This window comes from Rhinoraja longicauda, chromosome 4 (genome assembly GCF_053455715.1).
Source record: "Rhinoraja longicauda isolate Sanriku21f chromosome 4, sRhiLon1.1, whole genome shotgun sequence".
NCBI lineage: Eukaryota > Metazoa > Chordata > Chondrichthyes > Rajiformes > Arhynchobatidae > Rhinoraja > Rhinoraja longicauda.
The window spans coordinates 24,084,013-24,156,101 of NC_135956.1; the positions used below are offsets into that span (position 1 = coordinate 24,084,013).

The window sequence follows — 72,089 nt, forward strand, 5'->3', positions numbered from 1 at the left end:
GTCAACCCTTTAAGTATAATTTGCCAGTCTATCCTAGCCAATTCCCATCTCATACCTTCAAAATCTCCTTTATTCAAGTTCAGGACCTTAGTATCTGAATTAACCATGTCACTCTCCATCCTAATGCAGAATTCCACCATATTATGGTTGCCTTTGACCAAGGGGCCTTGCACAACAAGATCGCTAAGTACTTGTACTGAACTGTATACAAAAATGAATTTCACTGTACCTCGGTACATGTGATAAATGGAGTACCATACCATACCATACCATACCATACCATACCATACCATACCATACCATACCATACCATACCATACCATACCATACCATACCATACCATACCATACCATACCATACCATACCATATCATACCATACCATATCATACCATACCATACCATACCATACCATACCATTGACTACAGTTTGACATTCAACACTATTATTCTTTCCAAGCTCACCACAAAGCTTCAAGACCTTGGCCTCTGTATCTCTATTTCCAAATTGAATCTTTGACTTCCCCATTGGCAGACTTCAATCAATGAGAATCACTAACACCATCTCATCCTCAGTGACCATTAACATAGTTGAACCTTAAGTCTGTAGCCTTCTGTTCCACTCTCTTTACACCCGTGACTGTGTGGCTAAGCAGAGCCACAGTGCCTTTTGTAAATTTGCCAATGATACCACTTTGGTGGGCGGAATCACGGGCGATGATGCGTCAGTGTACAGGAGGGAAACAGAACAGCTGCTTGGGTGATGTCCCAACAACAACCTCTCCCTCAACGTCACCATGAACAAGCAACAGATCGTTGACTTCAAAAAGGGGAAGTTGGGAGACCATGTGCCGGTTTTCATTGGTGGGTCATTGGTGGAGAATGTCACAACTTCAAATTCCTGGCGTTGACATCATGGATCACCTGTTCTGGGCTTAACAAAAAGATATAATCATGAACAAGGTGCGGCAGTGTCTCTACTTTATTTGAAGTCTAAAGAGATTCGGCATATCACCGAATAGTCTTGCACAGATGTATTAAAGAAAGTATTCTGACAGGTTGCATAAAGGCCTGTTTCAGCAGTCCCAATGCACAGGAATGCAAGTGGTTGCAGGGAATGATGGGCTCAATCTAGTTCATCACAATCAAAAACATCTATATAAGGTGCTGGTTCAAGAAGGCGGTATCTATTATCAAGGGACCTCACCATCTGAACCATGCCATTTTTCCAGATGTGACCATCAGGAAGGTGGCACAGCAGCCTGAGGTTGCACACCACTAGTTCACAAACAACTATTTTCCTACAACTTTCAGGTTCAAGGTTTCAAGGTCAGTTTATTGTCACCTGTACCAATTAAGGTACAGTGAAATTTGAGTTACCATACAGCCATACTAAGTGAAAAGCAACAAGACACACAGCCACATAAAATAAAAGTTGACATAAACATTCACCACAGCGGCTCCCCACATTCCTCACTGTGATGGAAGGTAATAAAGTCCAATCTTCTCCGTCTTTATTCTGCCTCGGTCGGGGCAGCTGAAGCATCTGCAGTCGGGGCGATCAAAACTCCCGCAGCCGGCGATCCGAAGCCCTCGCGTCGGGGTGATCGAAACTCCCGCGTCGGGACGGTTGAAACTCTCCGCGGCTTGGAGCTCCTGAATCGGTCTCTAACCAGGGACCGCGGGCTCCACGATGTTAAGGTCCACAGGCCCGCGGTTGGAGCAACCCACACAAACTTAATCTTACCTTGACAACCATGGACTTACAACACAGAACAGTAGAGCACAGGAATCGGCTCTTTAACCCACAATGTCTGTGCTAAACACAATGCTAAGTTAAACTGATCTCCTTAGCCTGCACGTAATCTATACCCCTCCATTCCTTGAATATGCATAGACCCATCTAAAAGCCTCATGAATGTCATGTCCCCTTCCACCACCACACCTGGCAGCTCATGCCAGGCACCCACTACTCTGCAAAAACTTTCTCCGCTCCTTTAAACTTTACTGCTCTCACCTTAAACCTATGCCCCCTAGTCTTTGACATTTTCACCCTGGCAAAAACATTCCTGACTATCTACCCGATCCATGTCTCTTACACATTTACATACTTTACATATTTCCCTCAGATCTCTCCCCAGCCTCCAGCACTCCAAAGAAAATAATCCAAGTTTGTCTAACCTCTCCTTGTAGCTAATACCCTCCAAACTAGGCAGCACTCTGGTAAACCTCTTCAGTACCCCCTCTAAAGGCTGCATATCTTTTCTGGAATGGGGTGATCAGAACTGCACACAATACCCCAAATGCTGCCCAACTGGTCCAATAATGCTGTAACATTGTTACTACTGTTACTACTCGTTACTACTTGTGTTGCCGCTTTCAGGGCGTTATGTTGTGGGTGAATGAATGAAACTTTATTTTCACATGTGGCATATCACAGTGCAATTCTTTGTTTTGCCTACAAAGTTGAAGTTAAATGTTTTATTGAAGAACTAGGTTTTTATCTAAGTGTGCTTTACCTTATTGTCTTCTTTTTTTGCAGTCATTTTTCAATTTACTGTCTTCCATAATTTTAAGTATAATTTATGTTTTGTGCTTATGTGAATCTCATGTGCCTGTGATGCTGCTGTCAGATTTTCCTTGTAACTGTACCTCACCGTACATGTGCATATGCCAGTTAGCCTGACGTGACTAATGGAATGATTTAGATGGGAATTGAGGGGAAATATTTCAATTCAAAGAGTGGTGCTTCTTATTTTTTGACAACTCATTCAATACCAGGAGCTAATCACATTTCAAAATCATGTAGAGAAGCAAATTTAATGAGTGGGTTAACAAGTACGGATGTCCCTGTAGTGTACTATGATTGTGGGTCATGCCATTGACTTTTATATCGTCTGTGGCAGGTAACTCAAATGGAAGTGCCTTTGCATCATAGAAACATTTTCTCTAATGAATAAAGTTCTTTACCACATGCGCCCCAACTTATGTAAAAGTTACGTCCTGGGAATCCTTGCATAAGTCAGATATTACAAAAGTCAGAAACGTAAGTGCTACTGCGCACACGTGTCTTTATTATTGGAATCATGTATGTTCTATACTGAACAGCAGACACTGTAATTATAAAGAATGAAAAATTATCATATCTCAAGTGGTGGAAATACCTGAAAGCTATAAGTTTGCACTAAGAAAATCGAAGCAGGCTGAGACGATTAGTGGTGGGCATGTTCTTTTATTTAAAATACATTATTCATGTTTAAATCCTACATTTAAACTTTAGATGCAGTTCATGGGACTTTTTAGACCATGTTTTACACAATAGCTGTGTGTACACATGCTTATGAATAAATTCAGTTAATGCTGTTGAGCTTGTAAAACCTGATATGCAAACCTACCTAAAATCTTAATTTACTGAAACAATGGCTTCCAGCAATGCCAGAGAATTTTGGCACCACACATGGCAGGTTTAGCTGCATCCAACTGTCAGAGAGTTGTAACAAAGATTAAATTTACAAAACTAAGTGCAAAGTGTTAAATGTGAATTTATACTGCCATCGACTGTTTAATAATGAGTTAAGACTGTATGTAGTTTGTATGTTCTCCCCATGACCTACGTGAGTTTTCTCTGGGTGCTCCTCTTTCCTCCCACACTCCAAAGACGTATAAGTATGTCGGCTAATTGGATTGGTATAAATGTAAAATTGTCCCCAGTGTGTGTAGGATAGTGTTAGAGTGCGGGGATTGCTGGTTAGCGCTGAGTCGGTGGGCCAAAGGGCCTGCTTCCGCGCTGTATCTTCAAACTAACTGGATGAAACTAAACTAAAGACAATTACTCTGGCAAGTTCAGCTTCACACCATTGATAGACCACGGAAACCACATGCACGCTCCTACGCAGAGACCACGACGGAGCATCCACGAGAACAGCCGACTGACTTGTGGAAACAACAAGTAGTGCATGCTCCTGAGACTACCGAGAAGCACAACTTGGAAATAAAGCAATGGCTTAAACAACTGCTTATGTTAGGGCAGGTTTACATAAGTCACCTATTACGTAAATCGGGGAGTCCCTGTATATTGAAATAAGGAAAATGAGAGGAACACTGAAACGGGTAGAGGGATTGTTTACAACAGATTTCCTGGTCGCCAGCCATTTTAATTACATTTCCAAACCTGTCTGCCCTCAGTCTCCTCCAGTGTCAGAGGAGGTCAGGTTAGTTTTTAGTTTAGAGAAACAGTGCGGAAAAAGGCCCTTCGGCCTTGCGAGTCCGCGAGGACCGGACACTAATATTATCCTACACACACTCGGGAGAATTTACAATTTTACTGAAGCCAACTAACCTACAAACCTGTACCTCTTTGGAGTTTGGGAGGAAACTGGAGCGCCCGGAGAAAATTCACGCAGGTCACAGGGAGAACATACAAACACCGTACAGACAGCACCTTTAGTCAGGATCAAACCTGGGTCTCTGGCGCTGTAAGGCAGCAACTCCACCACTGCGCCACCGTACCAGCGGAGCAGTAGCTCATATTCTGCCTGGGTTATCTGCAACCCAATTGTATGAACGTTGGTGCTGCCTCTTCCACCCTATGCTTAAATTCACAGACCATTTCCAACACCTCTCCCCACTTTCTTGATCTCTCCGTCTCCATCTCAGGAGACAAGCTATCCACTGATATCTATTATAACCCCACTGACTCCCACAACTAACCAGACCAAATCTCCTCCCATTCTGTCTCTTGTAAGAACACCATCCTTTCCTCCCAGATAGAGAGGGGTTTCCCTTCCTTCTTACCTTTCATCGCACCAGCCTCTGCATCCAACATATCATTCTTCGACATCTCTGCCATCTAAAACAAGTTCTCACCACCAGTCGCATCTTCCTCTCCCCGTCCGTTTCTGCTTTCCACAGGGATCATTGTCTGAGTGACTCCCTGGTTCGCTCATCCATCCTCCCCCCTCCACCCCCCCCCCCCTCCATTCCCCCCCAGGCACTTTCCTCTGCAACCGTAGGAGATGTAACACCTGTCCCTTCAGCTCCACCTTTCCCTCCATCCAGCGACTTAAACAGTCCTTCCAGGTGAGACAGACATTCACCTACACCTCCTCCAACCTCGTCTATTGCATTTGGCTCTCTCGTTGAGACCTCATTTACATCAGTGAGACCAAATGCAGACTAGGTGACAATGTTGCCATGCACCTGCGCTCTCTCCATTGTGACCATCTGGATCTCCTGGTTGACAGCCATTTTAATTCCCTTCCAATTCCCACTGGCCTGTCCGTCCTCTGCCTTATCCACTAGCAGGATGAGGCCCATCTGTCCTTTCTCTCTCCTCTGTCTACCCTGGTTCTCTCACAACCTTTTATTTTCCATGACACCCCCAAGTCCACCATCACCCTGTTTTTTTCCCATACCCCACCTACTCCATCTCCCCACAACCCACACACTCCTCCCACTGGATTCCTTTACCCCACCGATGTTGCCGTGTCCCTCCCTCTGTTGTTCCCATCTGTCACCATCCCCCCCGTCTTTGCTTCTACTCTTCACCTTCCTTTCTTATCAGATTCCAGAATCCACAGCCTTTTTTCCCCCCACTTGTCAGCTCCCAGCACCTGTTGCTATCTCCACCCTTTCCTTTCCCATCTAACAATCAATCCCCATCACCTGTATTCCTCTACCACTTTGATGGACTCTGACCCTGCTAAGGACCCTGCATCTTTATACTGCCTACTTATTCTCTACACTTTCAGATGGATCTCATCCCGAAACATTGACAGTCCATTTCCCTCCACAGATACTGCCTGATTTGCTGAGTTCCTCCAGCAGTTCTGCTTTTGCATCTACAATCCTTGTGACTCCAGTGTTTTATTTCTTCCTTTTTCAATTGATATACCTTGTTCACTGTTCATAATGTGGACTTCTCTTGGGAAATCTAGCGCAGAGTACACCTGCTCAGTCTGCAGCTGCTAGTTGCTTGGCATTTTAATCCTACATCCCATTCTCATTTTGATTGTTCAGCCTTCTCAAAGCAATTCATCTTTTTTATTAACCATTTTATCACCTGTCAGCCTCAACATTGATCTGCATTTACCGAGAATGATTCTTCATTACATTTACATTTTGAATTGATGATTGAAAGATACACCCTGCAAACAGGCACTGCAACCCACCGAGCCCATCAATCACCCATTCAAACTAGTTCTATGTTGTCCCTCTTTAGCATTCACTCCCTGCACACTAGGGGCAATTTACAGAGGACCAATTAACCTACAAAAATCTTTGTGATGTGGGAGGAAACAGGAGCACCTGGAGTTAACACACGTGGTCACAGGGCGAATGTGCAAACTCCACAAAAATGTACCTGAGGTTGGAATGGAACCTGGGTCTCCGGTGCTGTCAGGCAGCAGCTCTACCAACTGCGACACGATGTCGATTTCTGGACGAATCTTATGTTTCTTAACTCGCCCCATTATCACAATGTTTTCCTTGTTTTACCATCTCTTCATCACATCACCTTATGATCAGCATCTCCTGCTGCTCTCCCCCTCTCTGCAAATTAAATCACTTTTATATCTAACTTTTGTCGATTCCGATTGAAGTTCATGAATCAGACACTTTTATTTCTCTGCAAATGCTACTTGATCTTTAGAATATGATCAGCACTTGCAGAACCTTTTATGGACAGCCACTAGAGTTTGCCTTGACATGACAGGCAGGGAACATAAAAACTGACTGCAAAAGCTTTTATAGATATGTGAAGATAAAAAGATTAGTTAAAACAAATGTACGTCCCTTGCAGTCAGAAACAGGTGAATTGATCATGGGGAACAAGGACATGGCAGACCAATTGAATAACTACTTTGGTTCTGTCTTCACTAAGGAAGACATAAATAATCTGCCGGAAATAGCAGGGGACCGGGGGTCAAATGAGATGGAGGAACTGAGTGAGGGGTATGGAGAGAAGGCAGGTACAGGTTACTGAGCGGGATGATCAGCCATGATCATATTGAATGGCGGTGCAGGCTCGAAGGGCCGAATGGCCTACTCCTGCACCTATTTTCTATTTTCTATGTTTCTATGAAATCCAGGTTAGTCGGGAAGTGGTGTTAGGTAAATTGAATGGATTAAAGGCCGATAAATCCCCAGGGCCAGATAGGCTGCGTCCCAGAGTGCTTAAGGAGGTAGCCCCAGAAATAGTGGATGCATTAGTGATAATTTTTCAAAACTCTTTGGATTCTGGAGTAGTTCCTGAGGATTGGAGGGTAGCTAACGTAACCCCACTTTTCAAAAATGGAGGGAGAGAGAAAACGGGGAATTACAGACCAGTTAGTCTAACATCGGTAGTGGGGAAAATGCTAGAGTCAGTTATTAAAGATGGGATAGCAGCACATTTGGAAAGTGGTGAAATCATTGGACAAAGTCAGCATGGATTTATGAAAGGTAAATCATGTCTGACGAATCTTATAGAATTTTTCGAGGATGTAACTAGTAGAGTGGATAAGGGAGAACCAGTGGATGTGTTATATCTGGACTTCCAGAAGGCTTTCGACAAGGTCCCACATAAGAGATTAGTATGCAAACTTAAAGCACACGGTGTTGTGGGTTCAGTATTCATGTGGATAGAGAACTGGCTGGCAGACAGGAAGCAAAGAGTAGGAATAAACTGGTCCTTTTCAGAATGGCAGGCAGTCAAGTCAAGTCAAGTCAATTTTATTTGTATAGCACATTTAAAAACAACCCACGTTGACCAAAGTGCTGTACATTTGATTAGGTTCCAATAGAAAAAAAATGAAAACATACAGTAGCACGCAAACAGTTCATAGCGCCTCCTCAATGAGCCTCAAACGCTAGGGAGTAGAAATATGTTTTGAGCCTGGACTTAAAGGAGTCGATGGAGGGGGCAGTTCTGATGGGGAGAGGGATGCTGTTCCACAGTCTAGGAGCTGCAACCGCAAAAGCGCGGTCACCCCTGAGTTTAAGCCTAGACCGCGGGATAGTGAATAGCCCCAAGTCGGCCGATCTGAGGGACCTGGAGTTAGAGAGGGGGGTTAGAAGATTTTTGATGTAGGGGGGGGAGTGTCCATTTAGGGCTTTATATGTGAATAGGAGGAGCTTGAAGTTGATTCTGTACCGTACAGGGAGCCAGTGGAGAGAGGCCAGAATCGGGGTGATGTGGTCCCTTTTACGGGTACCCGTCAGGAGTCTCGCTGCGGCGTTTTGGACCAGTTGCAGGTGGGACAGGGAAGATTGGCTGATCCCAGTGTATAGGGAGTTGCAGTAGTCTAGGCGGGAGGAAATGAAAGCGTGAATGATTTTTTCTGTGTCGTCGAATTGGAGGAAAGGTTTGATTTTAGCTATGGTTCGAAGTTGGAAGAAGCTGGCTTTTACCACAGCGTTGACTTGCTTATCAAATTTTAATGCAGAGTCAAATATCATGCCGAGGTTTTTGACATGCGGTTTGACTAGGCAGGATAGGCTTCCAAGACTGCCTGTTATCAATTTGATGGAGTCGGGGGGGCCGAATAGGATGACCTCAGACTTGTTCTCATTTAATTGGAGGAAGTTCTGTGCCATCCAACATTTTATGTCCTCAAGGCAGTGTGAGAGGCTGTTTAAATTTGACTGGTTGTTGGGTTTCAGGGGGAGGTAAAGCTGAGTGTCATCGGCATAGCAGTGGAAAGAAATGCCGTGCCTTTGAATGATTTAGCCAAGGGGGAGCATGTATAGAGAGAAGAGAATGGGGCCTAGGATGAAGCCTTGTGGAACTCCGCAGGAGAGGCTAGCTGGAGCAGAGGAATAACTGCCTATGTTGATGGCGAAACTCCTATCTTTGAGGTACGAAGCGAATCAGCTCAGGGCAGTGCCATCAATGCCAACCGCGTACCGGAGACGGTCAATAAGGATGGTGTGGTCCACTGTATCGAACGCTGCGCTGAGGTCGAGAAGGAGCAGGATTGCACAGTCGCCGGTGTCGATGGCGAGAAGCAGGTCGTTGTGTACCTTCAACAAGGCAGACTCTGTGCTGCGGTGGGCTCTGAAACCTGACTGGAAACTTTCCAGGATGGTGTTTTGGTGCAGGTAAGGCACTAATTGGTTTAGGATTGCCTTTTCAAGGACTTTTCAAGTGACTAGTGGGGTACCGCAAGGCTCAGTGCTGGGACCCCAGCTCTTTGCAATATATATTAATGATTTGGACGAGGGAATTGAATGCAACATCTCCAAGTTTGCAGATGACACGAAGCTGGGGGGCAGTGTTAGCTGTGAGGAGGATGCTAGGAGGCTGCAACGTGACTTGGATAGGTTAGGTGAGTGGGCAAATGCATGGCAGATGCAGTGTAATGTGGATAAATGTGAGGTTATCCACTTTGGTGGCAAGAACAGGAAAGCAGACTATTATTTGAATGGTGGCCGATTAGGAGAAGGGGAGATGCAGCGAGATCTGGGTGTCGTGGTGCACCAGTCATTGAAAGTAGGCATGCAGGTGCAGCAGGCAGTGAAGAAAGCGAATGGTATGTTGGCATTCATAGCGAGGGGATTTGAGTATAGGAGCAGGGAGGTTCTGTTGCAGTTGTACAGGGCATTGCTGAGACCACACCTGGAGTATTGCGTACAGTTTTGGTCTCCTAATCTGAGGAAAGACATTCTTGCCATAGAGGGAGTACAGAGAAGGTTCACCAGATTGATTCCTGGGATGGCAGGACTTTCATATGAAGAAAGACTGGATAGACTCGGCTTGTACTCGCTGGAATTTAGAAGATTGATGGGGGATCTTATAGAAACTTACAAAATTCTTAACGGGTTGGACAGGCTAGATGCAGGAAGATTGTTCCCGATGTTGGGGAAGTCCAGAACAAGGGGTCACAGTTTAAGGATTAGGGGGAAGTCTTTTAGGCCCGAGATGAGAACGTTTTTTTTCACACAGAGAGTGGTGAATCTGTGGAATTCTCTGCCACAGAAGGTAGTTGAGGCCAGTTCATTGGCTATATTTAAGAGGGAGTTAGATGTGGCCCTTGTGGCTAAAGGGATCAGGGGGTATGGAGAGAAGGCAGGTACGGGATACTGAGTTGGATGATCAGCCATGATCATATTGAATGGCGGTGCAGGCTCGAAGGGCCGAATGGCCTACTCCTGCACCTATTTTCTATGTTTCTATGTTTCTATGAAGGTTGTTTGGATTCCGTGTAGTTTGCTACAGTAAGAAGGTGAGTCACTGATCTATTATACTATGAGTCTGCAGTTCTATCAGTTGAACTTTGTAACACATTTGCACTTCTGAAAGCTTGAGGGCCGAGTTTAAAGTAAAGTTATAAAACAGAAAATACTGGAAATGGAGAGGATGTTTCCACTAGTGGGAGAGTCTAGGACTAGAGGTCATAGCCTCATAATTAAAGGACGTTCTTTTAGGTAGGAGATGAGGAGAAATTTCTTTAGTGGTGAATCTGTGGAATTCTTTGCCACAGAAGGCAGTGGAGGCCATCAGTGGATATTTTTAAGGCAAAGATAGATAGATTCTTGATTAGTACAGGTGTCAGAGGTTATGGGGAGAAGGCAGGAGAATGGGGTTAGGAGGGAGAGATAGATCAGCCATGATTGAATGGTGGAGTATACCTGATGGGCAGAATGGCCTAATTCTACTATTCCATATGATCTTATGAACTTTAATGCTCAGCAAGTCAGGCTATATCTGTCTGAAGAGAAACAGCTAACATTTCAGGTCGGAGGTCCTTCATCACAAATGGGAGGCAGTAAAGCTGCAGAAACGATTGTGTAGGGGGGTGGTCTCGGTTAGGGTAAAAAAAACATGAACCGTGCTGATGAATATCAATAAGATTATCTGGATAGTGAGTGAAAGGGTGCAGTTAGAGGGTGAGAATATTGTCAAAAGAACACAGCTGAATAGACAATAGACAATAGGTGCAGGAGGAGGCCATTCGGCCCTTCGAGCCAGCACTGCCATTCAATGTGATCATGGCTGATCATTCTCAATCAGTACCCCGTTCCTGCCTTCTCCCCATACCCCCTGACTCCGCTATCCTTAAGAGCTCTATCTAGCTCTCTCTTGAATGCATTCAGAGAATTGGCCTCCACTGCCTTCTGAGGCAGAGAATTCCACAGATTCACAACTCTCTGACTGAAAAAGTTTTTCCTCATCTCAGTTCTAAATGGCCTACCCCTTATTCTTAGACTGTGGCCCCTTGTTCTGGACTCCCCCAACATTGGGAACATGTTTCCTACCTCTAACGTGTCCAACCCCTTAATAATCTTATACGTTTCGATAAGATCTCCTCTCATCCTTCTAAATTCCAGTGTATATAAGCCTAGTCGCTCCAGTCTTTCAACATATGACAGTCCCGCCATTCCGGGAATTAACTTAGTAAACCTACCCTGCACCTACGATGAAAAAGCTGTAGGAGTTGCAAAATACAGAGCAGGAAATCACAACTCAGTCTGGACATGTCCTCTGCTTCCAGAGGAAACAAAGAGAAAAAAGAAGATAACGAGCAATAAACAAACCAAGCCTAAAAGATTGGCTTAAGGAGGCTTTTTCTAAAATAACATTATCAGAATAAGTAATCTGAAAAGTATTATCATATTGTGGCAGTCCCTGGGGATCAGGCCACTCCTTGGGTCAGCCCCCTCGTCACTTGACGGACAGGCATAAGGGGTTAAAAGCCAGCCCGTTGGGAGGCGTGGCTCATCCCTAGGTGGACTACGCTGTGAGCAGGAGCTCACAGCCTAATAAAGACCGTTATCTAAACCTGCCTGGCGTCCTGCCTTTTCTCTGGCCTCCGCCAGGCCACTACAATATCACATACATCAGTCTGAGTGCTGGAGTAACTCCACGGGTCAGACAGCATCACTGGAGAAAAGGAATAGGTGACGTTTTGGGTCGAGATTCTTCTTCAGACTGAGAGACGGGCCTGAAACGTTGTCAATCCATTTTGTCCATAGATGCATAGATCCCCGCAGCTCTCTCCTTGCTTCCCCCTCCCCCTAGTCACAACAGAAACAGAGTCCCCCTAGTCCTTACCTTTCACCCCATCAGCCGTCGCATACACCACATAATCCTCTGACATTTTCGCCACTTCCAACGGGATCCCACCACTAGTCACATCCTCCTATCTCCACCCCTTTCAGCCTTCCGCAGACACTGTTCCCTCCGCAACTACCTAGTTAACTCATCCCTTCCCACCCAAACCACCCCTTCCCCAGGTACCTTCCCCTGCAACCGCAGAAGATACAACACCTGTCGCTACACTTCCCCCCTTGACTCCGTCCAAGGACCCCGACAGACCTTTCACGTTAGGCAGAGGTTCACTTGCACCTCTTCCAATCTCAACTACTGTATCTGTTGTTCAAGGTGTGGACTCTTATACATTGGCGAGACCAAACGCAGACTGGGCGACCATTTCACTGAACTCCTTCACTCAGTCCGCCTGGATCTACCTGATCTCCCGGTTGCTAAACACTTTAATTTTCCTTCCCATTCCCACACTGACATTTCTGTCCTCGATCTCTTCCATTGTCAGAGTGAGGCTAAATGCAAATTGGAGGAACAGCATCTCATATTTCGCTTACAGCCCAGTGGTATTAATATTGAATTCTCTAACTTCAAGTAACCCCGGCATTCCCTCTCTCACCATCCCTCCCCCACCTAAGTCGCACCAGCTTCTCGTTTTCACCCTACAAACAGCTACCAATGGCCTTTTTCCTTCATCATCATTACTTTTCTTCCACCCTATTTGTTTAACCAGTTCCACAGTTCTCCATATTGTATCCCTCTTGAGATCACACCTCCCCTAGCCAACAATGGGCCTACCAGGACACAAAAGATGATACAAAAATTAGTGGTTTTGCAGATAGTGAGGATGCTTGTGTATGGTTGCAGCAGGATCTGGATCGATTGGCCAGATGGGCGGAGGAATGGTTGATGGAATTTAATACAGAGAAGTGTGAGTTGTTGCATTTTGGGATGTCGAACAAGGGCAGGACCTACACAGTAAATGGTTTGCCTCTGGGTAGCTTTGTGGAGCAGAGGGATCACGGAGTTCCTTGAAGGTCGAGTCGCAGGTAGATAAGGTGGTCAAAATGGTTTTTGGCACTTTGGCCTTCATCAGTCAGAGTATTAAGGATAGAAGTTGGGAAGTCATGTTGCAGTTGTATAAGACGTTGGTGGAACCTCATTTAGAATATTGTGTTCAGTTCTGAGCACCATGTTATAGGAAAGATATTGTCAAGCTTGAAAGGCTTCAGAAAAGATTTACAAGGATGTTTCCAGGACTAGAGGGTGTGAGCTATAGAGAGAGGTTGAATAGGTTGGGTCTCTATTCCATGGAGTGCAGGAGGATGAGGGGAGATCTTTAGAGGTGTACAAAATCATGAGAGGAATAGATCGGGTAGATGCACAGTCTTTTGCCCAGATTAGGGGAATCGAGGACCAGAGAACATAGGTTCAAGGTGAAGGAGAAAAGATTTAATTGGAATCCAAGGGGTAACTTTTTCATACAAAGGGTGGTGGGTGTATGGAACAAGCTGCCGGAGGAGGTAATTGAGGCTGGGACTATCCCATCATTTAAGAAACAGTTAGACAGGTGCATGGATAGGACAGGTTTGCCGGGATATGGACCAAGCGCAGGCAAGTAGGACTAGTGTAGCTGGGACATTGTTGGCCGGCGTGGGGGAATTGGGCCAAAGGGCCTGTTTCCACACTGTATCGCTCTATGGCTCTATGACTACCCTGCCTGAGGTCATTTTTTGGACGGCACTGTTTGGTCCTGGTCTTTTCTCACCTCCAGCTCTTACCCTTCACCCTCTCCCTATTTTCAGACTAAAGAAGGGTCCGTACCCTCCTAAGGGTGCTGTCTATACGGAGTTTGTACATTCTCCCTGTGACTACACGGGTTTTCTCCGAGATCTTTGGTTTCCTCCCACATTCCAAAGACGTACAGGTTTGTAAGTTAATTGGCTTGGTGTATGGGTAAATTGTCCCTAGTGTGTGTAGGAGATAGTGTTATTGTGCGGGGATCGCTGGTCAGTGCATACTCAGTGGGCCAAAGGGCCTGTTTCCGTGCTGTATCTCTTAACTAAACTAAACTAAACTAAAATAAATATGTCACATATCCTTTTTCTCCAGAGATGCTGCCTGACCCACTGAGTTACACCAGCACCTTGTTTGGTTTAGTTTAGAGATACAGTGTGGAAGCAGGCCCTTCGGCCCATCGAGACCGCGACCGACAAGCGATCCCCGCACATTAACACTACTCTACACACACTGGGGACAATTTTTTTTACATTTATACCAAGCCGATTAACCTGTGTCTACCTTTGGTATAAACCAGCATCTGCAGTTCATTGTTTCTGCACTCTGACCTTGATATGACTATGGTGCAGATGAGACAATTTCCACCACTTAATGGACAGTGCATTTTCCAAGAAAACCCGGAAAAGGTTCATGTGTCGTTGTTGAGTTTCATCCGAGCAGCTGCGTAACAGAGGACACTCTGATCTTTGGGCTGTTCCCGGAGACTCACATCGAGACAACATAACCTGCTGCTGGAAGATCATCTACACAGTGAAAGACATACTTTGGTCTGACTGAAACTTGTTGGTCTTACGGTGTAACAAGTGAATCGTGCAGACAGGTGCATTCCAGGGTGCAGGAGTACCTGCTGAGGGATGCAGTGAAGCTCTGTGCAACCCACACAAAGGCTTTGTGCGGATGCACCACAGTCTTTGGTCTTATCTCTAACGGACACTGAAGAGCTGGGTCCTGTGTTGCTATCTTTCTTTAGACTTTAGACTTTAGAGATACTGTTGCCATCTCCACTCACCTACCAATCAACTCCCCTTCCTTACCTGTGTTCATCTTTGGACTTTAGAGATACAGCACGGAAACAGGCCCTTTGGCCCACCAAGTCCGTGCCGACCAGCGATCACCCCGTACACTAGCACTATCCGACAAACTAAGGACAATTTACAATTTTACCCAAGCCAATTAACCTACAAACCTGTACGTCTTTGAAGTGTGGGAGGAAACTGAAGCACCTGGAGAAAACCCATGCAGTCACAGGGAGAATATACAAACTCCATACAGACAGCACCCATAGTCTGGATTGAACCCAGGTCTCTGGTGTGGTAAGGCAACAACATTACCGCCGCGCCACCATGCCACCCAACTACTTTCAAACACTTTATGGGTATATTTTCGAAAGAAAATACATGATTGACATTGGTGCTTTCAAAGAGTATGTACTGATTTGACGGCACAATCGATGTATTTGTTTGATGACGCAGCAAATATATAGAAAGACATGCACTGATAGTTTTGCATTTCCTATTTATATTTTTATGAATAAAATTTAGTTTTGAAACGTTCAAATAAAGAACACCTGCTGGAAGGGACGGAAAAGAAATTGAAAATAAGTCCTGGCCAGGAACCAGCCAGGGAATGAAGTAGTTGTGAAGACCAGGCCCACTGACTCAGATCAAAAGCAGACCCTGGAGGTAGCGGTAAGGAAGAACCAGGCTAGTCCCTCTCAGCTGTGCCAGCAGCTTCCCCACAGTGGAACTCACCCCATGAGTGAGATCAAAGCCTGTCCTTCTGCCCTCAGTAAGTGCAGCAGTAAAGATAAACCTTGGCCAGACTGATAACGAGCAATTGACTCTGGTAATGTGACTTTGGACCTTAAATTTATGGGTTAGTATGTGCTTGTTGGAAAGTACTGCACTGTGTGTTTGCAATGTTGGGGTCTTGGTTAACCTGCTGCTTTACAGGAGTGCAGTTTATTGAACCTCAGCAACTATCAGCAATGGCTGTGTAGATGTGGCCCCACAGTCAATTAATATGTCAGGGGTATCTCCTCCAATCTGGATATTCACTTTGCCATTACTGAAATCAAAGAGGTGTCTGCAACTAAGTCTTTGTTAATCTGGAGGGTGTTCTACGGAAGAAGAAAAAATTCTTATAGATCTTTGGATCTTATAGAGGTGTATAAAATCATGAGAGGAATAGATCGGGTAGATGCACAGATTTTCTTGCCCAGAGTAGGGTATGGAGAACCAGAGGATGTAGGTTTAAGGTGAGGGGGGAAAGATTTTATAGAAACATAGAAAAGTAGGTGCAGGAGTAGGCCATTCGGCCCTTTGAGCCAGCACTGCCATTCAATATGATCATGGCTGATCATCTAAAATCAGGACCCTGTTTCTGCTTTTTCCCCATATCCCTTGATTCCTTTAGCCCGAAGAGCTAAATCTAACTCTTGAATACATCCAGTCAATTGGCCTCCACTGCCTTCTGTGGCAGAGAATTCTACAGATTCACAACTCTCTGGGTGAAGTAGATTTTCCTCATCTCAGTCCTAAATGACCTACCCCTTATTCTTCAACTGTGACCCCTGGTTCTGGGCTCCCCCAACATCGGGAACATTTTTCCTGCATCTAGCCTGTCCAATCCTTTAAGAATTTTATATGTTTCTATAAGGTCCCCTATCATCTAAATTCCAGTGAATACAAGCCCAGCTGATGCATTCTTTCATCATATGTCAGTCCCGCCATCCCAGGAATTAACCAGGTGAACCTACACTCCACTCCCTCAATAGCAATAATGTCCTTCCTCAAATTAGGAGACCAAAATTGAACACAATACTCCAGGTGCAGTCTCACCAGGGCCCTGTACAACTGCAGTAGGACCTCCTTGCTCCTAAACTCAAATCCTCTCGCAGTGAAGGCCAACAGGCCATTAGCTTTCTTCACTGCCTGCTGTACCTGCATGCTTACTTTCAGTGACTGATGTACAAGCACACCCAGGTCTCGTTGCTCCTGCGCTGCATCCACATTGGCCCAGGCTCATTTTTGCAGTCAATGCTTGAAAAGAGACTAAATGAGCTGGGTACCTGAATAGTCCAAGGTGTCACTAGTTTTGTATCTCATTGTGAAGATGTAAATCTACAAACTTACACCCAAAATGTTCATTACGTAGGTAATTATAACCACTGGAACTGTATTTAATCATTTATTGTTTTCTTTGTGTTTACAAAGTAAACAACCTCACTGCTGACACAAAGTGCTGGAGGAACGCAGAGGGTCACACAACATGTGTGGAGGTAATTAAACTGGTGACGTTTTGGGTTGGGATTCTTCTTCAGACTGGGGGTGAAATCTGGGAAGGGGAGGGGGGGGGGCAGAACAAATCCTTACAAATGACACAGAGACTGGGATGGCACAGTGGCGCAGAGGTAGAGTTGCTGCCTTACAACGTCAGAGACCCGAGTTCAATCCTGACTGTGGGTGCTGTCTGTACAGAGTTTGTACGTTCTCCCCGTGACCGTATAAGTTTTCTCCGGGTGCTCCGGTTTCCACCCACACTCCAAAGACATACAGGTTTGTAGGTCAATTGGCTTTGGTAATATTGTAAATTGTCTCTCGTGTGTAGAATAGTACAAGCATATGGGATGATCACTGTGGACTCAATGGCCCAAAAGGTTTGTTTCTGTGCTGTATCTCTAAAGTCTAAAGTTTAAAGAAGAACACAGGTGAGGAAGTTGTTTGGTAGATGAGTGGAGATGGCGACAGAAGCTTGAGGTGAAGCCAAAAGCATGTTAGATTAAGAAAGAAGAAAAGTGAAATATAAAGCCAGAGGGAGAGATATGGGTGGAAGGGAACTGGGATGGGGCAAGAGGGGATAAAAGGAAATATGGGACTACTGGATTGGAAAGGAGCATATGGGGTGGAAAGCAGCAGGGTGGCTGAGGTGATGAGAGATGGTGGGAGAGATGGGTGCACACCACGGTGGGGGTAAGAGGGGGGGAGTGGGAGGTTGAAGAGAGGGGGTGAGTGCATGGCTTGAAATTGGAGAATTCAATGTTTATGCCATTGGATCGTAAGCTACCCAAGTGAAATATGAGATACAGTTCTTCCAATTTGCTTGTGATTTCACTCTGGTATTGGAGGAGGTGGTCAAGGGCATGTGAAGGGGAGTTAAAATCGTTAGCATCTGGGATCTCCGGCCAGCTTTGGAGGAGAGAGCACGTGTTTGGCAATACAGTTGCCTAGTCTATGCTTAGTCCCGCTAAAGCATTGCTGACCTCAGGGAACCAGAGAGAGAAAGCAGACCAAGTTAGAGTCAGTCCAATAGCAAGTAAACTAACGGCTGCCTCCTACTCTTCACCTGACTACTCCTGATGGAAGCAGACCATGGAAGGGAATGAGAATGTGGGAGACATGGAGACTGCATGTTAGCAAACCGTGAAGTAAGTACTCAGATGTATTGGCGACTGTATTGCAATGTAGCTGGCTCTGTGTGATAGATCTTTAGTGGGATAGATTTCCTTAGAACATCTAAATTATGGCAATACCATGTTCCTCAGAGCTGGGCAGACTGTGCATAATGAGAGAAAATAAGTTATATTGGCCTAGCTGGTGAAGTATTGGCCTAGCTGGTGAAAAGAAATTGAATGGATGTACACCTGGGATAGACCAGTTTGAACAAACCTATAAGGCAACCCATCACATCATGTCAGATGCCAGTCACTCCAGCCTGGACATGAGTGAACACCCCTAAATGCTGGGTCCTTTTCATTGATGGGGCCCGCTAGGGATAAAGCATTCTATAGAATGCCATTAAGGTGAGAACCTGATAGCTATTCAGGCATAAACCATGCCAAACCCTCCTGTACACAGGTGAAATGGAGCTACCAGAAAACCTACAAGTCAAATAGACCTGTAGTTATCCGGATCAAGGCATCCCTTTGTTATGGCATATAACCTGTGATCCTCAATCTGAGCCAAATTAAGTTGTCCATCTTGCGCCCCTTGTCCACGCAATAACTATTGACAATTATGTCTGAAAGTGCTATACAGAGACCAGAAGATGCACTGTATGCTGCAAATGGCCATCAGAGGAGAAGGCCGTGACATCCTCTGAATGATAAAGCCACGATGGTCAAACACACTTTAGAAGCAATTGGACAGGTACATGGATGCGACATGGATAGGACATAATGGCAAAATCTACAGAACAAAGACACTCGGATTGGAGTCTGGGGTGTCTAAATTGCATTGTGCGGACACTGTTTAAAAAAAAGTTTAGTTTATTTGTGAGCCAGAACTGCCAGTGACATAAAATACAGCTCATCAATCAGCAGTTTATCACTTGTCCATCTACGTTACTGCTGTGCGGTTGCAAGATGATTGCATCTTCCGACTGAAATGGTCACTCGAGATGATCAGCTGAGTTGCCCCAGTGGGCCATCGTCACGTTTCGCTGTGAACAAGTTTCCCGCCCTTGTAATATATTAAAAACAAAAGGCTGATGTGTCTTCGTGCCGCTGCCCTTCTTTCTTTGTCAAATACTGGAGCCGCCCGCCCGCCCGCCCGCCCGCGGGAGGGAGGGAACGTGAGTTGTGTGCTGATAAACAGACGGGCGGCGGGCGACCTATTCAGTTCTGACTTGTTCCCTCGCCGCCGGCACTCGGACTCTAGACTCATTGCACTTTCCTGCTTGGCTGCAGCTCTACATCCTGCTATTTCTGGTCTGAACTGGTTGTTTCAGTGCGTTCTCAACCCTAGCAGAGGCAACGTGCCACACAGCACACAGCACACAGCGGTAGGGACTTCCCCCATCCCTCCCCTCCCTTACAAAAGCAGCGCCCCGTCCAGAGGCAACAAACTCTTCCAGCGATCGAGTGTCACAGCAACAACACTCACTGGTTTCTCTCTCTCTCTGTCGCTATCTCTCGGGGTAGGTTTGGATCTTCACTCGAGTCTGCATTTCAGCAGCGCCTGTGTGTGTGTGTGTGTGTTTCTGCTCTCTTGCTAATTTGTAAAATAAACATGTTTTATATTTTATTTTCAGGATAATTCCAGGAGAAAAACCTTAACGATTATCCTCCTTCCATCATCGCCATGGCATCAGTCCCCTCGGCTGTCTGCTTGCTTGCAGCACGGAATCCTTATTATAGAAGTAAGTTTTTTTGTTGTTGTTTTGTTTTCTTAACATTTATTCACGAGATGCTGGAGTAACTCAGCGGGTCAGGCAGCATCTCAGGGGAGAAGGAATGGGTGACGTTTCGGGTCGAGACCCTTCTTCATCTGATTATTGTTATTTTAAAAAAAATTAAATCAATATTTCTTGTAAACCTGGGCGAATGTGCACCATTTCATTGCTGGCTGCAAGATAAGCGTGATTCCTTTTGTAGAAGAGAAAGGCTGGCGTAAAGTTGAATGTTGGACGTGTTTACCTGAACGACATTAAGGACTCCCAGGGGCTATTATTTATGATTGTAACCTACCGAGCGTATATTTGTAAATTGTATGTTTGAAACGTTACAAATATATAGATAAAACGACATTTCCATTTAGTTTTATCAACTGCATGATGTTTGAGAACTTTTGTATTGTAAATCAGATTTACTCTCACCTTTCTGGTGTCTGTGCTGAGAATGAAACATTTCTCACCGTTTTTTCATGATATTGCAAGAGCTTGCAGAAAATCCCAGTTAAGTTATGTTACAGTTAGTCTCGTATATCAGCAGCGTTATTGTTCAAGATGCACGTATATATATATATATATATATATATATGGTATGAAAAAAGCGATAACCCTGATTTATGAGGATGTTGCCAGTACTGGAGGGTCTGAGCGAAAGGGAGAGGTTGAGTAGGCTGGGTCTCTATTGGAGCGCAGGAGGACATGGGGTGATTTTATAGAGGTGTATAAAACCATGAGAAGAATAGATCGGGTATATGGACAAAATCTCATGCACAGAGTAATGGAATCGAGGACCAGAGGACATAGGTTCAAGTTGAAGGGGAAAAGATTTAATAGGAATCTGAGGGGTAACTTTTTCACACAAAGGGTGTTGGGTGTATAGAACAATCTGCCAGAGGGGGTAGTTGAGGCTGGGCTATCCCTACGTTTAAGAAACAGTTAGGCAGGTAAATGGATAGGACAAGTTTGGAGGGATATGGACCTAGCGCAGGCAGATGGGACTAGTGTAGCTTGGACATGTTGGCCGGTGTGGGCAAGTTGGGCCGAAGGGCCTGTTTCCACACTATCACTGATAACCTCAAGATATCAAAGGAACTAGATTAACTTCCAAGTTGCCTGACATGGGGATGTGTTGTCAGCATTGTAACAGAGCCTATACATTTTTTAATTGCCCCCCCCCATTACAATATTAAAATTAAAAGACATTTCCCCAGTTAGCTTGTGTGTTACAACATTACAAGGCTAGTAATTTGAAAGACACGCCTGGTGGTGTTACCAACTGTTGCATCAGAAGCTGTGGGTGTAAATTACTAGAGCGTAGGAAGGAACTGCAGATTCTGAAGAAGATTGAGTCTGAAGAAGGGTCTCGACCCGAAACGTCACCCATTCCTTCTCTCCCGAGATGCTGCCTGACCTGCTGAGTTACTCCAGCATTTTGTGAATAAAAGGAACTGCAGATGCTGGCTGACACCCAAGATAGACACAAAATGCTGGAGTAACACAGCGGGTCGGGCAGCATCTCCAGAGGAAAGGAATGGTGATGTTTCCGGTGGAGACCCTCCTTAAGACCCGAAATGTCACCTATTCCTTTGGATACTGCCTGACCTGCTGAGTTACTCCAGCTTTTTGTGTCTATCTTCGGTGTAAATTACTATACAGAGCACTCAAATCTAAAGACCCTGGTGCAAAAATTATTGGATGCTGAACTAGGAACTCTCTAAGATTCATTAGCAATATTTTTCAAAAAGCTAGGAGAGTTACGTCCTGGCCAGTATTCATCCTCAAACTATTGTTACCCGACCAATAAACGGAAGATCTGGTCATTATTACATTACTCTTTGTCAGAGGAGTTCTGTACAACTTGGCTACTATGTTTCTCCATTTGATACTTGAGTAAATACAACTGCATACACCTCTTACACATTTTAAAATGTCTAGAATATGCCAAGTAACTGCAAGTTTTTAAAATTCTTCATCGTGGGGAAGGGCCTGTCCCACTTTGGTGATTTTAAGGCGACTGCCGGCGACTGTCAAAGTCGTAGCAGATCGCCGAAAAACCGGCGATTTTTTCCCCCTATGACAATGTCTACGACAATGTCTATGACAAGCTACGCCAACCTACCACCTAGTCGACGGCAAGCTGCCGACAACCAGCGACCCAGTCGTTGCGACCTAGGACGTCCACCTACGACAGCGACGATGGCAAGCTACGACAACCGAAGTCAACCTACCGCCACCCTCGACAAGCTGTGACCCTGTCAGGTCACAACTAATGACAACGGTAGCCATTTCACATAAATTTGGCGCAAAAATGGGATTGGGTAGGGTCTCCGATCATTCTGCATCATGACTGCCAGGAAGCAACATATGATGGCATTGCTCTTACATCAAATGCAAGCCCTGCTGCTTGCAGCGGCCCTCATGCTTAAAATTTTGCAAGACAGAAAGACAAGAAGAATGGGGAAGAAGAAGCCCAAGAAGAGGTCTGTGTAGTTGAAGCCCTTGTCCCTGAAGAGACCCAATGCAGTGCAATGTCAAAATAAATGAAAAGAGTTCGCTTTTCAATTCAGTGCAATGCTTGTGCTTGTGTTTGTTTTATTGGTCAAAATAAATTAAATTAAAATATTTGAAAGAGATGCCATGAGAGACTACTCTGAAATACAATAACTTCAAACATCAATCTTTGGTCAAAATATCCAAAATTTAATTTATTCAAACAAACAAAATTCTTATAAAAGGTGGATCAGCACCGGCGACAACCAAAGTCACCTGGCGACAACCTGGCAACAACCTACGACAGCGCCCATGACGGGAGACGACAAGCTACGATCATTGGCGTCAAGCCAGCAGTTGCCGAAGATTTTCGAGCAGGGCGAAAATTCTGCGGTGACCTGAAAAAAGCGACGACATTTTTGCGACTACTCACGACCAAGCCCGCGACCGTGCGGCGACAGCCCGTGACTGTGCGGCGACAGCCTAGTCACCTTAAAAATCACCGAAGTGGGACAGGCCCTTTAGTGGTACCCTTTAGTAGGCTTGTATACACTGGAATTTAGAAGGATGAGAGGAGATCTTATCGAAACGTATAAGATTATTAAGGGGTTGGACACGTTAGAGGCAGGAAACATGTTCCCAATGTTGGGGAAGTCCAGAACAAGGGGCCACAGTTTGAGAATAAGGGGTAGGCCATTTAGAACTGAGATGAGGAAAAACTTTTTCAGTCAGAGAGTTGTGAATCTGTGGAATTCTCTGCCTCAGAAGGCAGTGGAGGCCAATTCTCTGAATGCATTCAAGAGAGAGCTGGATAGAGCTCTTAAGGATAACGGAATCAGGGGGTATGGGGAGAAGGCAGGAACGGGGTACTGATTGAGAATGATCAGCCATGATCACATTGAATGGCGGTGCTGGCTCGAAGGGCCGAATGGCCTCCTCCTGCACCTATTGTCTATCAAATTGCCTACAGCTCCTGTAGGAGCTGAAGGGTCCGAAGTAAGGTTCCGACCTGAAACGTCACCTATTCTCTTTCTCCAGAGATGCTGCCTGGCCCGCTGAGTTACTCCACCATTTTATGTCCATCCTGCTATCTTAGTTGCTTTCGTATCCAGATGCTAACTAAACCTGACTGCATAGTTTCGTAAATGAAATAGGAGAAGGCATTTTCAGATTTGTAATAATAGGATCATTAATAAATAAAATGAATTGAATTATTTTAATAAATGGAAGAGGAAACTGAGGAGATTTAAGCACAAGGCATCTATCAGACCTGGGGGCTTTTGACATATTTGTAAATCCTATATTTTAGCAAGTAATCTTATGTCACAGGAAAGTTGAAGTTTTACCTTGCAACTTCTATTTTTTCCAGGCCGACTTAACTCCACAACAAGTATGGTGTCCAATAGGCCATGCAGTTTAGAGAATGCCATGGAGCATGAAAAATCCCACCAAGGTAACAGCAAAAAGTGTTAAAATCAAATTGTGACCGGCTCCTACTCCTGACACTTAGTTCATAATCTCTTCATCTTTCAATGCTCAGGATTTCTTCTTACACAGGAGAGATGTTGGTGGATAAAGAACTTTCTGAGTAGCGAGACTCCTCAACACCCTATAAACACTGAACTACCTGCCAGAAGGTAATACATTCTTCATAAATTGTAACCAGTATCTGAGGTGCACCTTGTCTTTGGTTGATGTTATTGAAAGTGGTCAATTTGTAAATTGAGATAGATGCATGGATTAAACTAAGTCAAAATTGTAGGAGAAATTAATTGCACAGAGATTACCCAGATGAACTTCATAGAAGAGGTATAAACAGAAACAACGCACGCTTAAATTGTGATCTTCCAGTAATCTATGGATTTAAAAGTGTTCCCCTGGCTCGGGAGTCTGAAATGAAGGATCAGAAGTGTTCGCAATTATAAAGCGCCTTCCATGTCCCTTTCAACGTGCCCCTAGTTTTCAACAATATTTCCAGCATTTTGGGAGATCCAGAAAGGGATTTATAAGATGTTCTATTGCAATAAGTGTTTATGCCATTTGCAAACTGAGTTTTAATTTTGGGAGCTGATACTGCGAGATAAACATGGTTTAATGCTTGTGTTTTTCTGGTTGCACGTGGTATCCATAGATCCGTATCCTATCATGGCCATTGGTGCATATGGGAATGGGACATTATTTTAGCAAGGATCAAGGAGTGCTTAATGTATTGTGAAATGAAATACAGACGATGGGCAGAATATTTCCTTACAACATAAAATTGTCTCCTTTAATTGTCACAAGGAAATATGGAAAATTGAATATTTTGGAAAAATTATACTTTTTCTACTTTGGTGAGAAAAATAGTTTGTGTAAGGCAAGAGGCTAAAAAATCCTCGTCTTTCGAGTGAACTAGGTCTGCTTACACATGAATCACAGTAAATTATCACTCATCTACAGGCAGTATCGATGAGAGCTAATTCTGTGATTGCTTTATTGCTCAAGGGCTTGAATAGAAATGCCATTAAGTTTTATTTGTGGTTATATTGGATCTTGGTGAGATGATATCTGGATCTCCTGGTACTATATTCTGTTCCCTATATAAGGAAGGATAGGTTTACTATTAGCAGAAGTGCGACAGAGATTCACTGATTTGATTTCTGGGATAAGAATTGTTCTATGGGAAGAGGGCGTGGCTCATACACTTTAAAGTGTAGAAGAATGAAACAAGCAAATTCATTTCAGGATTTGATAGATTCGAAGCTGGGAGGATATTTCCCTGGCTCGGGGGTCTGAAATGAAGGATCAGATTAAGAGAAAGTGAAATAAAGAGGAAATTTCTGTATTCAAAAATAGATAACTCCCCACCACTAAGGGTGGTGTGCGCACTGTCTGAGTTTATCCCAGAAGGTACAAATAGTTCTGAAAGGTTGTGGGTGTGGTATGAAAAGGTGCAGGTGTGGTAGAAGATCTGCAAGAAAGTTGATCAAACCTAAAACTCTGTACTTTATTCCAGGTAATTTAAAAGTGGGAAAATATTTTGTTCTCCTTAGAAGAAGCTTTAAGAACGTTTTCAGATGTTAATGCAGTTGTAAAGATTTAAAAAACAAGCTATTAGTATTCACCATCATTATGTCTGGGAACTGTTAGCAAGTGAAGGCATATGTATATCCACAGTGAAATTAGGAAAGCCAGTAATTATCAGTTATTCACTGTTCCTGTAGACAGCACACTGTTAATGCTAACTTCAGTATAATTCTTAGAGGTTCGTGATCCGATGGGCATTTTTAGCAGTCATAAAATACTCTTTATAAAATTCCCTTAAAATGGTACATTTTGTTGCATGAGCAGTTAGTCAGCATGTGGTGTATTAATCCACAATTATGATGTTTTATGTTTTGATTGTAATTCTCTCAGATAAATATTTCCATATATAAAGGATTTGAAAATGTATTATTTTTCAATTATGTTTTATTATATTTCAGTGTCTGTCATCATCTCCTATTACATTTCAGTCTTTATTTAAAATTCTGTAATAAATTTAACGTGTTAGAAGAAGATTGTTCATTTTACCGTGCAATTTGTTTTCTTTGTGAATGTTGTCAACATGATTTGTGTGCTCAGGTAGCTTAGTGACCTTGGCATGAGAGTATTCCGGGACCCCTTTGAATTGAGACTTGGTTACAATCAGCTTCGGAAAAGAGTTATTTGTGTCACAGAGATTGTTAGATCGTTGTTGGAGGCTCTTTCAGTGAATGCAGCGATTCTCTAACTAACTGCAAACCAATACATTTGTCATTCATACATATACAGTATATATAAATTATGGAAAGAACATGGAGCATGTGAACATAGAGTACAGTACTGAACACGGTGCCAAGTTAAACGAATCTCATTTGCCTGTACATGATCCATATCCCTCTATTCCTTACACTTCCATGTGCCTATTTAAAAACTTCTTAAATGCTTCTTAGACACTATTGTATCTGCCTCTACCAGCGCCCCTGGCAATGGGGCACAGCCCCCCCACTACTCTCTGTGTGTAAAATAACTTGCCCCATTAAACTTTCTCCTCTCACCTTATAGTTATGCCCTCTAATGTTGGTCATTTCCACCCTGGGGGAAAAAGTTTCTGCCTGTCTACTTTATTTACGTCTTTCATCATTTTATATACTCTCATCATTTCATATATGAATAAATTAGATTATGCAGGACATGTGGCAAGAAAATCCACCCCATAAAGTTTTTATTCTCTGATTCTTTCCTCGTTGTTGCACGAGAGAAGGCTGCACAATGTTGAATTATTGTGGTATAGTTTTTAATGGAATGATTTCACATTTAAAAAATTGAATTGTTTTCTTTTTTTGACAGTCACCATTGATCAAAGATGAAACACGGACAATTGCCTTCTGTGGATTAAAGTTTAGTCCGCAATATCCTGCAGCATGATGCTTCTGGCTGAGGGAACTGGTTGGAATTGGCAGTGTCCCAACTTTGATCTACCATGAAGTAGGTGATGGACACTTCAAGAAGCAAGTGAGGTTTCCATCATCAGCATTGCCATTTAATCATTCTTCAGCTGGTCAAGATTATTTACCAGGAGCACCTCTATGTGCAAAACAAGAATATTTAGATTTAGCAAGTATTATGGAAACTAATGTCAAATTCTATTTAATTTGTGTTGTGTTTTCTGTCTTTGTCTCAATGCTGGATAATTATTTAATAAAGCGGAGACAAATGTCGATCTGAATGAAGCACTGGATGTTTTGTGCGTCTCTCTTGCAGTGTGCTAACAGCACCTTTCATATTACTTGTATCGGATGTTATATTCGTGTCTTATATGCTATTTGATGTTTATATATTGAATATTAAATCCATTCTTTAATTTCCCAGTAAGTGGTATTTCCATCAGGTATATATACTTGTAGTATGAATGGGAACATTGAGCATAATCACATCATTTTAATGATGTGTCACTAATGGTTTACAATTTTTTCTGTTAATTTTAATAAATTTGTAGATATGAGTGTACGGTGCAAAATTCTGTTTTGTACATGGATTTTCTTAAGTGGGAGTAATTTCAACCCCTCAGAAATGCCTACAGTCTTGCACTGAAGTGCTAGATTTTAAAATTCTGTATTTGATAGCCTAACACACAACTACTTTTCTTTCTTCCATGATTTTATTCCCACTTTGAAGACTACATGTGTATGTGTATCCCTTGAATGTAACTTTCGGGCTTGGAGATGAGAAATTAGGATTGTTGAAGCAAATGCAACAAAATTGGATGTTCGGCCATGATCATATTGAAAGAAGGGCCGAATGGCCGACTGCTGCACATATTTTCTATGTTTCTAATTGGGGATATATGTGATAGGCATTTGATTTTATTCAGCATGTTCCCTATAAAACTATACATTAGTTTCTGAGGATTTAAGATCAATGCCAACTGTACATCAATTTCTTCAAAAATAGAAGGAGAAACTTAATGATGAAATAATCTTGACCTCTGGACCAAATGTGTCAAATCGTGTAATTTACCTAATGGCAGTTTTCTCAACTGAAATAATTGTGCAACATTTTGGATTGTTTTAATAATAAAACTACTTTACCAAAACTTCTGTTGTATTGTTGAATGTTTTAACACTACTTCAGTAGCTGTGCAGTGGCATCTTTTGAATGGTCTTATCCTGAAGTGTAAATGATCCACGTCTGTTTCAGAACGCTGCTGAAGCATGATAAGATGGTGAAATAGGATTCAGTCCATCAAGTGTGCATTCATTCTTTCTTCCTATCAGCCTACTTTTACTACTTCTCATTTGCTGTAACTATTATATTCTTTGAAAAGTTAATATAAAAACTGCAGAGGTCAAAAAACCTAAAGCAAGAAAACAGAAAATATTACAGGTTGCAAGTTAAGACCCAAGCTGCAAAATTGTGGAAACGTGGCCATACATACGTGGCACGGTAGCGCAGCGGTAGAGTTGCTGCTTTACAGCGAATGCAGCGCCGGAGACTCAGGTTCGATCCTGACTACGGGTGCTGCACTGTAAGGAGTTTGTACGTTCTCCCCGTGACCTGCGTGGGTTTTCTCCGAGATCTTCGGTTTCCTCCCACACTCCAAAGATGTACAGGTATGTAGGTTAATTGGCTGGGTAAATGTAAAAATTGTCCCTAGTGGGTGTAGGATAGTGTTAATGTACGGGGATCGCTGGGCGGCACGGACTTGGTGGGCCGAAAAGGCCTGTTTCCGGCTGTATATATATGATATGATATGATATGATGATACATTAGTCAAGGCTAAAAATAACAGAATCTTAGGCGTGAAGTTTAGAAACAGATCTGTTGAGGCAAGAGTGGAATCTGCAATGTCACTGTGGTGAAGATAGACGGTGATGGTGTGTCATGAGATCTGAAGTTCCTCTTGGGCTCAACCTTTGCAAATTTGCAGTCTGATTCATTTTCAGAGATAAGCCAGGAAGAAGCATGGACTCGTGTAAAGGAGAGTGAGTTGGATGCCCAACACTTGTAACTTCATGTTTCACAATATAAAGTCTGTAAGAAATGGAAGCAGCGGTAGGCCACTCAACTCTGTAGAAGAACTCTAGTATTCAGTAAGATTGGGACTGAACATTTGTATCGACCCCAGTTTTGCAATTGATCCCCACGTTTGTTGATTCTGCGAATGTCCAAAATTCCTTTGATTAAGTTTTTGAATATATTTGAGTGCTCACCCATGGCCGTCCAACAAAATTCCAAAGATTCCAAACCCTCTTGATAAAGATTTAATCTCAGATGTAAATGATCATTGTCCTGAGACTAAGACCCCTGGTTCTAAATTGTTGAGCCAGGGTACATAGTCTCTTGAACAAATTTATGCAATTCAAAGAGATTAAAAATTGATCAAATCTTAACTGCAGAAGAATGCTGAAAACTACAAGGTTTGAACGATGATGCTAACGTACAATACAGGGCAGCAATACAAAAAAAAGGTATTTCTGCATATTGTGTGCCTGCTTTGGAGAGTTTAGCATCTTTATGTACCATTTGCACAGTGATAACAACATGATGTTGATATCAATTGTTGAATTGTAGAGAATCAGTGTAGTGTGCTCGAGGTAGAAGTACTGTCTACATTCACTATTCACTTGAAAGAACCAGCACATACACAAAACTGTTATTGGTCCTAGATCATAAATTAATGTTTTGTTTGTTCTCTAAATCCTATTCCACACTATAAGTCAAGTAAAGCCCATGAGTTATAAATCAACTATTTCTAAACCCACCATATTTTGGATTGCAAGTATGTGAATGTTTCATTATACATTCGCATCTGATTAATGGTCAGAATGGAAACCAGTATGTGAAAATTTGGCAATTTTAAGTTCTATGAAGTTTTCAAGTTTGTTTATTGCAGCAAAACACAACACACTAATGCCAACTTCAAAACTCTATTACATATTGTAGTTGCGAGGTAAGTAATGTAAGTATTTCTTCGTATAAAAGCTTTGATGGACATTAGCACCAAAGATGTTGCTAATAGGTTTACTGACTATGTTACTGGTCAGTGTAGAAAGAGGCAAAATAATCAACGGGTAATTGATGGGAATGGAAGAGAAAAAAAATTGGGGATTCGGGAGAACAAGGAGAGGGGAAATGCTAATGACAGAATTGATCGGCTGGGAGCCAGCATGGACTCAATGGGCCGAATGGTCATCTTCCACGTTCTAATCCACGTAAGTTATTCCAGGAAGGAGATCTGTATCAAATGCATATAGTCTTGTCTCATTGTCACTCCACTCAAACATCATGCAGGAAGTTTAGGGACTTCTGTTCAGAGTAAACAACACGCTTTGTAGGTTTGCCTAGTTTGAGAATAAACAATATGAGCATCCTACATTAAGTAACAGGCGTAAAGTTGTAACCATTTCACAAATGCTTGATTCTGTGAAGCATGCTTGTGGTTCAGAGAGAATCTGCAATCATGGAACATAGAACGTAGAATAACACAGCACAGGAACCTTTGGCCTATGTCTGTTCCGAACATGATGCCATTATAAAGTGCCGTTCTGCCTGCACATTCCATATTCCTCTATTCTGCCTGTTTATATGTCCATCTAAATGCCTTATAAATCTCCTTTAGACATTTCCACTCTCACCCTTCAGTATTTGACATTTCTACCTGGGAAATTACCTCACAGTCATAATATTTAATATATTTCTATCCGTTTGCCCCTCAGCCTCCCAACACTCCAGAACAATTCAAATTTGTCCAACCTTTCCTTAGAGCCAATATTCTCTAATCCAGACAACTTTCTTGTGAACCTCTTCAGGACCTAGGACCTCCGCATTCTTTCTGTAATGCGCGACCAGAACTGCACACAGTACGGGTTGAACACCAATTTTCCTGCAACAGATAGTCTGGCCACTCCTATAATACGAACAAACTTCCGAGAGCTCATTTGAAATTCCCTGAGCGGCCACAGGTGGCATTGTGAATGAGGCTCCCTCACCTCTCACCTGCTGTCGCTCCCAAGGTGTTCAACTTGTAGTCCAAATGTGGCCTAACCAAACTTTATAAAGCTGCAACATGACTTCTCGACTTTTACACTCATTGCCCCATCCATTGAAGGCAAGTATGTTGCAAGTCTTCTTTACCACCCTACTTACTTGTGTAGTCACTTTTAAGGTGCGGTGGACTTTCATGCCAAGAAACCTCTGCTAAATTTGTTGCACTGATATTTTTTTTGAAGACGTTTCCAAATTTTGCATTTTATTTTTAACGTTGTATGTTTCATGTGGACGTTTTTAGCTGTGAACTTTGACCAAAAGCTGAATAGGTAACAAGTCGTTTGTGACTACAAAAGAGATTTCATTATCTGAGCACAGTTTAAACATAGCGAAGTACACATAACAAATGTACTTTTGGGGGCTGAGCAAATAGTCCAGAAATAGCAGCTTAGTTGATTTAGTGCAACGTTAGATAGGTTCACAGAAAAACCCCCAATCGCATCTGAATGTTGTTGTTTGGCACACAATGCCAGGAGTTATTTTTGGTGCAGTGACTACGTTTTACATCATGTTACATTATTTACCAAGGGAAATCAGGCAATAGCAAGAATGTGAAAAAAGTTTTCCAGAAGACTGCAGTCTCCAGATTCCAGTATGATCGTATAATGTAATCTGGGACATGAAACGTGGTATCTGCCTCACGATAAACTCTATGCGGTGCTTGGATATTGGGGTCTTGTCCAACTCCTGCTCCCCAACCTGGAACATCCAGCAGTGAAGTGCCATCTCTTCTACCTCCCAAGGTGATCCAGCTCCATTGTCAAGACCACAGTCAACTTCCAGGTAGATGTTTGGCTAGCACTGAAGGAGCACCACGCCATTGTCAACAAGCATCAGAGGGCATAGCCCAAGGACTTTCTCCGTCATAGCTGGGAACTTCAACATGACTCACCTGAAGATATTTTCAAACTATCATCAGCCTGTTTCCTGCAGCTTTCGAGGAATTCATTTGACCGCTGCTACCCCACCATCAGAGAAGCCTTTTGTTCCCTCACTCCCTCCCTCCTTTACATTTTGGATAGTTACACATCTGTGCTCCTTCTTCCAATGTATGTTGTTGTTGTTGTTATTGTTCGTCCTTCGGATTTGAAGATGACCATGACTTCACCCCCAATCTTATTATTTCGACCGCTGATTGGGATCCCTGCCAGCCGCAGTATGCTGGCCGAGGTTGAAGTCATGACTTGCGCTTGACTTGGATTTAAGTGAGGGGGAGTTGCGCAGATCGTCGACCTCACTCTCTCGTCCTGGCCTATCGGGTTCAAGCAGCAAGACATAGTCGAGACGGTTGGGGACAGGTCAGGATGCAGTGGATGGTCAGAAGTGTCCTACGTATCTCACTCTGCCCTGTTTGCGCTCCACGACGCTTTGCTGGGATCGTCTTTCTGCCTGTTGAACCTTCTGGTGGTTTCCTCCGTGCAATCCGCCGAACCCAGGCTTCACATGCTACCACTCCCCTACCTCCAACGTGATCCCACCACCATTCACATCTTTCCATCTCCACCTCCGTCTTCCACAGAGACTGCTCGCTCTGCAACTCCTTGGTTCGTTCATCCCTCCCCACACAAACCACCTCCACCCAGATACTTTCCCCAACAATTGCAGGGGATCTAACACCTCCCATATACATTCTCCATCATATCCAGGGACCCCAGCAGTCCTTCTAGGTGAGACAGAGGTTCACACCCCCTTCCTCTAATCCTATTTACTGCATTTGGTGTTCCCAACGTAGCCTCTATTTTCCATCACGAGACCAAGTGTAGACTTGGCAACCATTTCGTTGAACACTTGTTCTCAGTCCATCAAGGCCTGCTGGATCTTCTGGTTACTAACAATTTTACCTCCCCTTCCCATTCTGACCTTTCTGTCCTGGGCCTCCTCCATTGCCAGAGCCAAGCCACATGCAAACTGGAGGTACAACACCTCATATTCCACTTGGGTAACTTACAACTTAACAGTATGAAAATTGAATTCTCGAATTTTAGGTAAGAAATCTACAAAACAACCTCTCCCTCCCCCCTCCCCGCCCGCCCCAATCTATATGGCAATCATGTATATGGCAGAGATCGGATGGAATGAGTAGTTGTTAGGAATATAAATGATTTGAAATCCTGTACCTTCAGAGTTCCCTTTATCTAGCAGCAAATATACATGATTTGGGTGACATCTCAGGAATATAAAAACAAAGGCTTCTTTTTAAATGGTGTTGTAGAGTTATGCAACACCTAAACAGGCTCTTTGACCCAACTCATCCATGCCGACCAAGGTGCTCAATCTAAGCTAGTTCCTATGCTAAACAAAAGTTGGATAACAGTGAGCAAATGGCCTAAAATGTATTACCATATGGGATGAGTTTTGAATGATATTGAAACTAAAAACACCCTCTGTTTCCTTTGAAGTGGCTGTTATCAGTTTGTAGCAGCTGATGAAATGTGGAGGGAGGCAGTGTAGGCCTGCAGAAACTGGCCTGTGCTGCAGAGCACTGTGGAGCAGGTGGCACTGGCAGCCATTTGCAGGGGAGCTCCAAAGCATGATGGGAAGGTACAACACAACACTATCACTGTACCGCTGACACCAAATTTAATCCAAGTAATTGCAATTAACTGACATTTACAGAGATAAAATTGAAATAATGGAAATATTCAGCAGGTCAACCAACTTATGAACTGTAAAGTTGAAAGATAAGCTAAGTATTCAGGTTTTGACCTTTCGTCAGAAGTGGGAGTTCTGTGACTGTGAATATTGTGACTCATAAAAAGGAAATGTTAATGGCCAAGAGCAAAGATTTTATAACTGAGTTCTCTGGACCAGCCAACTAGTTTTAAGCTGCAATGATGGCAAAGCTATAATTTTATGTATCACTCTGTCAAATCATTTAAACTCCACAGCTCTAGGGACCAATGTTCCATCTGATCAAGAGTGCAGTTTAGTTTAGTCTAGTTTAGAGAAATAGCACGGAAACAGGCCTTTCGGCCCACCGAGAACGCGCCAACCCAGCGATCCCTGGACACTAACACTAATCCTACACACACTAGGGACCACTTACAATTATACCAAGCCAATTAACCTACAAACATGTATGTCTTTGGAATGCGGGAGGAAACCGGAACTTCCTGGAGAAAGCCTACGCAGGTCACGTACACACTCGTACAGACAGCAAGGGTCAAGGAAGGCTTAATGAGTTGTAGGAAAGAACAAATTGCAGGATTATAGGGAAGTAAGGGAATGGGACTGATCCCAATGGATTGAGCGACTTTCATCTATGTTATGAAAAAGTGAGAAAATGTTCAAATTTCTCAGGTTTCGATATCAAGGAATAATGCCAAATTTTGTAAACTGTGGATTGATGAAGGCTGAGATTATATGTGCGTTTTGATCAAACTGTATCTAATGATACATTCAGATACAGTGCTTTGGGAAGCTGTTAATGGCAAAATGGTAGATTTTATTTTATGCATGTCTAAGAAACAGCATTTGCTTCTGCCTGTAACCGTACAGTGCACTTTTGTTTGTGTTACTTAATCTTGCATCCAAGTTTATTAATTGCACAGAAGCAGACTTGTAGCTAAATAGAAGTTTGAAGATAGAGAGATGAATAAAGATGTCAAAATTAGTTTGGAGATACAGCGTGGAAACAGGCCCTTTGGCCCACCGAGTCCATACCGACCAGCGATCCCCGCACATTAACATTATCCTACACACATTAGGGACAATTTTTCATTTATACCAAGCTAATTAACCTACAAACCTGTAGGTCTTTGGAGTGTGGGAGGAAACCAAAGATCTTGGAGAAAACCCATACAGTCACGGGGAGAACGTACAAATTCCGTACAGACAGCGCCCTTGGTCGGGATCGAGCCCAGGTGTCTGGTGCTGTAGGACAGCAACTCTACCGGTGCACCACCATTTTTAAACTCGATTAGTTTCATACAAATATATAAAAATGCAAAATAAGAATCCTTCAGATGATGGAGGTGTAAAAATCACAATTTTGGGGAACAATTACTTATTTGTTTTCATTTTGCATCTGGAAGTATATAATCACTGAGAAATAGTCAGATCTAATCTCTGACACCGTTTTGGAATTGTTCTCGGAATAACTTGAAATTTCTATTTCCAATTATAGTCAGTGGGCATGATCAGTGCACAGAAGCTACCAGTGGCAGTCCGTACTGTTGCCACATTCCAAATGCTTGCAACCTCACTGCACTTAATTACTTTCCTCCTATACTTTGACCAAATAGAAATTCCTAGGCTGCCGTATTGTTGAGAGATAATAGGAATCCACCTATGTAAGCAAAAGCTGAACATGCCGATAAAAGGCAAAGACAATCTTTTAGAACTTTGCCCACAGAGAATCTGAATTTGGAAGCAAGGGCCTTATTGATTACTGATTCCAAAGTCTGTGAACAGGTATCGTGGTTCAATATTTGCTGAGTGTATCCATTTTTAAACATAGGTTACATTCTTTAGGCCAAATGGGTTGCAAGATTTGCATATCACCTGTCTGACCCTAACTGACGAGAAACAGATTACTGAGTTACTGGCTACCGGGCATTTCAGTGCAAAGTTTAAAAGGCCATGGATGACAGGAGATCTCAAAAGCATTGTTAACCTCTGATATAATTGAATTGATTGGTGTGCAGTTTCAATGGACAGATCGTAGTATTGTGGAATATTATGCCACAGAGGGGTCATTTGGCTCATTGTATCTGGGTCAGATGTTTGAAAGAGGTTTCCAAATTAGTTTAGAAAATAGAACATAGATCAGTACAGCACCAAATAGGCCCTTTGGCCCACAATGTCTGTGCTGAACATAATGTTAAGACCAAATTTCATACAATGCATTTCTCTTCTTAACCATGCATATTAGTTTTCGTTTGAAAGAAAAAGACAAATATCTTTTCAAATATTCCTGAGTTATCCATGTTCACTCTTTTGGGTAGTGCATTCCAAACGTAACAATTCATTATTTTAAGACCATTACTTTAGGGGATGATATGGGAAATGGAAATAAGTACCGCTGTCTCACATCTTCAGGGATTTGGATTCAATCCTGACCTCAGATACTGTGCAAATGGAGTTTGCACATTCTTCTGTGACTGTGTGAGTTTCTTCCAGATGTTCCTGTTTCTTCCCTGCATTCTTGCTATTGAGGGAGTGCAGCGTAGGTTCACCAGGTTAATTCCGGGGATGGCAGGACTGACATATGATGAAAGAATGGGTCGACTGGGCTTGTATTCACTGGAATTTAGGATGAGGGATCTTACAGGAACATGTAAAATTCTTAAGGGATTGGACAGGCTAGGTGCAGGAAAAATGGTCCTGATGTTGGGAGAGTCCAGAACCAGGGGTCACAGTTTAAGAATAAGAGGTAGGCCATTTAGGACTGAGATGAGGAAAAAGGTTTTCACCCAGAGAGTTGTGAATCTGTGGAATTATCTGCCACAGAAGGCAGTGGAGGACAATTCACTGGATGTTTTTAACAGAGAGTTAGATTTAGCTCTTAGGACTAATGGAACCAAGGAATGTTGGGGAAAAAGCAGGAAAGGGTACTAATTTTGGATGATCAGCCATGATCTTCTTGAATTGAAGGGCCGAATGGCATACTCCTGCACCTATTTTCTATATTTCTATGTTTCCCACATCCCAAAGCTGCACTGGTGGACTGTGGACTCAGAACCAGTGGCATAAAATGTACCTGCCACAACTGACAAAAGCAACATGGTAACTCACAGCCCACTAGCCTTTCTTTTAAGGGGCACTTGGGCATTATCATGATGCCTGTTGTCCAAATGTTTCACAAGTTAGTCACATTGTGAATTGTGGATCTGGATATGATAAAGGCAGATAAGAGACCTAGATAGAAACATGGATATGCAAGGAATGGAGGATTACATATTATGTACAATCAGATAAGAGTTGGGCTTGGCATCATGTACTGCATTACGGACTGTTCTATGATCAATGGAGGGATTTAGGAATGCAGGTGCATGGTTCCTTGAAAGTGGGGTCATAGGTGGATAGGGTGGTCAAAAAGGCTTTCTGCACAGTCAATGTATTGAGTATAGAAATTGAGAGGACATGTTACAGTAATATAAGATGTTGGTGAGGTTACATTTAGAGTATAGTGTTCATGGTCATCAGGTTATAGCAAAGATGTTGTCAAGCTTAAAAGGGTTCAAAAAAGATTTATCAGGATGTTGCCAGGATTCGAGGGGCTGATCCATATATAGGGAGATGTTGAGCAGACTAATGTTTTATTCCTTTGAGCACAAGAAGATGAGGGGTGATCTTATAGAGGTATACAAAATCATTCAGCCCAATTTGCCAATGCCAACCAACATACCCCATCCACACTAGTCCCACCTGCCCTGCTTTTGGCCCATATCCCTCTAAACCTACCCTATCCATGTAATTGTCTAAATGTTTCTTAAACATTGCAATAGTTTTTTTGTTTTTTTTTGTTTTTTTTGTCATTGTCGTTGTTAAATGTACGTTTTGTTTTATTTTTAATTCTGTGTATGTAGGGGGGTGGTGGGGGGGTTGGGGGAAACCTTTTTTTCAAACCTCCTCCTCAACGGAGATGCGACCTTTACCGTGTCGTATCTCCGTTCGCGCTACGGCCTAACATCGTGGAGTCGGCGGCCTCCAGCTGGGATCGACCTCAAAGACTCCGGTCGCAGGGCCTGGACTTACCATCTCGAAGGCTTCGGCCGTGGGCCCTGCAGACCGCAACATCGGGAGTTCGCAGGTCCCTGGCTGGCTACCGGCTTTTGGGAGCTCCAGCCGTAGCAACTTCGACCGCCCCGAAGTGCGAGGTATGATCAACCCGCCCGCAGGCCCTTCATCGCCCTGCGTGGCCCGGCCGCAGCACTTTACATCGCCCGGTGGGGGCTCAGGACTTTCATCGCCCTGCGTGGCTCGGCCGCAGCACTTTCCATCGCCCGGTGGGGGCTCAGGACTTTCATCGGCCTGCTCAGCTCGGCCCTGGGACTTTCCATCGCCCGGTGGGGGCTTCAAAAAGTTGGGAGCCTCGATCACCTCGTGGCACCACGGGAGAAGAATGAGGAGGAGATAAGACTTTGCCCTCCATCACAGTGAGGGTATGCCTAGAGCAATCACTGTGATGGCTGTTTTGTGTAAAAAATTATATCTGTGTGTCCTGTGCTTTTTAATGTCTACTGCCGGACCCTGACGTGAGAGGGCGCTGGCGTTGAGTATTCGCCGCTTTTCCGTCAGGATAGTTTGTCTGTTTGTTTCTATGTTAATTGTTTTTGTAAAGCGCTTTGAGCATGTGATAAGGCGCTATATAAAATAAATGGATTATTATTATTATTATTATTATTATTAATAGTACCTGCCTCAACTACTTCCTCCGGCAGCTTGTTCCATACAGCCACCACCCTTTGTGTAAAAAAGTCACCCCTCATGTTCCCATTAAATCTTCCCCCTCACCATGTCCTCTGGTTCTTGATTCCCCTACTCTGGGCATTTACCCGATCTATTCCCCTCAGTGCGTACAAATTCAGGGGTGCTTTTTACCAAAGTGCAGCCCCTTTGAGTTCTGCCCTGTACCAGTTGCTTAAGAGCCCAGGGTCTCTCTTTGCATCCCTTTGAGACAACATTTTACTTGTGTCCTGAAATGTAGTCCAAAATTAGCTAAGAAAAAAGGAATTGTGGCATCCAGTTTTCAGCACTTGATGTGTAGGAGAATGAGAAAAGTTGAAAGTCTGATTACTTGGCCTCTGCAAGCGTGGCCGTTTGATCACAACAACACTCTCACATGTGGATCATTCTTTGCAGGCCAGTGGGAGGTTCAGCAATGCTTGGTTGGACCATAGGAAGTAAGAAACCATTCAAAAAGAATGTCCACACTCGTCTTTATCGAAACACGTGCCAGAAGTTGGGAAAGGGCAATTACTTTGGGTACCAACTCTTCACTCTGTGACAGCGCCCCCTACCTTGGATGCAGCTCCGATCCCCATCACTGGCTGACAGGCCAGGAGAGGCAATCGTCAGTATCATTGGTAACAGCTGGGTCCAAATAGCTGATATTGATTTGGCCACCTGAACCTCATCAGCCTACTCCCTATAAAACCCAGGCATTCCAGCCAGTGTGCAGAAGGTGAGTGAAGAATAGGCAATAGTGTGTTTGTTGTTAAAATCTGCACATAGTTTAATTGCTAACACAGTGAAGTTCTTTTTCTTGCAAACAGTCCAGTAGAGTATCACCATGCCCTTGATTAGCAAGTGTATAGAAATAATCTACAGAGCTGCATGCAGGAGGTGCCATGTTTTTGGTGCCATGTTCAAAGTCCATGCTCTAGTTTGTATGAGCAGTGCCTGTACCAGGCAAGTCCCAGGTTGTTGCTGGCCTCCAGCTGTCTCCTTCATTGGATGCCATGTCCCCCTCCTTGCCTGTCCTTTGTTCCCCAGGGGTGCCTCTTGCAGCTGGCCAAGAGGGGGCAGTGGGCCAGACCTTGGTTCCCTCTCTTCTACTGGACTCACTCCAAAGTTGAAGAGAAAGGGGTAGAAAGTAGGGCACCTCCCTGCTAGCTGTGTTCCCCTGGTGTAGGTTTGAGGAAGACTGAACCACTGGGGCAAAGCTGAGACCACCATGTGGTCAAGACTAGGCTACTGGGAAGAAGCCCTAGACAGCCAATGCCTCTGCTAAGACTGAGTGGCCAGGGCAAGCCTGAGATGCCAGTGCCTCTTCCTGCCCATGGACAATGTGGGACTGTGCTCATGCATGGAGGCAACAACTGAGCCACCAGGATCATCCAGAGACCACTAATGCTGCCTCATCAAGCTGCAATGTTGAGCTGTCATGATAAACCTGAGCCTGCTGGCACCTCCTCTTGAGGCTAGGGTGAACTTGAGGGAGAAGCCTAAGGTTGCCATGTCTCCTTTGAAGACCAGGACTAAGCTGCTGGGATGAGTGCAAGATCGCCAGTGCCTTTGCATGTGCACTCTGATGGTAAGAGACAATGCCCCCATGTGGATGGTGACTTTCTTGTCATTATTGCTGTTGATGTTTTACTTCTATTTTGTTTAATTAACTATTAAATTTGTTTGGTGGAATTTGAACTTGTGTTGATGGTTCACTTGTCAAATAGCATGATTATTATGCAATTGTGCTTGATGTGATCATATGTTGTTCCATGCTAAGCTCAATATTTGTTTGAGTCTCAAGTCCAGCACTTTTATTCACATGCCAAATGTTAACTTTCCAATCAATGTGTCTGTGTGACATTGGTTTACAAAGACGATAGACACAAAATGCTGGAGTAATGCAGTGGTTCAGGCCACATCTCTGTAGAAAAGGAAGAGGTGATGTTTTGGGTAGAGACCCTTCAGACTGAGAGTTGGGAGAAGGGGAAACTAGAGGTATGAAAAGGTGCAAAGAACAAATGAACACAAGGTATGAAAAGAACAAATTAAAGGAAAAGTGGAGCCCACAATAGTCTATTGTTGGATTGGGAAAAGGTAATAATGAGTGGATGCAAACAGTGAAAGTAAGTAGGATGACAGTGAAACTAATAGGACAACTAGGGTAGAGGAGGGATGGAGAGAGAGGAATGCAAGGGCTGATTTTTTTTCTGGCTCTGACAGTTGTCAGCTCCAAACAGCCAAGTAATTAGATCAATGGTTTTCACCAATGAAAAGTACTAGATTTGAAGGTGGGGCTGGTTGATCAGGCTTGAGGTGGAGTAAACCAAAATGTTCTATTTTAGTTATCCCTGTGTGTATGTAAAATTCACTTGGCCACAGAGAGTCATTGTCTCATGTACAGATTTATTTTATAATACTATTTTTCTAATAAAAGGGGAATAAATCTCTGGTTATAGATACATTAAATGTATTAGAATACAAGACTTGAGTGGATTGAAGTGAAGATATGTTTTACCTGGTTAAAACATTATATGAGAGTTAGATTTACAATAATCCTCAATCTTAATGAATATATTAAATTGACAGATGTGTCTTTGGTTGCTTGTACAAAATAGGAGTTATATTAGCCTTGATATGGGATGATTTAATGGTTCAATGGTCCCTTTATTTTATCACATATGCAAAGTGCAAGCAAACATCTGCAGTTCATTGTTTCTACATTGTATTTCAAACTGGGGACTGTAACCAGTAATGTGCCACAGGGATTGGCACCGGGTTCTTTGTTTGTCATGTATATTAATGATTTGGATGAGAATACAAGTGGCATGATTTGTAAATTTGCAGATCTCACAAATTGGTATGGGAAAACCCAGACAAATCTTATTTACAACAGGATATAGATTAACTGGAAAAGTGGGCAAGGTAATGGAAGATGGAATTTAATTTGTACTAGGCAAAGTAATGCACTTTGGGAAGATACACCAATGCTAGCTTACATGGTGAATGGCAGGGCCCTGGGGAGCGTTGTTGAACAGAGAGATCTTGAGGTACAAGTTCACAGTTCTTTGAAAATGGGAATACTGGTAGGCTCCTTGAATAAGCAGGGCAAGGAGATATATGGAATTAAGTAGAATTAGTAATAGATGTGCATGATGGGCGGCAGAAGTGCTGTGGGCTGAAGGGTCTGTTTCTGTGCTGTACAACTCCATGACTCTAAATATGGGTACATCGAAACACTTGCTCATTTCCTCATTTGAAACTTCAATTAAATCTGATACACAGAAATGGGAAAACAGCTACCCAAAAGAAGAAATTGTAAACCTGAGAGGAAGCAGAAATGATAATGGTTGGTTTAAACTGTTAAATGCGATTGTACAGACGTGCATGATAAGCATTTCTAATGCTGCATCTTTATAAATAAACAAGAAATGGACATTGTGCAGCAATTGACAATAAGACTTATCCGTGATATTTTATTACTAGAACAATTGTTAACATGAAAGGACTTTTATAAAAAGACAATAACACGGTTTAAATCCAAATGTACTTCATATTTGTACTAATCTTATGATTTTACTCTAACATTTGCATACTAGTTGCCATATCAAAAAGCCAACTCAGTGTTTTTTTTGCATTATTTAAACAAGGAACACGTGATAAAGAGCCTGGATGAATTTAGAAGCAATCAGTAAAAATAGTGTATTTTAAATCAACAGAATTCCATTCATAACACTTACACTTTCTGATGGATATTTTATAGATAATTTTTCACTAAAGAATCATGTCAGCTAACAGTCAAAGTCTGAAAACACTGCAGAGCATTTGTGCCTCTATGAACAGGAGAGGACATTGTATTTGCTCTAAACAACCAGGTTAAAGAATCATTAATTTAGTTTAGAGAGACAACGCCGAAACAGGCCCTTCGGCCCACTGGGTCCGCGCCAACCAGTGAGCCCTGCATATTAACACTATCCTACACCCACCAGGGACAATTTTCACGTTTACCATGCCAATTAACTTACAAACCTGTGCATCTTCTGAGTGCAGAATATAGTTTTCAACATTATAGCATTACAATTCTAGAGTGGAAAAAGTCTAACTTGTACAATGAGGTAAATTGGAGGCATGGGAGAACTCCCTAGTTCATGGGAGAGCCATTCAAAAGCTTGATAAGAGGGGAATAAGCTGTTCTTGAACCAGGTGGTGCGTTCTTTCAAGCTTTTGTATTCTGTCTGATGGGAGCAGGGAGAAGAGTGAATGACTGGGGTGGAAAAGGTTTTTCATTATGTTGACTGCCCTCCTGAGATAGTGTGAGATGTAGATGGAGTCATTGTTAGGGAGTCTGGTCTGTGTGATGGATTGCAATATATCTACAACTGTCTGCAATTTCTTGCGGTTATGGCAGAGCTGTTGCTAAATCAAGCTATGATGCAACCTGATAGTCTGTAGAAGTGGTAAGAGTAGTTGTAGATATGTCAAATATCCTTCGTCTCCTGAGGACAAAGAGGCTTTGCTATGGGCTTTTTAGGCCTTGGCTTCAATGTAGTTGTCCAGGACAGAATCTTTGTAATGTTTACACAGAATTTGAAGTTCCCATCCATTTGGTACCATTGATGCAGATTGCAGTATGTACTCCATGCTTCCTGAAATCAATAACCAGCTCCTTCATCTTGCTGATGTTACTAAGCATTACTTATCTGATTTTTGCAAATGTGATCACTATGGAGAAGTAGAATATTTTTGGCAGTAGCTTCCTGATTTCTACAAGTAGGAAGTTAGCTAACGTTGCTGTCCAGTTTTCAGAGAAATAAGAGTGAGATGCACTAACTTTATTTTTTTTACTCCTGCTTCAAAATCCTGTAGAGTCATAATGTCAAGTAGGACTTTTCTCTCATTTCCAAGATGTTTAATACAGAGGACTGTAATTGTTTGCGATGTAGTCTTCCAACTGCAATTTCAGTGTACTAAATAATGGCCTTTGAGATGGCGTTTCATTCCAACAATCTTCCATGATGTTGTAGATTGGTTGAGGACAGTCTTTTGGACATGGCATCCGATAGCCTTTGGCCAACTCTAATAGTACCATGTTATTTGGTATTCCTGCAATTTCAGAAAATGTTAATGCAAGTTGAATTAAAAATATGCCATTCAAAATCAGGATATTGTAGATTAATATGCTTACCGGCATATGGTATTTTCCCGAATGTAATGATCTCGTACAAAACTACACCAAAGGACCACACATCAGATTTCATGGAAACCTGATTTTTAATCACAACCTCTGGAGCAGTCCACTTAATTGGAAGTTTACCGTCCGACATTTCAGTGGCAGAGGCACCCTGTCATGGGAAGCATGCAACCATGAAAAGTTTGGTTAATTACAATATCAAAGCAACAATTCTACAGCTCAAAGTGTAGAAGCGAGGAACTGCAGGTGCTGGTTTGCACAAGAAGAGACAAAGTGCTGCAGTAACTCATGGGTAACCTTTCGGGTCAGTACCCTTCTTCAGACTTGGATCATAGGCATAATTAAAAATGACTATTGATGTGACTTTTCCTATTTTATTACTGTTTTAACCACTTTACCTGAAATGATTAGAAAGGGGCCACAGTTTAAGAATAAGGGGTAGGCCATTTAGAACAGAGATGAGGAAGAACTTTTTCAGTCAGAGTGGTGAAGGTGTGGAATTCTCTGCCTCAGAAGGTAGTGGAGGCCAGTTCGTTGGATGCTTTCAAGAGAGCTGGATAGAGCTCTTAAGGATAGCGGAGTGAGGGGGTATGGGGAGAAGGCAGGAACGGGGTACTGATTGAGAGTGATCAGCCATGATCGCATTGAATGGCGGTGCTGGCTCAAAGGGCTGAATGGCCTACTCCTGCACCTATTGCCTATTGTCTATTGTCATTTCCAAATTGGAGGTATGTATTTGTACTTGATTCTTAAGAACATTCCCTTACTATAAGACATGCAAAATATTGCAAGTCAACCTGAAATAGTATAGAAGCACTGGAATAAGACTGGGCAGCATCTGTATACAGAGAGACAAAGCTAATATGAGCAGTTCCAGCCATTTCTGCTTTATTGTTGGGGGAGAGAGCACCATGGTGACCGATCGCGTTCTGGCGGTGGGGGCATACTGAAGAAAGCGCTGTCACCAGGGCTACAACGTGAGCCACACCAACCACTCTGAACTGGTAAAGAATGGTTCACTGGTGGAGACCAGTGGCTTTGGCGCCTAGTTTTGAAGTGAAACGATACAAAATGCTGGAGTAGCTCTGCGACAGAATTAGTCTAAAGAAGGGTCCCGATGTCACCTATCCGTGTTCTCCAGAGATCCCGAGCTGCTGAATTACTCCAGCACTTTGTGTCCTTTCGGTGGCTGAAGAAGGGCTCACTGGTGCACTTTGTGTCAGGAGTGGCATCGGAACCCAGGGCTGGGGAGATAGTGCAAGTCAGGGACAAGACAGCAAGTCATTCCACTCATTTAATAGACGATAGGTGCAGGAGTAGGCCATTCGGCCCTTCGAGCCAGCACCGCCATTCAATGTGATCATGGCAGATCATTCACAATCAGTGCCCCGTTCCTGCCTTCTCCCCATACCCCCTGGCTCTGCTATCTTTAAGAGATCTAGCTCTCTCTTGAAAGCATCCAGAGAATTGGCCTCCACAGCCTTCTGAGGCAGAGAATTGCACAGATTTACAACTCTCTGACTGAAGAAGTTTTTCCTCGGTTCCAACCCAGCTGTATGAATATTGATTTATTCACACAATGCTGGAGTAACTCAGCAGGTCAGGCAGTATCTCGGGAGAGAAGGAATGGGTGACGTTTCGGGTCGAGACCCTTCTTCAGACTGATGTCAGGGGGGCGGGACAAAGGAAGGATATAGGTGGAGACAGGAAGATAGAGGGAGATCTGGGAAGGAGGAGGGGAAGGTAGGGACAGAGGAGCTATCTAAAGTTGGAGAAGTCGACATTCATATTCACGTTCATATAATATGAATATTGATTTCTCTAACTTCAAGTAACCCTTGCATTCCCTCTCTCTGTCCTCCCACCCATGTCGTTGTACTAATTTCAAAGTCGTCTTGTTGAGTCTCATTGCCTGTAACTTGTTTTCATCTAGCCCACAGCTAACAATGGTCTGTTTCCTTTATCATTGTTATAATTTTGCAACCCTTTCATTCCTTTGTTCTATATCTCTCTATATCACTTTCTATATCTTTCATTTCCCTTTCCCCTGTCTCTCAGTCTGAAGAAGGGTCGTGACCCCAAACGTCACCTATTCTTTTCCTCCAGAGATGCTGTCCAACCCCCTGAGTTACTCCAGCTTTTTGTCTATTTTCGGTTTAAACCAGCGTCTGCAATTCCTTCCTATACATTTTATATCTGTTTTATTTATGTTTCTAGCACTCTATACAATACAATATATCTTTATTGTCATTGTACAGGGGTACAACGAGATTGGGAATGCGACTTCCATTCGATGCAATAAATTAATTAGCTAATCAGTATTAATTTAAACAACCAAATGAAACATGGAGATCGCCTGAATTATAAATAATAATAATAATGATAATAATAATAATAATGCATTACATTTATATAGTGCTTTTCTAACACTCAAAGACGCTTTACAAGGTTTACTAAAACATAAAAGAAAATAAATAGATAAATGAGTAAACGAAGAGAAAAGGAAAAAGAAGGTGAGGTAACGGTCAGTGATTGAAGGCAGTGCTGAACAGATGAGACTTCAGTGATGTTTTGAATGTGGTGAGTGAGGAGGAGTCTCTGACGGTTTGGGGTAGTGAGTTCCAGAGGGTGGGAGCAGCGATGGAGAAAGCCCTGTCCCCCCAGGATCTGAGTTTGGTCCGGATGGGGGGGGACAGGAGGTTAGCAGCAGCAGAGCGGAGGGTACGGGTGCGAGTGTGTCTGTGGAGGAGGTCAGTCAGGTAGGATGGGGCCAGGTTATGGAGGGCTTTGTATGTCATGAGGAGGATTTTGTACTGGATTCTCTGGGGGATGGGGAGCCAGTGGAGCTTGTAAAGGACGGGGGTGATATGGTCACGGATCGGGGAGTGGGTGAGAAGACGGGCAGCGGAGTTCTGGATGTGTTGGAGTTTGTTGATGATTTTTGAGGGTGAACCATAGAGGAGGCTGTTGCAGTAGTCCAGACGAGAGGTGATGAAGGCGTGGATGAGGGTTTCAGCAGCTGTGGAGGAGAGGGATGGACGGAGACGGGCAATGTTTTTGAGGTGGAAGAAGGCTGTCTTGGTGATGTGTTTGATGTGTTTGTCGAAGGAGAGGGTTTGATCAAGGATGATTCCAAGATTCTGGATGTGAGGGGAGATGGATAGGTGAATAGAGGTGGATGATGCTTTAGCGACATGTGAGAGGTGTCATTAGTGGGCCAGGGGTGTATTGTTGTTTCATTATCACTTAACCTCTGTTGGTGCAGAAATCCATAAAGGCTGTGGAACCGAGGGTGTTGGAAAATTGGTCTTTAACTGTATTTAGCACGCCCACGGATGCATAGACAAAATGGAGCATTGTGACTTAATCTGCTCAAGTTTAGTTTTGAATATAAGTTGTGTCTTAATTAATTTTGACAATTGCAATGTGCTTAAAACATTTTCCACAATTTATTTTAACATAAGTATATTCATTGCCTACCTTTAACAATTTGCTTAACCCAAAATCTGAAATTTTACAAACGATGTTGTCGCCCACGAGAATGTTTCTTGCTGCTAAATCCAGATGGACATAGCAGTTGGATTCAAGGTATGACATTCCAGCCGCAATCTGAGCTGCCATGTCTATTAATTGTACGATTGTAAAGCAGCCATTAGATTCTGGAAAGGGATGTACATAATTGTCAATCTGACCGTACATAGTATTTGAATAGAGCATAGAACATTGAACAGTGCATTACAGGATTGGGCCTTTCTGCCCACAGTTCTTTTTACCCAATATGATGCCTAGTTAAAATGATCTCATCTGCCTGTGCATCATCCATATCCTTCTATTCCCTGCACTTCCATGTGCCTATCTTAAACGCCACAATCAGTCTGCCTCCACCACTAACCCTGGCAATGTGTTCCAGGCCTCCATCACTCTGTGTAAAACTTGTCCTGCACATCTCCATTAAACGTTCACCTTCTCACCTTGTAGCTCTGCACTCTAGTGTTGGACATTCCCACCCTGGGAAAAAGATTCTGACTGTCTACCTTATCTAAGCCTCTTATTTTCAATGCTCTATCAAGTCTCCCCTCAACCTCCACCATTCTAGGGCAAACAATCCTGCCCGTCCACTCTTCCTGTAGTTGAAACCCTTTAATCCAGGCAGAATTCTAGTAAAACCCTCTAATTCGGGTAACATTCTGGTAAAAGAAATTGTTCAGAATACGATGGTTGCAAGTCAGAACGATGTAAAATTTTATTTTGACTTTAAATGGACCAGGTACTTACCCCTTAAATAATTCAAGAGATCTCCATGTTTCATCAGTTCAATAACAATGAACAAAGGTTGTGTTCTTGTGCATACGGCATACAGTGTGATCAGATTCCGGTGCTGGAAGCACTTCATAATTTGGGCTTCTTTCAGAAAATTGCTGGAATCTGCGTCAGCTGTTAATACATAATCGTGGTTTGACTCGGCAAGAAGATTTCCAAATATGGATGAGTGTGCAGCTCAAGGTGATCACCCACCTACATGATGGAACACTAAAGCAATCAACAATTAAGAGAAAATGTGCTCGTAACCATGATGGGTAATCCCATGGTGGGTAGCTAAGTACACCTGATTCCTATTGAGACGATGCAATTCTCCCACATAGAAAGAGGATATTCGCTTCACTGTATTTAAGTACTATGCAATTAGGAGTTTAGTTTAGAGACACAAAATGGAAATGAACACTTCAGCCCATGGAGTCCAGGCCAACCACTGACAATTCATTCACATTAATTCTATCTTATTCCACTTTTGCATGACAGAGATCATAAAAGTGTGTCTGTTTTGGAGTCTGGTGTCAGACTAGTGAATGACACGGCCTGCATTATGGTCGACTGAATATAATTAAGTTCTCACATTGCAGTTTTTCTATTAATTCCACAGTTTAAGGATGGAAGAGAAAGATCAAATGAACCATTTCCCCTACCCGACCTTTCCCAAATTTTTGTATCCCAACAATTTTAAAGTTACATTTCTTAAGGGGAGTCAGTAATTTTCTCTCGGCATCAAATTGAGGTACAGGGGCATGGGAAAGTTAGCAGGTACAGCTTTTCTTTGTACCCCTGTCATTGGGACGATAGTGGGATTTAAGATAAGCACATGGATATGCAGGGAATGGAGAGATATAGATTATGTGCAAGCAGGTAAGAGTTGGTCTTGGCATAATGTTCGGCACAGACATTGTGGGCTGAAGGGCCTGTTCCTGTGCTGCACTGTTTTATGTTCTAATTATCCTCTATTTCTTCCCAACATACTTTCCCTTTTCCTCTTGATTCTATAATGGCATTACTGGGAATTAAACAGACTCCTTTCTTGTTGTAATAAAAAGGAACTGCAGATGCTGTTTTATACCAGAGATAAACACAAAACCCTGGAGTAACTCGGGTTAATCTGTATCTCTGGAGAAAAGGGATGGGTGACAATTTGGATCGGTTTATACCGAAGATAGAAACAAGCAAGGGTCCCAACCCAAATATTCACCTATCCATTTTCTCCAGAGATGCTGCCTGACCCACTGAGTTGCTCCAGAATTTTGTGTCTCTCTTTTCATGTAGGTTGCTTTGTGATTTCGTTTTTTTCAATTCCACCTCTGTACCGCTTTGCTGAAGCCATCCAGATTTACACTTGCCATTATGATTAATTAAGCTATGGATATAATCTTAAAATATTGTGCTTTGGTATATGTGGCCAATCTGGCAAGATATGTAAGTTCTTCACCATATTTAATTACAATCCAAGATTTAAATTATAAATATAAATCAATTATTGAAAATCATGATTACCTGCTTTTAACATTTTAATGGCAACAGGTACACTATTGTTCCAGATGGCTTTCCATACCTCTCCATAATTACCAGTTCCTATGCGCTTGACTAAAGTGAACTCTTCTTTTGGTCTTTCCCATTTGCCAACAGTGTTATATGATAAATGGCGAAGAACTGGCTTTTTCTGTTTATAAACAAAACAATGATTTAGGAAGAATAGGAAATTTTAGGAAACTATCACCAAGAGTAGGATATAAAGCTAGATTTACAATGGACTGTATTGTGTCCACAACACAGGATTGGTTGAGCAGAACTAATAGTTGTCAGCTGAATGTCACTGACCACAAAGCAAATTCATAAATTTTGGGAGCAGAATTAGATAACTCGGCCAATCAAGTCAACTCTGCCATCCAATCATGGCTGATCTATCTTGAACTCTCAACCCCATTCTCCTGCCTTCTTCCCCATACCCCTGACACTTGTACTAATCAAGAATCTGTCAATCTCTGTCTTAAATATATCCATTGACTGCCTCCACAGCATTCTGTTGCAATGAATTCCATGGATTCACCACTCTCGGTCCAAAGCGTTTCCTCCTCATCTCCTTTAAAAAGCTATGTCTTTTTATTCTGAGGCTATGGCCTCTGGTCCTAGACTCTCTCACTAGTGGAAACATCCTTTGCACATCCACACTATCTAGGCCTTTCACTATTTGGTAAGTTTCAATGAGGTCCCGCTTCATCCTTCTAAACTCCAGCAAGTACAGGCCCAGTGTCGTCAAACACTCAAATTCCATCAACATCCCATAAATTGATGTCAATTTTTGCCCAATTAATCTTGGGCTTTGAGATGATCATTGACATAACATCAGTTGAATCATGTATGGTCCATTAATAATATTTAGAAAACTAAACTTCTTTTAGTAAAATATGTCTGGAAGGGTCTCTTTTCACAAGGGGTGAGGAGATCATGGTTGTAACACAGGGAAGAATAGATTCAAACCCCCACCACTGCGGATGTAGATTTCTTGGCGGTGTCAAAAAATGAACCTATTGTCCCACTGCGTGCTTCAAACAAGGGGTCAATACATTGGTTTTATGTAGGCCAAATGGATTAGATCTCACTGGCATTAAATTCTGAAGATTTCTGAGGCAAAGCTTTTAATGTCCTTTTACTTTCTTACTTTTACATAGCTCAGAGTGAATGGAAAGGATTTAAAAAAAAATTCTCCATAGATTTTAAAAAATCCTACTTTTAGACTTACCTTCTCGCTTGGTCTTTTTAATTTAATTCCACAAAGTAATTCTTTGTTTTTATAATGCTCAATTAATTCTTGAATAATGATAAAACTTGGACCTCCTTTGATGTAAAATTTACTGTTTCCATTTTGTGAAATTATAAAATGCAGAACGGATTCTTCAGTTAGAACTGAAAAGAAAATGATTAATAATCAATATCACACTTGATAACGTTAGTGTTTGCTGTAAGTGTTAATTCCCTGAGCACAGGAAGTATAAGTTCTGCAAAAACTATTGTGAAATCAGTTTTCATTCTTATCTTCTGACTATGATGGGAAAGCACAGGTCTAAACATATTGTTGTCATACGTGATAGGAGCAGAATTAGGCCATTTGGCCCATCAAGTCTACTCTGCCATTCAATCACGGCTGATCTATATCTCCCTCCTAACCCCATTCTCCTGCCTTCTCTCCATAAACCCCTGACACCCGTACTTATCAAGAATCTATCTCTGCCTTAAAAATACCCATTGACTTAGCCTACACAGCCTTCTGTGGCAAAGAATTCCACAGATTCAACACCCTCTGACTAAAGAAATTCCTCATCTCCTTCCTAAAGGAATGTTGGTGAAGTTGTTACATTTTCCCCAATGAAAATTGCAAAATATTGAAAGTTGGTGGTCAGACATTCAAAATCATAAATAATTTTCCAGGTGCTACCAGCATCAATTGGCCCCTGTGAAATATAAAGCAAGACATTCTTCATACTGATTCAATTTTAACCAGTAGTTCCTTTAATCTACTCCAGTTTCACTGTACCTTAAGTGGTACACGTGACAATAAAATACCTTTGAACCTTTGAACTGAAATCCTGTTACATCCTCTGGAAGTGTGATGGAATCTCAATTGCATGTGGATTGACCAAAAATTGAATTGTTTTGAGATTTTCACAGGAAAATACACAGACAGTGTACAGTCTATAGTGTACAGCTTGAGAAATTCTTTGAAAACTTACTCAAGAGGACAATTTTGTTGAAGTATGTATGCAGACTGGTAGTAAACAATTGGAGATGCACAAACTTCTGATTTTGATCATTAAAGGTAACTTTGCACAAAATACATGAATAGCCAAGAACACACGAGATGATTATTATCTAACTATCAGAAACAATATCATATTTCCATTAATGGCGTTCAGTCAGAAATTCCATTGGGATAAAGCAATTTGGGATTTACTTTCACATTTTATGATGCCATATAAATGCAAATTATGGAATTACTGCTCTTCAGTTTCCCAACAAGCATCTAATGAATCCTATATTTAATGCAAGGTATTGGGGCAAAGCCTTGATAGTGTATTTATGTTATGCTTAAAACTTTTCACCTGATAACACATATGAATCCAGCAATGATTCACTTTTGCGGACAAGAAACAATCCAACATTTTGACTGGAAGAAAGGTGGTTTTCTGCTTCAAATCGGTTCATTTTTCCATAATACCAACTGTAATAGAAGTGAGCATAACATTAAATAAACCAATTGAAGATTTATATTTTGCATCATAATGCAAAATCCAACTTATAAATGAATTATCATTAGTTTTCTCACTGTATAATGAATAATATCTCTGCATTGATCAAATTTGTGGACTTGCACCTTGCAAAATACTGAGAGAAGATTAAACACTTTTTCATGTTATCAATAAAATATATATCAACTCATTTCAGAATATCAAAATGAGTGGAAGGCTATTAGACCAAAGAAATTATTTTCTTTTCATCTACATTGTAAAAACTAGTTAAGTATATATTTTACTCTATTTATTTGTTCTCTTAAGGAGATAAGTATAATCATTCTATTATCTAAAAAATTAATCAAAGGAAACTATGTTGCTCTTCAATCATTACAAATGCTGAATTGGTTCTAGTACGGCTTCCAAAACACAAGCTCATACATATAGATATGCATATATATGTTGTACTGATTAAATGATGGGTGTCATGTTGATGAGGATGTTAGCATATCTTAACATATACTCACTATGTAGATTCTATTAGTTTACACCGCTGATCTGATGCCAATACAACCACTGGACTCGTCAATTTTGTTCATGTCATATGGGTGAACATGGAGTCCACGAGAAAATATACATTAGGAATGCTATGTATAGGCATCATCCACTAAATGCAGGTTAGTTTATGTTCCCTTTCTATTTACCATTTCAGTGATCCGAGAAATGTTTACTGTTATCTTGACTTTTTCAAAGTTGCTGAAGTCTTCAAGGAGTGGTGGTGGACTGGTTGTAAAATGAACCAAAGACAAAGTGTTGGAGGAACATAGTGTGCCAAGCAGTATCTGGTGAGGGAAAAGACAGACAACATTTTGGACCAGAACCCTTCTTCAGATGTCCATTACCTCCACAAATACTGCCTGACCCATTGTGTTCCTCCAGCACTTTGTGTTTTGCTCAAGATTCTAGCATCTGCAGTTCTTTGACTTTGCTAGTTGCTAATACACTTCGTCTCCCGACCAGCACTTCTGCCAAAGCTAGTTGCTTGCAGACATGAGTGCATTAATGGCCATACCTTCAGTGTTGGGTGGATCAGTGGAAGGTCGACAGAGCAGGACAAGAAAAGTTCGTGGATGGGTTGACAGGGTTTAACAGCAGGTGTGAAGAGAAAGATTTTCAGTAGTTGGACAAAAGCACCCTTACTGATTAAAGAGCAATCCTTCAGCCTAAATTAGTAAGGAATAATTTGTGAAGCATCTGCTTTTACAAGGATGCTCTCACTGAAATCTGCTACCTATTGAGCCCATGGGTTGTGTTAGAGCACAAGGTGAAGGTCACCATGTCAATGACCTTTGGTTCTTGGTCTTCTAGCAGGTAATAACTGGAAATATTTGCCGACCAAGGCAGCCCAGTGGTGCAGTCGTAGAGTTGCTGCCTTATTGTGCCATAGACCCAGGTTCGATCCTGACTATGGGCGCTTGTCTGTACTGAGTTTGGATGTTCTCCCCATGACCTTGGTTTTTCCCCAAATCTTCTGTTTCCTCCCACACTCATGACGTACAGGTCTGTGGGTTAATTGGCTTGGTATAAATGTAAATTGTCCCTAGTGTGTGTAGGATAGTGTTAGAGTGCGGTGGTCAGTGTGGACTTGGTGTGCTGAACTAAACTCAAACTAAACTAGACCGCTGCTGCAAAGGAAGGTCCCCCATTGCTCCCTGCAGCTTCAGAGCTGGTAGTACTTCATTTTGTTGCCAAAGAGCAGCAGGCAGTATGTATATAGGCAAAAAATGTTGGAGTAACTCAATGGGTCAGGCTGTATCTCGAGATAAAGTATGGGTGATGTTTCAGGTCAGAACTGTTCTTCAGGGTCTGAAGAAGGGTTTCAACCCAAAATGCCACCCATCCTTTTTCTCCAAAGATGCTGCCTGACCCGTTGATTTACTCCAGCACTTTGTGCCTATCTTCAATATAAACTATCATCTGCAGTTCCTTTCTACACAAGCAGAATGTGTAATTGGTTTCAGGGATTGCAGGCTTAATCGTGCTGCATAACATCATTGAGCAAAAATATTTTTGTGTGCTGTACATAGCAATCCTGTTCAATATCAAAAACAAGAGATTCCACTTCTCCAATGTCAAGCTGGAGCATAACATTATGAAACGTAATTGCTGGTCTCGTGCCTGCAGTCATGATGCCTGTGTAATCTGCTGTGCAACATGCAACCTCCTCAAACAACTGAATGTCTATTCTAAGTGACGAGGGCTAACAATCTATGATACAGTTCTAGAATTCACTGCGTAAGCCTGTTCTAGTGACGTGGGTAGCATGCATCCAACAAGAGCCCTGCTGCCACGTGAAATGTAATAGAGAAAAACACAATTGTCAGTACTTTAAACAGTACTTCCATTGCCTGGCCTGCTTTCAGGAAGTCCAGAGTAGGTTTCACAATTTATGTGTTCACCGGCATGCTCCACAGCCACATTATCATGAGGCCACGTTCCTTTGCATCGGCTTTCTGCCAAATGCTGAGAAACGGGAAAAGGATGGTGCAGTGGTAGAGCTGCCCCCTTACAGTGCCAGAGATCTGAGTTCAATCCTGACCACGGGTGTTGTCTGTATGAAATTTGTACGTTCTTCCTGTGATCTTCTCCTCGTGACCTGCATGGGATTTCTCCGGGTGCTCCAGTTTCCTCCCACACTCCAAAGACTTACAGGTTTGTAGGATAATTGGCTTTGTAAAATTGGAAATTGTCCCTAGTGTGTACGATAGTGTTAGTGTATGGGGTTAGCTGGCACGTGGACTGTGCTGAAGGGCCTGTTTCCGTGCTAGATTTCAATCCCTGGGCTAGTTTTGATAATCCAATTGCAATTCTGATGGTTGCAAATCCTGGTCTTCAAGAGTCTCATGCCTCACCATCTCTCTGCCCATCAGAATATCTGTTCAACTATTGTGTTGAAGTAAAGGTCAAACAACTGAGCCAAAAAAGTTTGCCCTATTGTATAAAAGTGTTCTTTAATAACGACCATTCTTTTGATGGCTGTGCCCTGAGTGCCTTTGTCTTAGGCTGGTGCGACCACAGTGCTCAGCTGTGGAAGGTCCTGCCATGTGGCTGGTGGTGCTTGTCGAGGACATCTCTGAGCAGCTTAGACCTTGAAGACTCGCATGCTCAGATTGTGCCTTGGGTATATGCAGCAGCAATGTGGCCTGACTGTCGGCTGGTGACAGCAAGCGTAGCGGCCAAGTGGCAGTGGTGTGAGGATTACTGCTGAGAGGGCAGCAGTTTTGTGCTCCATGGGGCTATTACCAGTCCATGGAGTGGTTACTTAGCAAAGGTTTGCCTGCCTTCAAACCCGTTTATACCCTGTCATGTGGAGCCACAATGACAGCAGGCTGAACTTCCACAGCTGCACACAGATGTGGAGCGGTTTCAGCATACGCTGCAAAGGAGGCGTGAGACATCAGCCATTAGAAGCTGCAACTTGGAGAGTCCACAAATATCCTGGTGGTCTTGGCCACCACTTGCTTGACCTGAGGTGCTGCAAATCTTATGCAAATACTCCTTGGCAAAGAGTTCAAGCTTTCTGGCAGGTGAATGTTGCAAAACCATGGTTGTCTTTCCATTGGTGAGCTGTTACTTAGCACCTTGCAATTCACCAGATGTAGATTCTGCCTTTGTGCAAAGTTTGGAGACTAGCACAATGTCAGTATTTGGACTGGTGGTCACAAATTAAATCGAGTGATACTGGATTTTCCTCTTCACTCCCTCCAGGGTCTACTGCTGTGTCCTGGGCAATTTGGAGCTCTTGGCAATCTGAGAGAAGAGAGGGAAAAGTTTAATGTTATTGTGCGTGAAGAAAGGGAGAAGTACGAGAATGAACATCTATGCATTACACCAACCTTTCTTCTGGACTTCAATCTTTCCCCTGAACCACAACTCATTCTAATCCATGTGCCTGACCATCCCATCGATTGCCTGCCATCTCAGATCCCCCTGACCCATCTTCCTGATATCTTCTAATCTTCCTGACCCATTGATAGCCTTCCTACATGATCTGGCCTTCCTCTGAGCTCCTCAGTTATGGCTCCTTATTCTGGTAAGTTGAGCCCAGAAAATGAATGTATAATTGTTTTAAAGTATATCACAGCATTGACGACCTTGTATCGCCCCTCCCCCCCCCCCCTCCCCCCCCAACCATCCAACCTCTTCTCACCTCAAGGTTGTTTTCCAGGTCACCGCTTCCTCCATGTGCTGAAGTTTCGGATCATTATCGAATGTTTATTTTTGAAAGACATGAGCCACTATTTGATGGAGGGCAATAGAAATTCCACATGTATTATTGTGACAATATATGTCTGTCTTCCACAATTTATCTGTGTTGATTTTAAAAAAATCACGATCGCATCTGTTTAGTTTGAGTGTTTGAGTGTTTAGAACCGTCCATCACACCCCAAAGCTGAAATAATTTACTAAAATAATTAAATAGGAACAATAGTTATTTATATCTATTATCTGCCATTTTGTTTTGCATTAATATTGGATTTTTTTATTTATTGAAAGTTTTTTGTTCATCGTGTTATTCACTGAATATTGTATTGACAGATTTGTTATGCTGCTGCCAGTAAGAATTTAATTGTTCCTTTTCTATTCATATGGCAATTGAACACTCTAGACTTTCTTTACATGGGACTTTTAGTTATGCTGTGACAATTACAAAAGTTTTGAAGAGCCTGCCTTTTATCACGACTGTCCTTTTCAGATGATACGTAATGGATTTTCTTTCGGGAAACGCTTTCTGTTGCTTTTGTAAGCAGAAAGGCCATTAGATGGGGACAACATAGTGAGGCTGTATTACGATACCAAGATACATTGCCTTTGTCAGTATCAATTCACAGAATGCCTGGCAGGCACTTCACTCTCCTAAACAAGCCATTTTCAAATTATGTGCAATGCTGCAAACTGACCCGCTCTTTCCAGCCATCGCATGTGCTAGCCTACTAGTGCTTTTAAGGCTCCAAGTGCATTTCTATTCTACAGAATCGTCAGAGGGCATCCAACTCCTGTGATGGATACATGGAGTTTAAGTTCCATCCTCTATACTGTTAAGTGTGAAGGATTGTAATGGCTTTTTGGAATGTTACTTCTGAAATGTGGGACTATTCTAGTCATAAGTTTATAAGTTGCAGAAGTAGACCATTCGGCCCATCAAATCTACTTTGTCATTCATGGCAGATCTATCTTTCCTCAACCCCATTCTCCTGCCTTCTCCCCATAACCTTTGACATCCTTATTAATCAAGAATCTGTTAATCTCCACCTTAAAAATACCCAATGACTTGGCCTTTGCAGTCGTCTATTGCAATGAACTCCAAAGATTCCTCTGACTAAAGAAATTCATCCTCATCTTCTTTCTACATGTAAGTCCTTTTATTTTGTGGCCTCTAGTCATAGACTCTAGTGGAAATATCTTCTCCCCATCCACTCTATCCAGGCCTTACCCCCCCCCCCCCCCCCCACCCCATCCTTCTAAACTCCAGCAAGTACAGGCCCAATGCCGTCAACCCCTCATTGTACGTTTACCCGATCATCTCTGGGATCATTCTTGTAAACTTCCTCTGGACCTTCTCTAACACCAGCACATCCTTTCTCAGATATGGGGGTCCAAGCTGTTCACAATATCCCAAATGCGGTCTCAGCATTACATCCCTGTTTTCATGCTTTTCTTGAAATAAATGCTAACAAATGCAAGTCAAACATATATTAATTCCAGATCTAACTTCATACCATAAATGGCATTTTGCAGGCAGGTGATCAGCAGCTACTATGCAATGTCCAGTTTCATTCTGTGTGGATTGCTGCCAACCTAATGATTGAGATACAGTGGGTTGTAAATCATCTTGTGTGCAGTTAATACTCACAGTTCTTCTTCCAGGCTTTTCACCTTTGCCAGTATCTCAACAGGAACAAACCCAGAGCATGATTTTTTATGCCTGGGGGATTCAGAATCTTTCCACTCTTTCTGAACAAGCCACCAGTCCCCTTCCTTACCAAGGATCTTCAAGAACTCTCCTTTGGTTACGGTCAACTCTTCGTGGTTCTGGGCCACATAGTTAAACAGTACAACATAGGAACTGAGAAATTCATTGCTGTGTAATCCAATATTGGCCCCATTAGTGTCTGGGTCCACAGTACCAGGACCTGAGGTTGGTAATCCCTGCTGATCAATGTTCGTAGTTGGGACACACAGTTGAGTGGATTTGCTAGTGTGCCCTGCCGTTCCAGTTAACTCATTGACGTTCTGCCTTGTACCACCTGGTAGAATGACACTTTTATCATTCTCTGAAGTGGAATTTTGATTTAATGGAATCTTGAAGCAACAACATACAACTTCCATTGTAACGTCGTGTCAAACTCCGAACAAATGGCTGTCTTCAAAGAACTGGGCTCGTCGATAATAAACTGTTACATTTCTAAGCCAGTGGAAGTTTAAACGTGATGTTGCGGAAATCCCTTTGCATCTGATTGGGAAATGACATTTGTGGTTTGGAGAACATGACTCATTTTGTCATTTTGCATGGAAAAAAAAAAGATTGTTTGCATGAACAATTTTAGTTGAAAAACCAATTGAGAAAATTGTGAAGATTTAACTACAAACATAGAAGATGGACATACCCAAACAAAGATTCAACAGAGGTAGATCAAGCCTTGCTCAGGGAAATGCTGAGAAATGCTGATATATCTATCTATATCTTGAACTGCATGTGCAGGATGCAAACAGCAAAGATCAGGGCAGATCCTGTCAGACAGTCCTTGCTGGTGATTCTCTCAGGCTAAGCATAGACTGGGTAGTTAAGTGGGCACCAAGTTACCTACGACAAACATGAGATAAATAGGCAAACAGAATCTTATTAAAACATTGCTACACAATTTAGCCTCGTTTGCCTCAATTGATCTATCAAGGTTTGAAATTTGTTTAATCTACAATAAAATAGGTGGAATAGCTATTTAAATCACAGAATTTTGTGTTTCCAATAGATGTTGAAATACTGAGGTGCAATGGGTGGGATTTGTTTCAATCAAACTCCACAAAATTTGTGTGGATACAAAGTGCCACAACCATTTGCTACAATGGAACTAATGCAGATGGCATTCAAACCAAAATACTTCCAAGTAACCAAGAGCAGTAACTTCTCAGGGGGCTGGTGTTCAATAATGCTTCTTGCCTTGCCTTGTAGCTGTTGCTGGTCATTCAGTTGTCCGTGCTGTGAATTGGATCCATGTGCCAAATAATGACTTGCAATGTCTCTGATCGGCTTTGCAGATGACCATAGGTGCAGAGTGAGAGTCCGTTAGGTGTCTTTTGGTAAACTCTAAGCAGGCTGTCATGTGCCTTTTACTGAGGAGTGGCTTCGGTCTGGCTACTCTACCATAAAGGCCTGATTGGTGGAGTGCTGCAGATATAGTTGTCCTTCTGGAAGGTTCTACCATCTCCACAGAGGAACTCTTGAGCTCGGTAAGAGTGACCATTGGATTCTTGCTCACCTCCCTGACCAAGGCCCTTCTCCCCGATTGCTCAGTTTGGCCGGGCGGCCAGTTCTATGAAGAGTCTTGGTGGTTCCAAAGTTCTTCCATTTAAGATTGACGGAGGCTACTGGGGTCTTCGGGACCAGCAATGCTGCAGAAATTGTTTTATACCCTTCCCCAGATCTGTGTCTCGACACAATCCTGTCTCGGAGGTCTACGGACAATTCCTTCGTCTTCATGGCTTGTTTTTTGCTCTGACATGTCCAGTCAATTTAATTTGCCACTGGTGGACTCCAATCAAGTTGCAGAAACGTCTCAAGGATAATCAATGGAAATGGGATGAACCTAAGCTCAATTCTGAGTGTCATAGCAAAGGGTCTGAATACTTGCGTAAATGTGATATTTCAGCTATTTCTTTTTAGTTACTTTGCAAAAATTTCTAAACATCTGTTTTCACTTCATTCTGGGGTATAGTGTGTAGATTGAAAAAAAAAAGAGAATTTAATCCATTCTAAAATAAGGTTGTAACGTAACAAAATGTAGAAAAGTGAAGGGGTCTGAATACTTTCTGAATGCACTATCTTTATTTTCTCCAATGTTATCAACTCTTCCTTGATAATATGAAATGAATCAAATTGGCTAAAGGCTAATTTCTGCAATTGTGTGGATTCTGGGGCAGGTTGAGATGGATCATTCTCATAGCAGTTCTACTTTGACATGTTTGCAAATGTTGTAGGTTTAACTGGAACACCCACATGCTAGGTGCTGCCATTATTAAGGGTAGGGTAATGTTGAATCAACCTCCTTCTCTACTTGGCCCTTTAATCTACCCCACCACTCGTGACAAGACTGCACAGCGTTGATTAGTTCTGATGATTGTCTCACTCCATCTCTTCCACATTGATCTTGACGCTTAGAATGTGTGTTATCCTGTGTTACAGCTTCATCTTTGGCCACTCTGCTGCTGCTTCTGGCATGCTCTTCTGCATTTCTCATTGAGTCGTGGTTGATCCCCCTGTCTTGTTTGCAATGATAGGGTGAGACATTGGCAAGGTCACCAGCTTAGACTGTTGTGTAGTAGGACACTAGCAAGGCGAACAACAAAATGCAGGAAGAATAGTCTAAACATGACTGCTCATCTTGCAGGCAGGTTGAAATGCTGACTTGTGCAAGTGTTCCTTTCTGTTACATTCTTCTCAACCACCTCATCTAGCAGGACAGAAGCAATCAACAGAATCAAGCAAGGGCTCAAAACCTGCCCATTCTGTTAGTTTCAGATAAATTATTGCAATGAGACCTCTTTCCATTTTTGTACTGTTAACTTGTAAATCATCTGACCATTTAAATTGAGGAAAGGTCATTAATAAGTTAAGCTGTCTTCGCAAAGAGCATTTTGAAGTGTTGTCTTTCATATTGTCACACATTGTCATGCCTTTAAAATTGACTACACAATTTCACATTGATTGTGAGATGCAAGTGTTCACGCTTGATAAGCTTGCTCTTAAATCATTGAAGTTGAGATCTCATGACATTTGAGTGGGTTGTTGCTACGAGACGTTAGATTGGTTCTGAAGTGATTGTTTTTAACCACAATATGTTATACTCCTCGGCAACAAATAATTGGCCATTTTACTTTATAACATTAACTGCCATAAACTTTATATTATTTGTTATTATTTTCTTTGGGTGGATTCAATTCACAATGCTGATTTAGTTGTGGAACTTTTTTCTCTCCCCTGCTTTGTTAGCACTTCACACTCGCACATTCGTTTTACACCAAACGTCCGTCTGTTTAAACAGCTAGGGTGCAATGGCAAATATTTGCTAACCTTGTTAAAGGCTAAATGCAAGGATTCATTTTCCATTAGTATTTTGTTTTCCTTTTTCCCCCACCCTAGCCTGTTTTGGTTTTGTTTCTGACACATACATGAATGATTTCTGAAAGCAATTTCCATCGGTTTCCAGTCACTGGTTTATATTATTCCTTTACATTATTGTTATATTTACCTTGACAATTTGTGATGACTCACCATGATGTTTGTTTTGGATTTATGTGCCGGGTTGTTTTTGCTATTGCATCCAAAAATCAAGTTTCGCTTACATTGTAAGGGGAAGGCAAATCCAAGGGAAAAAAGCCTTTGCAGAAAAACTGGGCAAGAGGAGTTGGGGGAGACTTATTTCAGCCTCGGAGATGAAAAAATGATTTGGAGTTCATTATATGAAAGGGTGGCTGAGATGGAAAACATATAATTATATTTAAAGCATTCAAAGGGCAACACAGTAGCATAGGTATCACCAGAGACCTGGGTTCAATCCCGACCACAGATGCTGTCGGTGAAGTTTGCACATCCTCCCTGTGAATGCATGGGTTTCCTCCTTGTGCTCCTGTTTCCTCCCACATCCCAAAGACATGTGGATTTTTCTAGGTAGTGTTGGCTTCTGTAATTGCCCCTCGTGTGTAGCGAGCAGATGCAAAAGTTGGATGACATAAAACTAGTGTCAGTGTAGACTTGATGGGCCAAAGGGCCTGTTTAGAGATACTGCATGGAAACAGGCCTTTCAGCACACAGAGCCCGCACCGCCCAGCGATTCCCGCACACTTACACTATCCTACCTACACACACTAAGGAATTTACATTTATAGAAAGCCAATTAACCTACGTTTTTAGTGGGAGGAAACCGAAGATCTCGGACAAAACCCACGCGGTCACAGGGAGAATATACAAAATCCGCACAGCCAGCACCCATAGTCGGGATCAAACCCAGGTCTCTGGCACTGAAAACGCTGTAAGGCAGCAACTACCCCTGCGTTACTGTGCTGCCTAAACTTAAAACTACAATTGGAGACCATCAATACTGAGGAGGACCAAGGCAAATTCAAGTTGACGTTATGGAACAAAGATTGTAAAACTTATTAATTGATGCAGTTGAATGTTGGCAAGTACATTTTGCTAGGAAGAATCTGAAGGTTGTTTATTGCTTGGTATGTACAACCTGAGATGGGATAAGGGAACAAAATATTCCTCTGAGTACAAAGATACATTCATTAGAATTAGTGAAGTCCAGAGTAAGAAAGCTAAGGACTTGGATATTTCTAGAGGGACGGAGTTGCTTAGAAGGAAAGTTATATTAAACTTCCTTGGACATTTGAGACGTTTGCTTGCCATAATCTAAAGGCAAAACAAAAGGCAATGGAGACGGTGCAGAGAAGATTCAGATAATACCAGAATTGTGTGTTAATTAGTTGCATAGAAGTGGTTACACAAATGACACACTTGCCTTTGTGGGCCAAGGTACAGAGTATGACTATTGGGACAATATGCTGCAACTTTTCAAAACACTGGTGAGACTGCATTTAAAGTATTACATGCAGTTCTGGTCAGCACGCCAAGGAAGGATATGGTTTTGCTTAAATGTATGGAGCCACAGAAGATGGATTAGAAGTTAAATGAATATTTCTTGCCTGTGTATAACCTGTAGAAAGAATTGGATGCTGGGGAACTCGGATGTTAACAGCAATGTCGCAAAGAGAGTCTACATTACAGAAAATTGTGACAAGGCAAAGACTGATCAGGGATTCTCAGCATGGCTTTGTGCTTGGGAAATCATGTCTTTCAAATTTGATTGAGAATTTTGAAGATGTGATCAATAGGTCTGATGAGGGCATTGCCGTGGACATTATCCATGTGGACTTTGGCAAGGCATTTGACAATGTACACATGTTAGGCTGGTGTGAAAGGTTAGGCACCATGCAATTTGATCTAGGTGTTGAGTGTAGAATTTGGGACGTCATGTTACAGTAGCTCAAGTCATTGTTCAGGGCAGTTTTGGAACATTGCAATCGGGTATAGGTGCCCTGCTGCAGGAAGGATGTCATTAAAATGAAGAGGATGCAAAAAAATGATTTACAAGAATGTTACCAGGTTTGGAATTTTGAGTTATAGACAATAGACAATAGGTGCAGGAGTAGGCCATTCAGCCCTTTGAGCCAGCACCGCCATTCAATGTGATCATGGCTGATCACTCTCAATCAGTACCCCGTTCCTGCCTTCTCCCCATACCCCCTCACTCCGCTATCCTTAAGAGCTCTATCCAGCTCTCTCTTGAAAGCATCCAACGAACTGGCCTCCACTGCCTTCTGAGGCAGAGAATTCCACACCTTCACCACTCTCTGACTGAAAAAGTTCTTCCTCATCTCCGTTCTAAATGGCCTACCCCTTATTCTTAAACTGTGGCCCCTTATTCTGGACTCCCCCAACATTGGGAACATGTTTCCTGCCTCTAATGTGTCCAATCCCCTAATTATCTTATATGTTTCAATAAGATCCCCCCTCATCCTTCTAAATTCCAGTGTATACAAGCCCAATCGCTCCAGCCTTTCAACATACGACAGTCCCGCCATTCCGGGAATTAACCTAGTGAACCTACGCTGCACGCCCTCCATAGCAAGAATATCCTTCCTCAAATTTGGAGCCCAAAACTGCGCACACTACTCCAGGTGCGGTCTCACCAGGGCCCGGTACAACTGTAGAAGGACCTCTTTGCTCCTCCTTTGTAAGGAGGAGCTGGATAATCTGGAGTTTTTCCCCCTGTAGTGTAGGAGGCTGAACAGTGAACATAAAAATCGTGAGGGGTATTAGCCAAGGTGAATAGCTACAGTCTTTTCCCTAGGATAGGGGAGTCTACAACTAAACGGCATAGTAAGGTGAGAGGGGAAAGATTTACAAAGGACCTGAGGGGCAACCTTTTCTCACAGACATTGGTGCAGATGTGGAACGAGCTGTCAGGGTAAGTAGTGGAGGCACATACAATGACAACATTTGAAAAACACTTGGACAGGTACGTGGATGGGAAATGTATTTTGGCATATGGGTCAGGTGTAGCCAAGTGGGACTAGCTTGGTTAGGCAACTTGGTTGGCCAGATGGGCCAAAGGGCTGTTTTCATGCTGTGTAGCTTTGACCCAAGGAATCAATGAGAGAGTGCAGAGGAGATTAATCAAGGTATTGCTTGGAATGGAGGACAAGTAATCAATATAAAGTTATAAGAGACATAGATATGGCAAATAGTCAGATTCGTTTTCTTACAGTAGGGGGTGTCAACAACAGAAAGACACAGGTTTAAGTTGAGCAAAATTAGTTTTAAGAGAGATTTGCGGAAAGTTTTAGACAGTGGTTGATATGTGAAACATACTGCCAGAACGTGATGGAAACAAATACAATCACTCCATTTAGGAGGTATATAGACAAACACTTAAATAGACACTGTATAAAAGGATGCAGTTCTAGTGCTGGCAAATGGGATTGATGGGCTAAAAAATTTAGCATGGGTGAGTTGGGCAGAAGGGCCCATTTCTCAGCTCTATGACTCTTCAAATGCACATGTTCAGGTACGTATCAGGGAAGGAAAAGATGAACTGGATCACTTTTCCCTTGGAAGCAGATAGGTGATCAAATAAAATCTTTAAAGGTGAAGGCAGGAATGGGGTACTGATTGAGAATGATCAGCCATGATCACATTGAATGGCGGTGCTGGCTCAAATGGCCGAATGACCACCTCCTGCACATATTGTCTATTGTCTATTGTCTATTGAATAGTGTTGGTAGATGGAAACCAGAGGGTGTTTCCATTTTGTTTAAATCAATTCTTTGCTTGAAACAGTTAACTAGTGACCATCAGTATAAGGCAATCACTAAGATGTCCCTCAAAAGATGCGAAAAAGACGTGACAGTGTTTCACTATTAATCAAAAGCCATTTAAAATAGTCGGAAGTAAATACAATGGGGTCATGCACAACGATGGAACACATGATAGTGGATTTAAGAGCTCATTTGCCTCATTTTCTTCCACAAGAAGTAATGTCAGATGGTGTTCAATTGGAAACAATCTGAAGGGAAGAGAAATAGTCAAAGTCATATTTCACTTCTCTTTTCACTCCAGCTGCAAAAGAGGAAGCAGAAGTGTTAAGTTGCATTGTAAAGATGAATTGAAGAACAGATTGTGGGATGGTCAACTGAACACAGAACGGTACAGCACAGGAATATGTCCTTTGGTCCACAATGTCCCTGCTGAGCATGATGCCAGGTTAAACTAATCTCCTCTGCCTACATTTGATCCATATTACTCCGCTACTTGCGAATCCATGTGCCTATCTAAAAGCTACTCAAATAACACATATTATCTGTCTCCACCACCATCCATGGCAGCAAATTCCAGGCACCCACCACTCTATAAAAAGAAACTTGCCCTGCTTATTGAAGCTCAGTTTCACAAAGTACTATTACCTCGTCAGTGCTCTACCGCCGGAGACGTCCGCGCGGGTGATGCGGTTCATCATCGCCCCTCCTGCAGACGGCAAGTACGAGGTACTGAAGGTACTCTTGTTACGAACCTTCGGATTCAGCAGGCGTGACCGAGCTAAGAGGCTTATGCACCTACCGGATCTCAGAGATCGGCTGCTGTCCGTTCTCATGGCCGAAATGTTGGCGCTAGCAGGTGAACACACGGATTGCCTCATGTTCGAGCAGGCATTCCGAGAGCAGCTTCCCGAAGATGTCAAGCTCATGCTCACGGATTGTTCTTTTAAGGACCCCGTGGCATATGCGGAGAAAGCTGATGCGCTCATGGCATTCAAATCAAAAAGACACAGTTCGATCAACAAGGTCTCGGCATCAGTGGGCAGCCCGCAGCGGCACCAAGATGGCGCCGCGTCTCCCGCCATTTCTCCAAAAGCCCGCCAAAAGGATCCGCGGCTGGTGTCATTACCATCTACGATGGGGTGGAGAAGCCCGCAACTGCCGCTCACCTTGCACCTTCTCGGCCGATCGTACATAGAGGCGGTTACGATTGGCCAGAACCGATGCCTCTACGTCCGAGATCGATTCACAGACACGGAATTTTTGGTTGACACGGGAGCCATAGTCAGCATCGTGCCGCCATCTGACCTCGAATCCCGATCGGGTAAGAAAGGGCCTACCCTCATCGCGGTTAACGGCAGCCCCATCCGCACGTACGGTACACGGACAATGTCTCTGGCTTTCGGCACCCGCACGTACGAATGGCCATTCATCATCGCGGAAGTCGGTCAGGCGATCCTGGGCGCAGATTTCCTCTGGGCCTTTTCACTAGTCCCCGATGTCCACGGTAACGGCCTTCGACCCTCTGCCAGCAGCGATGAGCCCGCCGCTCCACCGGCCGCCGCCCAGCCCGACTGTCCAGGCCGTCGTCGCAGCCCCCGACCCGTATGCTGCGGTCCTGGCGGAGTTTCCGGAGCTGCTCGTTCAGCGGTTCGACACCCCTTCTGCCCGGCACGGCGTGGTCCACCACATCCGCACCGAGGGACCCCCCGTCTTTGCTCGGGCCAGGAGGTTACCGCCCGACAAACTGGTGGTGGCGCAGGCAGAATTCCGGAAGATGGAACAAATGGGCATTGTCCGTCAGTCCGACAGCCCGTGGGCCTCTCCGTTGCGTATGGTCTCAAGTATCTGGGGGGTGGAGACCATGCGGCGATTACCGGCGCCTCAATGCCATCACCACGGCCGACCGCTACCCCATACAGCACCGCCAAGACTTCTCGTCTGGGCTGGAAGGTGCCGTGATTTTCTCCAAAATCGATTTGGTGCAGGGCTACCACCAGATCCCTGTGCGCCCGGATTGTTCGAATGGTTGCGTATGCTTTTCGGTTTAAAGAACGTGGCACAGGCTTTTCAGCGACTCATTGACCATGTTGGTCGAGATTTGCCTTTCGTTTTCATTTATTTAGATGATATCCTGGTCGCCAGCTGCTCGGAGCAGGAACACCTGGCCCATTTGCGGACCGTGTTCCGGCGGCTCCAAGACCACGGGCTCATCATTCAACCCTCCAAGTGTCAATTTGGCCTCCATTCTATTGATTTCTTAGGACACCGAATCACCTCCACCGGCGCCACCCCTTTGCCCAAGAAGATGGAGGCTGTCCGTGCATTACCGCGGCCCACCACAGTGAAGGGGTTGCAGGAGTTCGTGGGCATGGTGAACTTCTACCATAGGTTCGTCCCGGCAGCGGCACGGGTCATGCGTCCGCTCTTCCAGTGTCTCGCGGGCAAACCTGTGGAGTTAGAATGGTCCGCGGCCGCTGAGACGGCCTTCGAGGCAGCTAAAGCAGCTCTGGCAGACGCCACCATGCTCATCCACCCGAGCGCCTCCGCCCCCATGGCCCTGACGGTCGATGCGTCAGACGTGGCGGTGGGAGGGGTTTTGGAACAGCAGGTGGGTGGCCTTTGGCAGCCCTTGGCGTTTTCCAGCCGACAGCTGAGTTCGGCTGAGCTGAAGTATAGCGCCTTTGACCGAGAGCTTCTGGCTCTCTATTTAGCTGTCCGTCACTTTAGGTATTTCCTAGAAGGCCGCCCATTTGTGGCCTTTACGGACCACAAACCGTTGACTTTTGCTTTTTCCAAATTGTCCGACCCATGGTCGGCCCGCCAGCAGCAGCACCTGACTGCCATCTCAGAGTTTACCACCGATGTCTCGTGTCGCGGGTAAGCTTAATGCCATTGCTGACGCCCTGTCCCGGCCAGCCGTTTCCCCCATTTCAGCTGTGGAATGCGAGGTGGATCTCCAGGAGCTTGCGGAGGCACAGCGCCTGGCAGACACTGCCTCAGCATACCAGTCCACCACTTCGGGGTTGCAGTTGGCCCAAGTGGCCTGTGGGTACAAAAGTCTGGTGTGACATTTCCCTTCCCCGCCCCAGGCCGGTGGTTCCGGCCTCCCTCCAGCGCCGGGTGTTTGATGCCATTCATGGGCTGGCGCACCCGTCCATCCGCTCCACCTCTGCCTTAGTGGCCGCTCGGTTTGTGTGGCATGGCCTGCGAAAGCAGGTAGCCGCTTGGGCCCGTTCCTGCGTACCCTGCCAGACCGCTAAAGTTCACCGCCATGTTCAACCCCCCGGTGCAAGAGTTCGCGGTTCCAGCGGTACGTTTTTTCCATATTCATGTTGATTTAGTTGGGCCTTTACCTTCCTCCCGGGGCTACACTCATCTACTCACGGTGGTTGACCGATTCACCCGGTGGCCGGAGGCTTTCCCGTTGTCCGATACCTCCGCTGCCTCTTGTGCCCGGGCCCTGGCCTTCCATTGGGTGGCCCGTTTCGGTGTTCCGTCCGTCATTACCACAGACAGGGGATCCCAGTTCACCTCTGCCCTTTGGGCCACGCTGGCGGAGCTGTACGGCTCCTGGTTGCAGCAGACCACGGCGTACCACCCACAGGCTAATGGGCTCGTGGAGAGGTTTCACCGGCAACTTAAGGTGGCCCTCAGTGCGTGGATGGAAGGCCCGGACTGGGTAGACCAACTTCTCTGGGTCCTTTTGGGCATCTGGACTGCTCCTAAGCAGGATCTCGGTGCTTCGTCTGCGGAACTGGTATATGGCTCGCCACTTCGAGTGCCCGGGGATTTCCTGCCGGAGTCCTCTGGTCAGCAGCCCTCGGTTCTGTCGGTTTTAGCATCACTCCGGGCGCGAGTGGGTTCCCTGACTCCGGTTCCTACTTCGCGTCATGGGTGTTTCATGGTGCATGAACCGCCTGCCTTGAAGGACTGTGAGTTTGTGTTTCTGCGTAGGGATGCCCATCGTTCCCCATTGCAGAGGGTCTATGAAGGCCCGTTCCCCGTGTTGCGTAAAGGGACGGTCACCTTCACCTTGGATGTGGGCGGCAGGAGTGAGCTCGTCTCTGTGTCCAGGCTCAAACCTGCGCACTTTGATCCGGACAGCCCTGTCCTGGTCGGCCAACCGCCTCGGCGGGGCCGTCCTCCTGCAGTTCCACCCGATCTGGGACCCCCTGCTCCTGTGGTTCCGGCAGCCCCTCTCCTTACTCGTTCTGGTCGTGAAATCCGGCTCCCTGCTAGGTTCCGTACCTCGGGTTCTGGGGGGGGGGGGGGGGGGGGGGGGGTCATGTAGCGACCATAGAGATTAGTCCTGGGAGTCGAACCCTCAGATTGGCCAGCAAAGTCACGTGTGGGTGCGACCGTAGGGATTGGTCCAGGGAGTTGAGCCCGCTGATTGGGCAGCGACGTCACGTGTGGTTTTGGCGCCCAAAACCAGTGAGTTAGGAGAGTTCTTCGAAGTGAACAGTTAGAATTAATGGTTGTCTGTAATCTCGTTCGTTATACTTTGTAATCGAATGTTGCTGTCGCAATAAACTTCTTTAACAAAGAACGAGCCTCCAGACTCGCCATATTATCTCCTTTAAATTTTTGCAATCCCAAACTCATTAAAGCATTCAATATTTCTTCTGAAGTGTCGCATCTGCTGCCATTAGTTATTGCGCTGTGATGCCTCATCCAGTACGGTTAGTAATGTCCTGTATTTTCAGTAAATGTGCTTAAGAAAAGTCATGATTTCACAAGACTGTGATGGATGGCTTACAAATGCAAATGATTGCTGCTGTGGAACAGAGCAGAAGACTGAAGTAATTTGACGGATATCGTAGCCACATTGTCTGAGCGATTAATGCAAATCTCCAATGCAAAATGGAATTCATTCTGGGGATTCTCCTCGGGTGCTTGTTCTCTTCCAGTAATCTTAATGGCAACCTCTCCAGGAGAGCCTTCTCTGAGACACTAAGAAATGTGAGTTTGATCACTCAGTGAAATCATCCATCTGCCTGAGGTTTCCAATTGTCTAGAAGCCACATAATATATATATATATATATATATATATATATATATAGAAAACAAGATTGTCAATTATTCTTGTCACTTTCAATGTATGCATCAAGAATAGTTGGTTGAGGCTGGATAGTGTAACATTATGCTGATCACATTCAACTGTGAGCAGTGTGAAATGTGGTACTTCTACTCCAGAGACTTGAACAGTTCTTCACCATTGCCAAACAATCTCGATGCAATAGATACCGCATTCACCTCACTGAGGTTCATAAATTCATGAGTCATAGGAGCAGAATTAAGCTATTCGGTCCATCAAATCTGCCTCACAACTCCATCATGGCTGATCTATCTTTCCCTCTCAACCCCATTCTCCTGCTTTCTCCCCATAGCCCCCTCCTCCTCCAGTTTAAATTCCATTTGGAATATTTTGGAGGACCAAGAACCAAGACACCCTTGCCAATCAACACCCTGTCGCTCTCTGCTTTAAATATACCAAATGACATCCTCCACAGTTGTGTGGCAATAAATTGCACCGATTCACCACCCTCTGACTAAAAATCTTTTACATCTCCTTTCTAAAGTTGCGCCCTTTTATTCAGATGCTGTGCCCTCTGGTCCTAGACTCTCCCATGAGTGGAAATATCCTCTTCACATTCATTCTATCCAGGCTTTTCACTATCCAGTAAGTTTCAATGAGAAACTGACAAATAACACGTCAGTGACAGCTTTAGACTTTAGAGATACAGCATGAAAACTTGCCCTTTGGCCCACCAATTCTGTGCTGACCAGCGATCTACACTGTCCTACATTATAGGCATAATTTACAATTTTTTTACTGAAGCTAATTAACCGACAAACCTGTATGTTTTGGGGGTGTGGGGTGAAACCAGAGTACCTGGAGAAAACCCATGCAGTCACAGGGAGAACATACAAACTCCATACAGACAGCACCCCTAGTCAGGATTTAACATGGATTTCTGGTGCTGTAAGGGAGCAACTCTATCACTGTGCCACCCACTGACTAGAATAATCCAACAGTCAAGGAGTTGAGGGTCACTGTGGTCTTCGCCATGGAAATAGCAGTCCAGATTCGAGTGCCAAAGGTTGTCCTGCAGATTGTCTCATTTTTCTGTCATTCCAACCATAGAGAATTAAACTTGAAAAATGTTGTTCATCAGTGAAGCCCAGATGTAAAGTACTGCCTCTTAAGACTCTGCAGAGGGACGTGGCCTTTGCCACTACCCTCCGAGTCATTATCGTGATACCTCCTGCAGCTAAGTGCTTTCATCACCGAGGCAGTCATTAACAGATGAAAGCTCTAGCAAACATTCCCTCCTAGTTTTAAGCTTTCTTTGGAATTTAATGTCTTTGAGCTATTTGCAATCAATCTGAAACTCTTTGAAAGGTCTCCTGATGTCATCACAGTGTTCCATGCGTAAAAGCAAGCTTGTAGTTTCGTCTGAAATTGCTCCATCATGGTCTCTGGAGCTTTGACTTCTAATGTACATTGGTAGAGGTTGAAATATATGTCGCCTGATACTTGACCATTAGTGGCCTATATGACACTCGATAAGCATTAGGTGTGACTTGGATCACAATTTAAAGTTCCTGGTGCAATTTTTGTGTTTGTCATAATTTCACCTGGAAACTGATGTTCATTACAATTACTTCTGAGGAAATACAATTTTGAGTTGCATTATCCTGAAGAAGATAATGTTTTGCAATCCACTTTCAAGGCAGAAAGCTTGGAATGATCATCAAATTCA

At 43.3% G+C, this 72,089-nt stretch overlaps 2 protein-coding genes across 3 annotated transcripts; one reads left to right on the forward strand and one right to left on the reverse strand.

Annotated features, from left to right (window-relative positions):
- Window positions 1-19,500: 19,500 nt before the first annotated feature.
- LOC144593092 (pancreatic progenitor cell differentiation and proliferation factor-like protein) lies at window positions 19,501-28,030 on the forward strand. Its single transcript, XM_078398533.1, has 5 exons — window positions 19,501-19,736; window positions 19,851-19,958; window positions 23,848-23,931; window positions 24,019-24,115; window positions 26,829-28,030. Exons 2-5 carry the CDS (start codon window positions 19,901-19,903, stop codon window positions 26,836-26,838), a joined length of 249 nt encoding a protein of 82 aa, XP_078254659.1. The 5' UTR covers window positions 19,501-19,736; window positions 19,851-19,900; the 3' UTR covers window positions 26,839-28,030.
- A 13,894-nt stretch (window positions 28,031-41,924) lies between these two features.
- Window positions 41,925-58,559, reverse strand: LOC144593093 (tyrosine-protein kinase SRK2-like). Of its 2 annotated transcripts, XM_078398534.1 has the most exons (9): window positions 58,078-58,559; window positions 55,805-55,973; window positions 52,035-52,153; window positions 50,678-50,841; window positions 49,432-49,597; window positions 47,887-48,045; window positions 47,092-47,270; window positions 43,606-43,762; window positions 41,925-43,523 (listed from the first exon to the last, which is right to left on the reverse strand). In XM_078398534.1, exons 3-9 carry the CDS (start codon window positions 52,135-52,137, stop codon window positions 43,330-43,332), a joined length of 1,122 nt encoding a protein of 373 aa, XP_078254660.1. In that variant the 5' UTR covers window positions 52,138-52,153; window positions 55,805-55,973; window positions 58,078-58,559; the 3' UTR covers window positions 41,925-43,329. The 2 variants fall into 2 exon arrangements, with proteins under 2 accessions (XP_078254660.1, XP_078254661.1); XM_078398535.1 differs by lacking the exons at window positions 55,805-55,973; window positions 58,078-58,559 and adding an exon at window positions 52,868-53,315.
- Window positions 58,560-72,089: the final 13,530 nt, after the last annotated feature.

What these genes read in the sequence shown, in the direction of transcription:
- LOC144593092 (XM_078398533.1), top strand. Translation starts at nt 19,901, where the DNA reads ATGGCATCAGTCCCCTCGGCTGTCTGCTTGCTTGCAGCACGGAATCCT. An exon ending in ACGGAATCCTTATTATAGAA is followed by an intron (nt 19,959 to 23,847) that starts GTAAGTTTTTTT and finishes TATTTTTTCCAG; the next exon opens with GCCGACTTAACTCCACAACA. An exon ending in GCATGAAAAATCCCACCAAG is followed by an intron (nt 23,932 to 24,018) that starts GTAACAGCAAAA and finishes TTCAATGCTCAG; the next exon opens with GATTTCTTCTTACACAGGAG.
- LOC144593093 (XM_078398534.1), bottom strand. Translation starts at nt 52,137, where the DNA reads ATGAACCGATTTGAAGCAGAAAACCACCTTTCTTCCAGTCAAAATGTT. An exon ending in GGATTCATATGTGTTATCAG is followed by an intron (nt 50,842 to 52,034) that starts GTGAAAAGTTTT and finishes TTTTCTTTTCAG; the next exon opens with TTCTAACTGAAGAATCCGTT. An exon ending in CGGGAAAATACCATATGCCG is followed by an intron (nt 43,524 to 43,605) that starts GTAAGCATATTA and finishes CTGAAATTGCAG; the next exon opens with GAATACCAAATAACATGGTA.